Source organism: Prunus dulcis, unplaced genomic scaffold, assembly GCF_902201215.1.
Source record: "Prunus dulcis unplaced genomic scaffold, ALMONDv2, whole genome shotgun sequence".
NCBI classification, from domain to species: domain Eukaryota; kingdom Viridiplantae; phylum Streptophyta; class Magnoliopsida; order Rosales; family Rosaceae; genus Prunus; species Prunus dulcis.
In genome coordinates this window covers 36,272-102,652 of record NW_023010018.1, presented here as the reverse complement: position 1 = coordinate 102,652, position 66,381 = coordinate 36,272, and the positions used below count along the sequence as shown (strand labels likewise).

General features: G+C 39.0%; 6 protein-coding genes across 31 annotated transcripts; 5 read left to right on the top strand and 1 right to left on the bottom strand.

The window, feature by feature from the left end:
* Nucleotides 1–19,105: 19,105 nt before the first annotated feature.
* On the top strand, nucleotides 19,106–21,257 carry LOC117612542 (putative pectinesterase/pectinesterase inhibitor 28). The gene is made up of 2 exons (XM_034341228.1): nucleotides 19,106–20,331; nucleotides 20,426–21,257. Exons 1-2 carry the CDS (start codon nucleotides 19,302–19,304, stop codon nucleotides 21,118–21,120), a joined length of 1,725 nt encoding a protein of 574 aa, XP_034197119.1. The 5' UTR covers nucleotides 19,106–19,301; the 3' UTR covers nucleotides 21,121–21,257.
* Nucleotides 21,258–29,535: 8,278 nt separating this feature from the next.
* LOC117612541 (putative pectinesterase/pectinesterase inhibitor 28) lies at nucleotides 29,536–31,756 on the top strand. Its single transcript, XM_034341227.1, has 2 exons — nucleotides 29,536–30,607; nucleotides 30,855–31,756. The coding sequence occupies exons 1-2, from the start codon at nucleotides 29,578–29,580 to the stop codon at nucleotides 31,550–31,552; spliced, it is 1,728 nt and encodes a 575-aa protein (XP_034197118.1). The 5' UTR covers nucleotides 29,536–29,577; the 3' UTR covers nucleotides 31,553–31,756.
* Nucleotides 31,757–32,950: 1,194 nt separating this feature from the next.
* On the top strand, nucleotides 32,951–37,632 carry LOC117612540 (condensin-2 complex subunit H2). 3 transcript variants are annotated; one of them, XM_034341225.1, is made up of 11 exons: nucleotides 32,951–33,433; nucleotides 33,534–33,633; nucleotides 34,531–34,640; nucleotides 34,714–34,856; nucleotides 34,950–35,385; nucleotides 35,487–35,662; nucleotides 35,735–35,908; nucleotides 35,995–36,093; nucleotides 36,335–36,436; nucleotides 36,583–36,741; nucleotides 37,020–37,632. In XM_034341225.1, the coding sequence occupies exons 1-11, from the start codon at nucleotides 33,232–33,234 to the stop codon at nucleotides 37,401–37,403; spliced, it is 2,085 nt and encodes a 694-aa protein (XP_034197116.1). In that variant the 5' UTR covers nucleotides 32,951–33,231; the 3' UTR covers nucleotides 37,404–37,632. The 3 variants fall into 3 exon arrangements, with proteins under 3 accessions (XP_034197116.1, XP_034197115.1, XP_034197117.1); XM_034341224.1 differs by having other exon boundaries at nucleotides 35,484–35,662; XM_034341226.1 differs by lacking the exon at nucleotides 36,583–36,741 and having other exon boundaries at nucleotides 35,484–35,662.
* Nucleotides 37,633–39,413: 1,781 nt separating this feature from the next.
* Nucleotides 39,414–40,697, bottom strand: LOC117612539 (RING-H2 finger protein ATL2). Its single transcript, XM_034341222.1, has one exon. It carries the CDS (start codon nucleotides 40,512–40,514, stop codon nucleotides 39,609–39,611), a length of 906 nt encoding a protein of 301 aa, XP_034197113.1. The 5' UTR covers nucleotides 40,515–40,697; the 3' UTR covers nucleotides 39,414–39,608.
* A 6,775-nt stretch (nucleotides 40,698–47,472) lies between these two features.
* Nucleotides 47,473–48,657, top strand: LOC117612537. Its single transcript, XM_034341220.1, has 2 exons — nucleotides 47,473–47,806; nucleotides 47,945–48,657. The coding sequence occupies exons 1-2, from the start codon at nucleotides 47,720–47,722 to the stop codon at nucleotides 48,398–48,400; spliced, it is 543 nt and encodes a 180-aa protein (XP_034197111.1). The 5' UTR covers nucleotides 47,473–47,719; the 3' UTR covers nucleotides 48,401–48,657.
* A 1,652-nt stretch (nucleotides 48,658–50,309) lies between these two features.
* On the top strand, nucleotides 50,310–55,486 carry LOC117612534. 24 transcript variants are annotated; one of them, XR_004583430.1, is made up of 11 exons: nucleotides 50,311–51,237; nucleotides 51,797–51,852; nucleotides 51,967–52,051; nucleotides 52,205–52,284; nucleotides 52,823–52,915; nucleotides 53,037–53,100; nucleotides 53,211–53,259; nucleotides 53,375–53,423; nucleotides 54,051–54,110; nucleotides 54,271–54,436; nucleotides 55,150–55,486. XR_004583430.1 is itself a non-coding variant. In XM_034341218.1 (10 exons), the coding sequence occupies exons 5-10, from the start codon at nucleotides 52,911–52,913 to the stop codon at nucleotides 55,311–55,313; spliced, it is 411 nt and encodes a 136-aa protein (XP_034197109.1). In that variant the 5' UTR covers nucleotides 50,310–51,237; nucleotides 51,797–51,852; nucleotides 51,967–52,051; nucleotides 52,205–52,284; nucleotides 52,823–52,910; the 3' UTR covers nucleotides 55,314–55,486. The 24 variants fall into 24 exon arrangements, 2 of the variants coding, with proteins under 2 accessions (XP_034197109.1, XP_034197108.1); XR_004583427.1 differs by having other exon boundaries at nucleotides 50,313–51,237; nucleotides 52,823–52,938; nucleotides 54,051–54,069; XR_004583422.1 differs by having other exon boundaries at nucleotides 50,313–51,237; nucleotides 52,823–52,938; nucleotides 54,243–54,436.
* Nucleotides 55,487–66,381: the final 10,895 nt, after the last annotated feature.

Below are 66,381 nucleotides of genomic sequence, written 5' to 3'. Positions count from 1 at the left end.
CCATCGTCACCGACAATGGCCGGCAATTTGACAATGCCAAATTCAAACAATTTTGTTCCAACCTCAAGATTCGTCTATGCTTCGTCTCCCCAGCCCATCCTCAGTCCAATGGCCAGGTCGAAGCCGTGAACAAAATTATCAAGAAGACCCTCAAGACAAAACTTGACAAAGCCAAGGGCTGCTGGCCAGAACTACTCCCGGAAGTACTCTGGTCCTACCGCACCACCTTCCGCACATCCACGGGTGAGACGCCATTCTCCTATCATTTGGAACCGAGGCCGTGGCTCCGGTAGAGATTGGCCAGCCCACATACCGAACGTCCACTTACGACGCCACAGCCAATGACGAGCAGTTGGCACTCAACCTCGACTTCATTGACGAACTCCGGGACCAATCGAGCATGCGCAATGTCGCGTACAAGCAACGCATCGCCAAATACTACGACTCCCGAGTCAAGCCCCGTGCCTTCAAACTGGGGGACTGGGTCATGCGCAAGGTTTCCTTGGCCACCAAAAATCCCAACGAAGGTACCCTCGGCCCTACATGGGAAGGTCCTTACGAGATTATCAAAATCTGCCGCCCCGGCACTTATCAGCTTCGCGACTCAACAGGCAAGACGCTGCCTCACCCGTGGAACGCTGACCACCTCAAGTACTATTACAAGTAAACATATCTAGCCCCTAAGGCAATACTTTGGTCTTGATTATTTACTATAAGGTAGAAGTACGGTATCTAGACCCTAGATCACTTGGGTATCTAGACCCTAGATCACTTGTACCTTCTGCCTTTCGGCATCTATTTCAATAAAACTCCTGACTACGGCTCATTCTCATGCACTCATTGTTATTATCTTTACTAACACAATTGATAACAAGCTAAGTCTTATATCATAAATGAAAACACCCTTGCTCCAGGCAAGGACGAGTGTTCATACATAACCAAAATAAAAACAACCTTGCTCCATGCAAGGCAAAATGTTCCAACAAAATAAGCTAGAGTACAAAATAACTATAATACATCACGAAGGCAACGCCTTCAGGACTCGGTCGACGGGGCATCCTCAGTGGCTGGCTCAGCCTCTGGTGTCGGGGCACTAGCATCAGTTGGAGGGGTCTGGGCAGGATCCTCGCCACTGGTGTCAAAGTTAATATCCAGCGAAGGGTTGAACCTCACCAACCTATCTTCCTAGCGAAGCTGCTCATCAACCAGCCGGTCCATGATATAGCTCTTCAGCTCCTCTGAGGATCGGAAGGACTCAATCGCCTCGACTCGGGCAGCCGCCACCTCCTCAGCCTTCGCTTTCTTCAGCTCCTCCCCCTCCCTGGCCAGGGCAGCCTTCTGAACCAGCAAGGTGTTCTTCTCTCGGATGGCCTCCTGTGCCTCCGCCACTTTAGCCTTGGCCTGCTCGTCTCGCCTCTTCAGCCTCTGGATCTCCTTGTCAGCCTTGGCCATGCTGACGTACATCTCGCCAAAGGCCTGCAAAAACAAAATCATGTTAGTCAATCCATACAAAAATACTCCAACACAAATACAAACAAAAAAGGGCCTAAACACTTACATAGGCAGAGGTGAGGATCGTCTTTTGGGCCCAGTCAATAAAAGAAGAAGCTGGAGTCTTTGCCAGCGCCTCAGGGTCGCTCTTCACGCCTTCCAGGAAGACGTTCACTAAGGGCACCTCCTGCCGGTGCATAGCTAGGTTGACCTCCTTCTTCTACTGGCGAAGCCTGCCGAAGTCAACCTTCTCCACCCCTTCAGCAAACACTTCCTCCATGCCGAAGGGTAGCTTCGGCGGTGCCTGCAGATCAAAGGGCAGAAGTCTCGGCCCCGACCCCATCACATGCTGGTGCGCCTCCTCTAAAGCTTTCCTCTTGCCCAGCACGTCCGCGACCCGACCCTCATCATCATCTCTGGGTCGTTTTTCGGCGCTCTTCTCAGCTTTCTTAGCCTGAGACTCCGTCAGCCGTTTTTGCATCTCGGCCTCATCAATGTCAACGGCCACCTTCGTGCTCCCCCTTATGATGCCAGCCACTGTCAAAACAAACAAAACAATTATATTAGTCAAACTCACAAAGGTTCAGCACACAACCAAAAAGACAACCCAGGTACTTACTTCCTTGCAGCAGTCCGGACTCAAACAAATTCTTCTGAGTGACTAGGTTCCCGCACTCACGCTCAGTCTCTGATAGCTGCGCCCTCACCCACTCAACCTCGTCTTCTTGCTCTTTGGAGATAGGGCCCCACTTCACTGAACCTGCATCAAGAGTTAGAAACTACTTAGCCATTTACACCAGCACAAACAAAATACAGAACCAACAATAGGAGCCAAGACAATACAATCAAGCAATAGACAATTTTAAGGGATGGGGCCAAGGACCTATAGACTGGAAGTGGGTAGGAATGTGCTGGACAACGCTCTTCCCTGGAGGACACTCCCAATCCCCATAGGCCAAGCACCACCTGTTTCTCCAGGACTTTTGCGTTGTGGGTTTGTGTCCAATAAAGTAGCCCCTCTCCTTAGCCTTTCGGCAATTGGCCTGTACCCAGCCAAAATTTCCCTGTTGCTTCGAGATGGAGTACAGGTACATGAACTGCTCAAACGTTGGCTCCCCTAACCCAGCCAACCACCAAGCAATATACACCCCGTGAAGAAGAAGCCAAAAGTTGGGATTATACTGCCCCGGTGCATACCCCAACTTGGCCAACATCATCTGAACCCACGGATGAAACGGTAGTCTGAAGCCGTGCCGATACATATATGTGAAAATCATCACGGAGTTATCCGCGGGATATCTGACTACATCGGCCTCAGTCGGTAACCTCAAGCCCACATAGGCTGGCACACCAAAATCTTTCCGCAGCTGGGCCAATTTCGCCTCTGTCAGCGTATTCCGCCTCGGCAACGGAACACCGACCCGAATGTCTAAACCCTCTGAAACCGAAGCCGCGGCTATACCCACAGACCCTGATGGTGATGCCTGGTTGCTCGAACCCTCTTGCATTTGCGGCAAGGCTAGAACCCGGTTTGCTATAGCCTCTAGCTCTATATAATTTCTCTGCATCTCCCTATATGCAGCTGACCCAGAGTCTTCGGATGGCTGACCCCTCTCACCCCCAGGCCCTATCATCCTACTTTCTATAGTGCCTTCTACCAGACCCTCTGTCTCTGAATCCTCCTCTTCAGAACATATATACTGGCTGGGCTCATCACTCTCAGTGTCATCCCCACCAAAGGCAGGGGGTCAAGACTTTCTCTATCAGAACTTTCAGACATCTACAAGTATGCAAAAACAAAAAAAGAAACTAATGCACATGCGGAGGGGATCAAACCACAACAACAGAAATTTGACAAATCTTCATGCCAGGCAAGAATTCTACATGTTCATACATATTCAAAGTGTTCATCATGTTCTTCATCATGTTCTTCCTAGCCTTCAACATGTTCATGCAAAACAAGACATTTCAATTCACAAGTTCTAGCGAAATAAGGTCTAACCTTGTTCGTAGCACCACGAATGGATCGCCGGAAATCACCTCCGCCACAAGCACCACCACAATCTTCTCGCCGGAAATCGTCTCTCCTTTTTCCAATTCTCACAATTTTTCTCAACTGAAGCCAAGTGTGATGCCTTCACCACCCAAGTTCCTATTAAATAGCCAACTAAGGATACCACGCCTCGATTCACGAGCAAAACCCTAGCACCCTTTCATCTTTTCCCTCTCAAAATCCTTGTACCTACACAATTTGAAATTCAATTTTCAAAATACACAATCAACCAAAAACAAAAAATTGAGGGAAATAGGGGCCTTGCCGAACGGCAAGGCCCGTGCAAAAACAAAATGGAGTCCCCAAAATTTCAAGTTTGCTAGCCTACTTCATGAGCCCAAATTTGTTCAAAGCCAAGGCCCAAATTTTATCAAGACACCCAAGCCAATTCAACACATATTATAGATGGGCTTGCCGAACGGCAAGCCCGGGAAACAACAAATATGGGACTCACCTTTTCTGCCCACAACACTCCACACCCAGCTCCAAAAAAGTGCCCAGCTGCAAAAAAGGCCCAACCCCTTCGCCCGAAGCCAAGCTCACAACGGCCAACGGCACCAAGGCCCCTACCGAACGGCAAGAGCTGTTACAACTTCAACTTGATCTCGGCAGCACCGCCAAGGTCTTCTTGCCGAAGGAGTACCTAAAGACCACCAGACGTGCCCCTGCCGAAGCAAAGCTGCACAGCCCAGCTCCTCCAACTGCCTTGCCGAAGCTGTTGAACCCGCCCAGAACAGCCAAAGCACACCTGCCAGCCGAGGCCAAGTCCCTTGCCGAACGGCAAGATCCGTCGACTGCAATTCCACCCACTCGGACAGCAGCAGCCTGCCGAAGCCGTGCTCACCGAAACGGTCCAACCCCGCCGCATGCAGCAAAGCACACAACTACCTGCCCTTGCCCGAAGCTTTACTCTGCTCGAAACCGCGACTACCCAGCCGCCGAGACACTACCTTGCCGAAGCACCAGCCACCTTACTCGACCTCTCACCAACACCTTCGTGGCCAAGAGCTGCCGAACGGCAAGGGCCAGCCACCCGAATTTGCGAAGCACGAATCGGTGCTGCAGACCTTGCCTATCACCCTTGCCGAACGGCAAGGGTCTTCAAAATCAAAAACGGGCTGCTGCCTTGCCTTGCCAAAGACAAATCCAACTCGGTGCTACCGCCTGCTTGCCGAAGACAAGGTGCCGCTGCCGAAGGGTTTGCACAGCTTGCCGAAGGATAAAAACCGTAGCCCAACCCGTGACCTTGCCGAAGTAACTTGCCGAGGTAGCTTTCGGGACTTAGGGTGCCGAATGGAACTTTGTTCTATTCCCAAAGTTACCAAATGAGCCTTGCCGAACGGCATTTTGTCGTCCTACCCAAATTCTTATACTCCCGAAACCCTAGCCCTTCTAACATGCCCAAGTCCAACCACTTGCCGAAGGCCCAAATCCAAAGTAGCCTTCACGATCCCAAAAAAAAAAAAAAAAGTGTGGCTAGACCCATTGGAATTTTTTGCGGAGAGGGCCAAAATGTCCAAATGGCCCAGCCATTCAAAAAAAAAAAAAAGAGTATGGAGCTAGACCCTTGCCGAACGGCAAGGGCCATGGAAACCTATGGTGTGTTCAAAATTTTCAAAGGACCCGGCTCCTTCGAAGGCCTGGCTCCCCTACGGACCCAGCTCCCATCTTATCTGCAACATGCCCAAGTACCCAGGTACCCAGCTACCATGTATTGACGCAACTCCTAGCTTGCCAACTTGGGGGACTAGGGAGTACCCTGCGGCTCCCAATGAAGCTGGAATGCTCGGTTACAATTACAAAAACTCACAAGTTCCTAACCCAGAAGTTACTTCTCGACCGCGAACTTGGGGGACTACTGTTTACACCATAATGAACCGAGCAGTCCCAGCATCAAAGCGACTAGCACCAAGGCAGCCACGCCTTCTCCCATGCCGAAGGAAGACACACTTCCGAGGTGCCAGACACCTGCCGAAGCTCTCAAATGCCAAACCTAATCCCAGGACACGTGTCGCCACCACAACGGCTTGCACAAAGTCCCACATTGGAACTTTGTGCAAAGCTCCCACTTTCACTTCCCTATAAATAGGGAACAGTACCCAGGTAAAACCAAGGACCATTCTCCTACTTTTACTGTTACTCTGCCAGAATTACTACCCGTGACTGACTTAGGCATCGGAGAGCCTTCGGCCGGCACCACACCGGTGTCCGAAGCTTAACGGTTGCTTCTTCCCTTTTTACCTTCTACAGGTCTCTCACCAACCCATTTCACCAAGGGCCTCAGCCCTCTTCCCTGCTGAAGACCTAGCACATCTAATCACTAAGTTGGACTCAATATTGGCCGGGCCATTTTGAGCATCAACAGTATGTATCTACTACCATCGTCGTTTGGGAATTAATATGGATTATTGCTTTCCTAAAAAATTAGGCAAGTAAGGTGGAAAATTAGTGGGACCCATTTGGATGTAAAGATAAATTGGGTTCAATTGGGGTTGTTCATGCTTTCTTTCACTTTCACTTTTCACTTAGAGTTCCAACTGGAAATCAAGTCGCATACTTCTGGCCCTTGGTTGCCGTCGTCACTTCAGGCCTTGGCTCTCTCTCACCTTTCTAAAGGTCCGGATTTGGGTGGGAGGCAATAATTTGAATGTTAGTATGTATGTGTCTCTCTCACCTCTCTGAAGGTCCGGATTGATGACACATGCATCACCAATATTGAAAATATTGTCTTTCTCAAATTGGTGGTTTGATTGTGATGAGGAACGCTCATTTAGTACATAGCTCCCATTGGTACGATTTCATATCTTTTGGGATCTCATTTGCCTTTCTCTGATGATTTCATTTAGTACATTTAGTAAATAAGCCTAAAAATTATATTGCATACGACATTTTTATATAAAATGTTGTGTTTTTACGTATTACATGTAATTTTGTTCGTCTACCATCGTTTGTTTGACCATAAAAATTCTGTCCATAAAATAAATCTTTAAAAAGCAATACATAGACGACAGTAGTTACAAAACGGTCGTCGTATAACGGAAATACTGATGACGCTATTTCCAACAACTGTCATCGTAGGCTAAAAACCCCAGAAATTAAATCTTAAAAGGCAATACAAATTTCAGACGACAGTAGTTACAGAACGACCATCGTATAACCGAAATACAAACGACGGTATTTCCAATTACCATCGTCGTGGGCTATAAAAACACAGAAATTAAATCTTAAATTTAGACTTTTACTTTCTTCTCATACGTCATGAATTTATTTTTACGGCGGTGGTATATTAAATAAATACGGCACTTATTATGAAATTAGCAATGTGGATTCCTATAATATTATACGACGCTCATTACACCATGGTTAGGTACAATAAACTCAAACACTATATTCTACAATAACGACGTGCTAAATTACAGTTACCACGACCGTTTATTTACAAAGACACATTGTAAAATAGTCAAAGAGCGACATGGATATATTTAAATTTAGGCGTCGTTATGCTGTTGGTTGACTATAACTTTACAAGAAAGTAATTTTATAACTACCATCGTAGTATAAGAGAACTTCATACGACGTCATGACGACAATTATCTTCGTGGTTAAGTACAAGTTAACACGGCCACAGTCTAGGTAAAACGTCGTCTTTAATGTCTATGTCGGTAGCTTTATACCTACTATCGTTGTTTAGGGTTAAGTGTCATAATTGGAAATAACATATTTCATAAGACAATGCTTTTTAAGTTTGAGGCATCGTGTTTTAAAGATACCACATCGGATCTCAATTTTTGAAGTGTTTACGTTATTGGTCCACGGCGGTTTTCTATTATCATCGTCTTTCTAAATGCAACGACGGTATTTATTTCTTCCGTCGTTGTTTCACTGTTGTCTTTTTTCATTTTTGTAGTAGTGATGTTAATATATAAGAGTAGAAACTAGAAAGAAATTCAAAACCTGTTAAATAACAGAGCTCAAGAAAAGAAGTAAACAGAATGCAAAACATAAGACAAGCCTTGCAAGCATGGTCCTCACGTTTCAATTTTCAACCAAATGCAAATGAGAAAAAAAGAAAAAAAGTCTGAATTTTAATTTTTGGTATGTAGGCCAACTATTGCTCTGTAAGAAACAAAGAGTACACAGAGGTGAGTGACTGGACGTCAAAATTTAAGTCCATCTCACACACTGTAAATAACTTGTCATGGACGTCGTAGCTAGTAGGAGTGGGTACAATCCAATTCGGTCTGATTTTAGTGAAAAAAATTATAAAACTAACTGATTTGGTTTGAACTGATTCCGATTCGGTCCAGTTTTGGACTAGATTAGTATTATTATTTTTAATTATTTTTCTATATAAATTCCAATTAAAATTTTATTTTTTGGGCTTGAAAAACAAATAAAGGGCTTGGAGTTGGGCTTGATGGCTTGGAAGAGCTTTTTGCGCTTGAAGAAATACTAGGCTTGGAGAAAAAATTGGGTTTGGGCTAATATTATATAAATAAATAATATGTATTTAAGCTGATTTAGTTCCCTTTTTTTACTACAAGAATTGGAATTGGAATCGGACCAAATCGGTCCAGTTCGGTTTTTGGTCAACTAGGTTTTTTCTGTCCAATTCAGCTCAGTTTTTTGATTTTCAGATTTGAATGCCCACCTTTAGCAAGGGAAAAAATAGAGGGGGGAGAGAAAAAAAAAAAAACTTGTCAATGGGCAGTGGCAACCTATTGCCATGATGGGGAATCTTTTACTCCTTGATGAGGAAGGCTAGAAACAGAAATATACAAATAGAATAGACTCTTTCAATAGAGCATTTGGAGCACTTTCTGAAAGATTGTTCGGAAAGTATTTAGACGGAGCCATCCATGTGTTCCACCACACACCATCGTTGTTGGGACGGTTTTATAATTGCTTTGGCGTACATAGGGAAAGATTTGGGATTTTAAAAAGGGGTGGGTTAAATTTATCTTATGTATGCACCGTAGAATGGAACATAAAAGTGCAACTACTGCACCGTGCCAATTTGTTCTTTTATTTATTTATTTATTTCACTTAAGGGGATTATGTGTGAAGAGGGTTATCAATGAAGGGAAAATTAGCAGTAGGCTGTTCATAAAAAATATATATATATACACATAATTAAAAAGAAGTTGGCAGTAGGCTAAAAATGTAAGAACAAGACGGAAATACTTTTCATTTTAAAGAGAACTTTACATAGATGTCCTACACAAGAATGTCCTCGAATAGTCCAAGAGAATTGAATTCATTCGTTCGTCTTATCTTCTTTTCCTTTAGTGTATTGTTGGATGAGCTATGAGCCTTGGTTTGATGTGAGCCTTTGGATGCGAGTGTGGCATGATTGTCATTAGTAGGCATGGGTGTGATAAATTAAATTTTAGGCTGGTAGAATAAGGTCATCTCCAGTCATGGGTCAGAGGCCAAATGTAGCTCTAAAATAATGCAAAACTCATCTTCAACCACGGGCTAAAAAATATTTGGCCAAATTTGGAGGGCCACATTTAGCCATTTAGCCCTCCAACCAGGCCACTTGTAACCCAGCTATACCCCAAGCCAAATTTTTTTGTGGGCCCAGAGTACGTGTTGCCCAAGAAGAGAAAATATCACGCATGGGCGAGAGCATGAAACATCTCGTACAACTCTAAATCCAAAGGCTTATATTAAATGTGTGCTAGCATCAGCTAGCTGTTACCTTTTTCTCCTTCTTTTTTTTTTTTTTTTCTCTTTTTGCGTTTTAAATGTATATAAATATATTTATAAAAAAAATTATAAACAATTGGTTCCGACCGGTGGGAGGTCAGCACCGTTCGAAATGCATCAAATTTTTTTTTCTTTTCAAATTTGTCGTTGTCGGCTTTCTTTTCGTCTTCTTTTTTTAAAAATTTTAAATAACCTAAAATATGTCTATAAATTTCTCAAAATTTCTTCAAAAATATTGCTGCACATTTCTTACAAATTCTATCACATTCTCTATCTATTCACAACTTTCCACACTCAACACGTATAGAATCTCAAATTGCCAATAAGAACTCGACACGTACACTTCCCATGCTAGGGAAACTTTACTTTGCCCCGTGCTGAGCATGGTTTTGGACCAGGGAGGAGAGAGAGCACAACTTGACTGAGTAAGAAGGAATCTAAATGGGTGCTTGTCTAAAAGCAGTAATAAATTTGACCATTTTATGTGTTTTTTTTTTTTTTTTGGTGTGAGGAACTTGCTCCCAAAGGAGTTAGAGATGGAGCCACCCACTGCTCACTATTGTAGTTAGGAATGTTTTTTCATGCAGCATTTGGGATGAAAATTTGAACAATTAATCTGCATCCACATTTACAACTAGGGCTCGTCAATGGGCCAAGCCGAGCTAGTCCGGCCCAAATTTAATGGGCTTGGGCTGGGCTGGGCTGGGTCGGGCTTTAAAGAGAAAAGAGAAAATATCGGGCCAGGCCGGGCCAAGTTTTTTTAGAAAATTCAAAGCCCAAGTCCGGCCCATTAGCCAGGTTTGAGAAAGCCCATCGGGCCAAGGCCGAGGCCGGGCCTAAACGTGCCCTACTTCATTAAAAAAAAATCATAAACTTAATCATAAGGGCATTTCAGTCCAAATTTGAGATTAAACTCACTTAATTCCAATATTTTTACATCAAACCAAATTCATAAGATACCCAATAAAGTCACACAACTTATAAGATTTTCCACAAAAATAATAAAACCAAGTATTATTTTTGAGGTTATTACATAATTAGATCGTAATACATTTTAAGAAATAATTTTTAAAAATAATAAGTATCAAAAAAATAGTTTTTTAAAGGATGGTATGAATAAATACACAAATATTTGGTGATGTGTTCAAGAAAAACATGATTATATTTTGGTGGTACGATTATGTTTCGTGATATGATTATATTTGGCGATGTGATATGTTGTTCATCTTATATATATATAATTGTTGAATTAATAATTGACACAAATTAATTTGCTAATCATCCAATTATAAACTAGGAATGAGTAAAGATAAGTAAATGAAATGAAACAAATTATACATGTGATTTAAGTGATATAATCCTAAACCTAAACTCATATTTATTCATAATTATATATGTATGCGGGCCTAACGGGCCGGACTTTTGTGGGCTGGCTGGGCCGGGCTTTCTTGGGCTTAATCGGGCTGGGCCGGGCTTCAAATACTCAAGCCCAAGCCTAGCCCAGCCTAAGGCGGGCCGGACCATCTCAAAGCCCATAACGGGCCGGGCCGGGCTTTTTTTCGATGGGCCGAGCGGCCCTCCATTGGCCCATGAGCCCGCGGGCCAAATGATGAGGCCTATTTACAGCCTATCAGAACCCATTTGAGTTCCAAAAACCTAAAAAACTCCCCTTTCTCTATTTTGTTTACTTCATCAGCTTTTTTCATGTGTATTTGTGTCAGTGGGACTTACAAATGGAGATGTAAAAATTAATGTATATCTATGTTTTTTTTTTTACATTTTCTGACGAGACTTAAATTTACAACTTCAATATTCCGGCCCATTGAAGCTCTAAATAGTACAACACAAAGACCATGAAAGAAAATGTGGAGTTCATCGAATAGTACAACACAGAGAAAAAGTGGGATAGATGCATAGAGGAGGACGAGAAGATGGAGTGAAGAGACTAAGAATGATGAAAGAAAAAAATTGAGAGAGATGGAGTGGATGCTACTCAAGAGAAGAGATGTGATGATGTTTTTAACAGTAACACTTTTATGTTCTTCATTTAAAAATAAATAAATAAATAGCTGGATGAAACCTATTAAATACATTCATTATGCATTATTAAAACAAGAAGCATTCTTGCTTTGGTGGTTTACTGTAATAACCCAAAACAAAATATCTAAAAAGAAATAAAATATCTAAAAAGTAGGATTAATATCTTCTAGCAAAAAGACAATTTTGCCCTCGCATATTTTAATGTGGGAAAATTTGACTTTTTAATCGAGAAAGAATTTGGGAATTCCGCTTGTGCCATTGCGTAGAGCACGCGAAACGAGTCCATAGACACGGAGTAGACCCGAATCGGAATTGTAACGAAGAAAATACGATCAAAATACCGTGAAGGGCAAAATGGTAATTTGGTCAAAAGTCAGATTTTGATCTCTTCCTCCCTTCTCTCTCCTCATTTCTCTCTCCTCTCTCTCTCTCCTCCCGATCAGCCCGCGCCAGCCGACCTTCCTTCCTTCTCATCGTCGCCACGGCCGCCACAGGTGGAGCCGATCTCCGCCGTTGGTACCAAACGAACCACCACTCGACCGCCGACATTTCCTGACCCGTTGCCGCCGCTGCCATGGCCGGAGCTCGCCGGAAAACGCCATTGTTGCCGGTTTTACAATTTGAACTTTGAGCTCTTCGTTCTCCCTCAATTCTCCACCAAATCGATCGAGTAAGGTATGGTTTCTCAGCTATTTTTCGTGTTCTAGCTGATGGATGTATAGGTTTCAATCGATTTTAGCTCTAAAGTGTTCGATTTTCGACTTGAAATTTGGCCACAACTTCGGCTGCCGTTATCTACTGTTTCCGGTCACTTTTTGGGGTATGTCCAAGAACAAAAGTGACTCCAAATGGGTGTTTTACTTAGGATAGGAGTTTGGAGTCTTGGTTCCGAGATTTTCCGACAACCAAAAATTGCTTTGGACACCCAAATCTGCCCTCGCTTGTGACGGCGCATGGGCGAGGGTGGTGAAGTGACTCTGTGCAGTTTTGAGATCCTCGTGTCGTCACGAGCTCGTAGGATTTTGCGGATCTCGATTCGGAGTCCGTTTGAGCCCCGAACGGATTTTCCATATTGCGCGATCCTTGGGTGCAGTGTCGTGAAATCGTCGGATCGCACTGAATTTTGGATATGTCGGTCTCCATGATTCCAGGATCGTGTAGGATTCGACGGATTGCGAATCGGAGTCCCGGATACTCCGAAATCGCGAACCCTGGGGCTAGGTTTTGGATTTTAAGCGATAACGCGATTTTGGCCAATCCGACCGTCCGTTTCGGACCAAATTTGCGAAACATGGTTCCTTCTCTATAAGGAACCTTCAGAGANCATTTGGATGTAAAGATAAATTGGGTTCAATTGGGGTTGTTCATGCTTTCTTTCACTTTCACTTTTCACTTAGAGTTCCAACTGGAAATCAAGTCGCATACTTCTGGCCCTTGGTTGCCGTCGTCACTTCAGGCCTTGGCTCTCTCTCACCTTTCTAAAGGTCCGGATTTGGGTGGGAGAAAATAATTTGAATGTTAGTATGTATGTGTCTCTCTCACCTCTCTGAAGGTCCGGATTGATGACACATGCATCACCAATATTGAAAATATTGTCTTTCTCAAATTGGTGGTTTGATTGTGATGAGGAACGCTCATTTAGTACATAGCTCCCATTGGTACGATTTCATATCTTTTGGGATCTCATTTGCCTTTCTCTGATGATTTCATTTAGTACATTTAGTAAATAAGCCTAAAAATTATATTGCATACGACATTTTTATATAAAATGTTGTGTTTTTACGTATTACATGTAATTTTGTTCGTCTACCATCGTTTGTTTGACCATAAAAATTCTGTCCATAAAATAAATCTTTAAAAAGCAATACATAGACGACAGTAGTTACAAAACGGTCGTCGTATAACGGAAATACTGATGACGCTATTTCCAACAACTGTCATCGTAGGCTAAAAACCCCAGAAATTAAATCTTAAAAGGCAATACAAATAGACTTTTACTTTCTTCTCATACGTCATGAATTTATTTTTACGGCGGTGGTATATTAAATTAATACGGCACTTATTATGAAATTAGCAATGTGGATTCCTATAATATTATACGACGCTAATTACACCATAACTAGGTACAATAAACTCAAACACTATATTCTACAATAACAACGTGGTAAATTACAGTTACCACGACCGTTTATTTACAAAGACACATTGTAAAATAGTCAAAGAGCGACATGGATATATTTAAATTTAGGCGTCGTTATGCTGTTGGTTGACTATAACTTTACAAGAAAGTAATTTTATAACTACCATCGTAGTATAAGAGAACTTCATACGACGTCATGACGACAATTATCTTCGTGGTTAAGTACAAGTTAACACGGCCACAGTCTAGGTAAAACGTCGTCTTTAATGTCTATGTCAGTAGCTTTATACCTACTATCGTTGTTTAGGGTTAAGTGTCATAATTGGAAATAACATATTTCATAAGACAACGCTTTTTAAGTTTGAGGCATCGTGTTTTAAAGATACCACGTCGGATCTCAATTTTTGAAGTGTTTAAGTTATTGGTCCACGTCTTTTTCACTTTTTGTAGTAGTGATCGTCTTTCTAAACGCAACGACGGTATTTATTTCTTCCGTCGTTATTTCACTGTCGTCTTTTTTCATTTTTGTAGTAGTGATGTTAATATATAAGAGTAGAAACTAGAAAGAAATTCAAAACCTGTTAAATAACAGAGCTCAAGAAAAGAAGTAAACAGAATGCAAAACATAAGACAAGCCTTGCAAGCATGGTCCTCACGTTTCAATTTTCAACCAAATGCAAATGAGAAAAAAAGAAAAAAAACGTCTGAATTTGAATTTTTGGTATGTAGGCCAACTATTGCTCTGTAAGAAACAAAGAGTACACAGAGGTGAGTGACTGGACGTCAAAATTTAAGTCCATCTCACACACTGTAAATAACTTGTCATGGACGTCGTAGCTAGTAGGAGTGGGTACAATCCAATTCGGTCTGATTTTAGTGAAAAAAATTATAAAACTAACTGATTTGGTTTGAACTGATTCCGATTCGGTCCAGTTTTGGACTAGATTAGTATTATTATTTTTAATTATTTTTCTATATAAATTCCAATTAAAATTTTATTTTTTGGGCTTGAAAAACAAATAAAGGGCTTGGAGTTGGGCTTGATGGCTTGGAAGAGCTTTTTGCGCTTGAAGAAATACTAGGCTTGGAGAAAAAATTGGGTTTGGGCTAATATTATATAAATAAATAATATGTATTTAAGCTGATTTAGTTCCCTTTTTTTACTACAAGAATTGGAATTGGAATCGGACCAAATCGGTCCAGTTCGGTTTTTGGTCAACTAGGTTTTTTCTGTCCAATTCAGCTCAGTTTTTTGATTTTCAGATTTGAATGCCCACCTTTAGCAAGGGAAAAAATAGAGGGGGGAGAGAAAAAAAAAAAAACTTGTCAATGGGCAGTGGCAACCTATTGCCATGATGGGGAATCTTTTACTCCTTGATGAGGAAGGCTAGAAACAGAAATATACAAATAGAATAGACTCTTTCAATAGAGCATTTGGAGCACTCTCTGAAAGATTGTTCCGAAAGTATTTAGACGGAGGCATCCATGTGTTCCACCACACACCATCGTTGTTGGGACGGTTTTATAATTGCTTTGGCGTACATAGGGAAAGACTTGGGATTTTAAAAAGGGGTGGGTTAAATTTATCTTATGTATGCACCGTAGAATGGAACATAAAAGTGCAACTACTGCACCGTGCCAATTTGTTCTTTTATTTATTTATTTATTTCACTTAAGGGGATTATGTGTGAAGAGGGTTATCAATGAAGGGAAAATTAGCAGTAGGCTGTTCATAAAAAATATATATATATACACATAATTAAAAAGAAGTTGGCAGTAGGCTAAAAATGTAAGAACAAGACGGAAATACTTTTCATTTTAAAGAGAACTTTACATAGATGTCCTACACAAGAATGTCCTCGAATAGTCCAAGAGAATTGAATTCATTCGTTCGTCTTATCTTCTTTTCCTTTAGTGTATTGTTGGATGAGCTATGAGCCTTGGTTTGATGTGAGCCTTTGGATGCGAGTGTGGCATGATTGTCATTAGTAGGCATGGGTGTGATAAATTAAATTTTAGGCTGGTAGAATAAGGTCATCTCCAGTCATGGGTCAGAGGCCAAATGTAGCTCTAAAATAATGCAAAACTCATCTTCAACCACGGGCTAAAAAATATTTGGCCAAATTTGGAGGGCCACATTTAGCCATTTAGCCCTCCAACCAGGCCACTTGTAACCCAGCTATACCCCAAGCCAAATTTTTTTGTGGGCCCAGAGTACGTGTTGCCCAAGAAGAGAAAATATCACGCATGGGCGAGAGCATGAAACATCTCGTACAACTCTAAATCCAAAGGCTTATATTAAATGTGTGCTAGCATCAGCTAGCTGTTACCTTTTTCTCCTTCTTTTTTTTTTTTTTTTCTCTTTTTGCGTTTTAAATGTATATAAATATATTTATAAAAAAAATTATAAACAATTGGTTCCGACCGGTGGGAGGTCAGCACCGTTCGAAATGCATCAAATTTTTTTTTCTTTTCAAATTTGTCGTTGTCGGCTTTCTTTTCGTCTTCTTTTTTTAAAAATTTTAAATAACCTAAAATATGTCTATAAATTTCTCAAAATTTCTTCAAAAATATTGCTGCACATTTCTTACAAATTCTATCACATTCTCTATCTATTCACAACTTTCCACACTCAACACGTATAGAATCTCAAATTGCCAATAAGAACTCGACACGTACACTTCCCATGCTAGGGAAACTTTACTTTGCCCCGTGCTGAGCATGGTTTTGGACCAGGGAGGAGAGAGAGCACAACTTGACTGAGTAAGAAGGAATCTAAATGGGTGCTTGTCTAAAAGCAGTAATAAATTTGACCATTTTATGTGTTTTTTTTTTTTTTTTGGTGTGAGGAACTTGCTCCCAAAGGAGTTAGAGATGGAGCCACCCACTGCTCACTATTGTAGTTAGGAATGTTTTTTCATGCAGCATTTGGGATGAAAATTTGAACAATTAATCTGCATCCACATTTACAACTAGGGCTCGTCAATGGGCCAAGCCGAGCTAGTCCGGCCCAAATTTAATGGGCTTGGGCTGGGCTGGGCTGGGTCGGGCTTTAAAGAGAAAAGAGAAAATATCGGGCCAGGCCGGGCCAAGTTTTTTTAGAAAATTCAAAGCCCAAGTCCGGCCCATTAGCCAGGTTTGAGAAAGCCCATCGGGCCAAGGCCGAGGCCGGGCCTAAACGTGCCCTACTTCATTAAAAAAAAATCATAAACTTAATCATAAGGGCATTTCAGTCCAAATTTGAGATTAAACTCACTTAATTCCAATATTTTTACATCAAACCAAATTCATAAGATACCCAATAAAGTCACACAACTTATAAGATTTTCCACAAAAATAATAAAACCAAGTATTATTTTTGAGGTTATTACATAATTAGATCGTAATACATTTTAAGAAATAATTTTTAAAAATAATAAGTATCAAAAAAATAGTTTTTTAAAGGATGGTATGAATAAATACACAAATATTTGGTGATGTGTTCAAGAAAAACATGATTATATTTTGGTGGTACGATTATGTTTCGTGATATGATTATATTTGGCGATGTGATATGTTGTTCATCTTATATATATATAATTGTTGAATTAATAATTGACACAAATTAATTTGCTAATCATCCAATTATAAACTAGGAATGAGTAAAGATAAGTAAATGAAATGAAACAAATTATACATGTGATTTAAGTGATATAATCCTAAACCTAAACTCATATTTATGCATAATTATATATGTATGCGGGCCTAACGGGCCGGGCTTTTGTGGGCTGGCTGGGCTGGGCTTTCTTGGGCTTAATCGGGCTGGGCCGGGCTTCAAATACTCAAGCCCAAGCCTAGCCCAGCCTAAGGCGAGCCGGACCATCTCAAAGCCCATAACGGGCCGGGCCGGGCTTTTTTTCGATGGGCCGAGCGGCCCTCCATTGGCCCATGAGCCCGCGGGCCAAATGATGAGGCCTATTTACAGCCTATCAGAACCCATTTGAGTTCCAAAAACCTAAAAAACTTCCCTTTCTCTATTTTGTTTACTTCATCAGCTTTTTTCATGCGTATTTGTGTCAGTAGGACTTACAAATGGAGATGTAAAAATTAATGTATATCTATGTTTTTTTTTTTTTTACATTTTCTGACGAGACTTAAATTTACAACTTCAATATTCCGGCCCATTGAAGCTCTAAATAGTACAACACAAAGACCATGAAAGAAAATGTGGAGTTCATTGAATAGTACAACACAGAGAAAAAATGAGATAGATGCATAGAAGAGGACGAGAAGATGGAGTGAAGAGACTAAGAATGATGAAAGAAAAAAATTAAGAGAGATGGAGTGGATGCTACTCAAGAGAAGAGATGTGATGAGGTTTTTAACAGTAACACTTTTATGTTCTTCATTTAAAAATAAATAAATAAATAGCTGGATGAGACCTATTAAATACATTCATTATGCATTATTAAAACAAGAAGAATTCTTGCTTTGGTGGTTTACGGTGTGTTTGGATGAGGGAAATAAACTTTGAATTTTGACAGAAGTTATAATTTCTAAGAGCATCTCAAGCATCCTTTTCAAAGGCTTTGGGACACTAAAATAGGTGAGTCACATCAGCAAACCTTCTCCAACAACCTTGTCAAACCCATCACCAAACTGGGACTCCTCATTGACTCTACTTAACATATTTATTAATAAAGCTTTGGAACAACAAAACTAGTGAAAATGATGTATTATTATTTAAATATTGATATGATATTGTTAAATCAAATTAAATATTAGTTTTTGATTAAAAAGAAGAAGAAAAAAGTCAAACATTGAATTAATTATATTGAAGAGGCTGTTGGAGGTACAAAATAGTAAAGTAGCAAACTTTACTCTTCAAATTGTCACATAGGTCAACAAACCACAATTTGAAGAGACTATTTGAGATTCTCTAATTGACATAAACCGTGTTTGGATAACAAAACAATGAAATTTATAAATTCCGCATGAGAAAAAATATGGAATTTGGAAGTCATAAATCCCAACTTTAAATTCTATCTAAATAGTACTCATTTCTAAAATTCCAAAAGTAGAGATTGAGTTTTTAAAAAATAGAACTTTACAAATAAACGTTAAATTATGTGTTTAAATTCGTTAGCCAAACAAGAAACTTTACAAATTCTACCACATTAATTTTCATCATTTTATATTTTATCATTTATAAATTCCTTTCTATTTATAAATTTCGTTTTTTCGTTAGTTTGGCCAATTTTCGGGTTGATTTTCCCAGCCCTATAGGCAGTACGTTGGGCTCAAACAAAGGTATATATATATATATATATGGGAAAAAGATAAATGTAATATACATTGACACAACGGTTGTGGTGGCCTATACTTCCAAGTAACCCAAGTGAACAAATAAAAATCGAATGGATCAGAAAGTTGATGACCTTGACTAGCTAAGCTGGGTAAACATAAACATTCTAGCCATGCACTGGTCATCCACGATTGAAGGGAGCCAGTAATAAGAATTACCAACCATTTGTAATGCTTCCCAAATTTGGACAAAAAACACAACGACGCCTAATTTTGTTGTGACTCGTGAACAATGATCTCCCCATCTCACAATCCCTAACAGAAATAACTGTCATTCTGAGCTCCCCTCCCATATAAATACCTCCATAACCCAACACTTTGAAAGCAGCAAGGGCACCAATAAGTATTATCCAGTGCCCCAAATAAAGTGACCCCAACAGCTCTGCAGCAACTCACCTGAAAAAGAAATAAGAAGTTCCCGTAACAAAAATCCTTTTGTTTAACCCTTCTTATTTTCTTTTTCGCCACCAGAATCCTTCTTAAAAAATATCTATAAATTAGTTATTAAATATATTATTCAAAATGAGCGGAGGAGAAGTACAGAATAAGAAAAAGATGGCCATCATCGGCGTCTCCGCTCTGATTCTGGTGGCTATGGTAGTTGCTGTAACTGTTGGGGTCACCGTGTCACGGCACAAAGGCAAATCCGGCGGTGAGCAAACATCCACGTCGACAAAGGCGATCCAGTCGATCTGCCAGCCCACGGACTACAAAAAGACCTGCGAGGACAACCTGTCCAAGGTGGCCAGCAACGTCACCGACCCAAAAGAGCTGATCAAGGCAGGGTTCCAGGTCGCCATCGACCAGCTCCGCGAGGTCATCAAGAACTCGACGACCTTGAAGGAGCTTGCCAAGGACCCCAGAGCAAACCAGGCCTTGCAGAACTGCAAGGAGCTCTTAGAATATGCCATCGACGATTTGGGTGACTCGTTCGATAAGCTGGGTCCCTTTGACTTCACCAAGCTCGATGCCTACGTGGAGGATCTCAAGGTCTGGCTCAGCGCCGCCATGACGTACGAGCAAACTTGCCTGGATGGGTTTGAGAACACCACCGGTGACGCTGGAGAGAAGATGAGGCAGTTCTTGAAGACATCTCAGGAGCTCACCAGCAACGGCCTTGCCATGGTAAGCGAAGTGTCCACGTTGTTCAAGGCTCTGAACATCAAGACCGGGCGCCGCCTCCTCCAAGCCGCTGCCACGGCCACTGATGAGAAGAGGTTCCAGAGGGCTAAGATCATCCCTGCTTGGATCGACCACCGAAGGCTCGACCTCGCCACCGCCACTCCTCTGACGCTAAAACCCGATGTGGTGGTGTCCAAGAAGGGAGATGGCAAATACAAGACTATTAACGAAGCCTTGAAGGACATCCCAAAGAACAACGAGGTGAAGGTCTTCGTGATTTATGTCAAGGAGGGTGTGTACGACGAGCATGTCTTTTTCAATAAGCACATGACCAATGTCATGCTTATCGGAGATGGCCCTACCAAGACCGTTGTCACCGGTAGGAAGAACTACGCCGATGGTACCCAAACGTACCAGACTGCCACAGTTGGTAAGTACAACGTTTTGACATATGCATGTTATATTGTTAGGATTTTAGAACTATGCCTAGTCTCACTCATTATGTACATTATTATGTTTTGCAGCTGTTGTTGGAGACTACTTCATTGCCAAGGACGTCGGATTCGAGAACACAGCCGGAGCCATCGGACACCAAGCCGTGGCTCTGCGTGTGCAGTCAGACTTGTCCATTTTCTACAACTGCAACATGGACGGGTACCAAGACACCCTCTACACCCAAACCCACAGGCAATTCTACCGCGACTGCACCATCAGTGGAACAATCGACTTCATCTTTGGGGACGCAGCCGCCGTCTTCCAAAACTGCAAGATGATCGTCAGGAAGCCATTGGAGAACCAGGCCTGCATGGTGACAGCCCACGGTAGACTCGACATGCGCTCACCCTCAGCTCTCATCCTCCAAAACTGCACCATCTCCGGCGAGCGTGGCTACGACAAGGAACTCAACAAGGCCTACTTGGGCAGGCCATGGAAGAGCTACGCTAGGGCCATCGTCATGCAATCCCAGATCGATGACGTCATCGCTCCCGAAGGGTGGATGGATTGGACCGGTACCGCAAATCACAATACATGCTGGTTCGGTGAGTTCGGAAACAGGGGAGTGGGTGCAGAGCTGAGCAAGAGGGTTACATGGCGCGGGATGAAGAAGCTTACACCTGAGCACGCCGCCGATTTCACCGCTGGCAAGTTCATCTTCGGTGACAGATGGATTCTACCCAGCGGTGTGCCTTACGTTGCTGGCATGATGAGCGGAGTGTAGATAACGACCCAAGAAAAAAAAAACAAATATTATACTATTCTTATCTGTATGTACTAAATCATTGTAATCGAAAAACCCAAAATTAAATTAAATATTGTGTATACCTTTTATTATTATTAGTGGTTTTTCGGTGAGTTCTTCTAGTCCCACTTTAATTTACATCGTCATCGAAAGTCATGAAGTGGTACACAATTCTGTATAAAAATATGGTAAGTATAGTATTTTCCCTCTATACAAAGTTTTCTCCTTCAAACACCTAGCTCATTATAAAAGCCCTCCACAAAAACCCATCACTGATGATGATGTTGGATTTGTTAGGGTCTTTGCCTAGGTCACTCCAGAATTAATAGGAGTGGGAGGCCATGCTCTCACCTCATGATTTCTGATTTCTGATGGTGAGGCAAAATAAAATGGACCGGTTGAGATTGTTTTGACTATTTAATTGATCAAAAATTTGGTTGAGTCTTTTCTTTTTTTCCTTTATCATATTATGTATGGATATGAATGGTAATTTTAATCGGTTTAAAATCTAATAACGAAGTTAATGGTTTGAAATTAACCATTACTTAACACAATTGAGAATATGAAGTACGGATAATAAATACCGAGCTTCACTAATATATCCAAAATAGGGGCTGAAATTATTTAAAAAAACCTCCCACATGGAATGCGCTTTAAAAACACACCCAACACTCATTTATTACATAAGAAATTGGTGTTGAAGTTCCTATAAATTACATGACTGTCATTGATCAACTTAAAAGAAGCCTAGCACAAAAAACTTAAATAGCACCCAAAACAAGCCCAACCTAATTTTCTAAATTTAAAAAAAAAAAAAAATTTAATAGCTGTAATGTTCCAGTCTAGGGTAATAACACTGCTAGTTTCCTTGGACATCCTATTTCTAATGCATGTCTACTCCTGTAATGTTTCTGTCTAGAGTAATAACACTGCTAGTTTCCTATGACATCTTATTTCTAATACATATCTACTCTGTAATGGTCCAGTCTAGGGTAATAACATTGCTAGTTTACTATTATGTTGATTGATGGTTGTTGTAACATCCCGCACGACCAACGGAAAGGGAGTGATGTGCTTTATATGTACATATCCGCCTTCATCTAGCACGAGGCCTTTTGGGAGCTCATTGGCTTCGAAGTCATGGGAACTCCGACGTTAAGCGAGTTAGGGCTAAAGCAATCCCAGGATGGGTGACCTACTGGGAAGTTGCTCGTGAGTTCACATAAACAAAATCGTGAGGGCAGAGAGGGAGGGCCCAAAGCAGACAATATCGTGCTACTGTAGAGCCGATCTCGGGGTGTGACAATTTGGTATCAGAGCCACTCTGCCGTGTGGTGCGAGTGTGCCAACGAGGACGTTGGGCCCCTCAAGGGGGTGGATTGTAACATCTCACACCGACCAACGGAGAGGGGGTGATGTGCCCTATATGTACATGTCCGCCTCTATCTAGCGCGACATGTTTTAAAACGAATAAACAGTTTACAAAAAAGGCCTTCAACCTCATAAATCAAACCCTAGCACGGGCGATAGCAGAGCATATCTAAGGAATTCGATTACAACATAAACAAAGTTCAAAGGAAATTAAATGAAGAAGGAGTCCTACGAAGGCTCAAACTCGTAAGCACACGATTTAGCTCGGCTACGGAGCTCAGTCAACTACTAGCCGGGGGGCGCAAAATAAAAAAATGTGAGTGGACAAAAATAAAGTTCAGTTCAGTATAAACCAACATAATATAACCCCACCGTTTAATAAACCATGCAAGAAATCCAAATGCATCCCAAAACCATCATAATCAAATATATATATATATACCAAAATCAAATCAATACCGGATGCCAAGTCCGAAATTCATAAAGAACACTTTATAAACCCACCATTCAAATATTATAAGTCCCAAACTAAACTCTCGAAAGCTTATCCATTGGCATGACCGACAAGGAAGTATCCTCACCGAGAAAAGAATGAAAGAATAGTTATATATATGTAAATATATAATATAAGATATATATATATATATATATTTATATATTAAATATGACCATCACCAGTTGTACTGGGGAAACAATCCAACCGGGGGAGTCCTCATGAAGAGTCCTCAATTCACCATGTGACTAGGGAACGAGCCGTCCAACTGGGGGACTAACTCTCAGCCAACACGTACAGCCGATACCCTCAAAACTCTTACGCATGTGACCAGACCTACGCGCGCAGACTACCCAATCAAGGGTCTATAGCAACATCCCGTCAATGATGCCCAGGGTTCCGACATCTCCAATTATCTCAAGTTTCCGTATCCAAGTTCCAAATCCGGGGAGGTACATAGAGTAGTGCTTATAGCACTCCAAACTAACATTCTAGACTCATCATTTTCCACAATCTTATCTCAACAACCCAAGTACCTCACACATAGCCAAACATATAGAATTTTCTCAAAATCTATATATACATACTCAAGATACTCAAATATGCCAAAATCCAAAATATATTACCAGTACTTTCCGAAAATAAAGAATTCAACAATTAAATATAACATGAATTTCAATAAACCATTTAATTCATATGCATAAAATTCCCATTATAAAACCATGCTTATAAGTTGAAAACAAAATCCACTCACAAGTAGTCCCACATTGCTTGACCCTGAGAGGGTCCCGCCTACTGCGTACTCGTGGTCGGAGTACCTATTTTAGAATACGAATACGAGATTTATACAAAGCGTTTCGAATGAGAACTTTGAATTAAATATCATAATTTCCAAGGTTTCTAGTGAGTGTACAGGGAACGGAACAATCTGGAAGTTCCTAAGGGTTCCACAAGGTTTAGGATACATATTCCGTAAGTTTGGTCCGAAACGGATAGTTAGATCGCTCACGATCAGACGGTTATCGCAAAATTCCAAACTTGAAGTTATTGAATCGGAACATCCGGGGCTCCGATTCATAATCCGTTAAATCCTACACGTTCCTAGGAAAGTCTAGAGAAGCATATATTGGAATGGAGTTGATCCAAAGGTCCGAACATGTCGAACCCGGATCACGCACAATAGGCGTAACTCTGTTTGATAGTTAAATGACATCCGAATTAAAATCTAAGCACACCTACGCGCTCGTGAGGGCCAGAACACGTTGGGATAAAAATGCATCTTTGCTACAGTGCCCACGTGCCGGCAGCGCGTGAGTGTCCAAAGCGATAATGCTTCGCCGGAACATCTCAATATTTCGGCTCAAGACTCCTATCCTAAGTATAACACCCTGTTTGGAATCACTTTTATTCTTGGGTCTACCCCAAAAAGTGACCGGAAGTGGCCGAAATCGGAAATCCAAAACTGGCCGAACCCTAAATCCGAATTTAACTAACCTAGGCTCAAAATTAACGAAATCCTACCTAATCATCAGCTAGAGCATGGAAAATAGTTGAAAATCCATACCTTACTCGACTGAAGAAATGAGAGAGAACGAGAGGTGGGAAAAACTCCCCAAAACCGATGTCGTTTTCTGCAAATTCTGGCCAATACCGGCAATGCCAGTGGCTGGGACCAGTTGGGGAAGGGAGGCGGGAGTGGCCCGATTCGTTTGGGATTGGTGCCGTCGATCGGGGTAGCCTAAAATGGTGGTGGTGTAGGTTGTTCTCCTCGGATGAACAGTAGCCAGGGAGGGGAGCTTGAGGGGGAGAGAGAGAGAGAGAGAGAGGAAAAATCTGGTTTTATTAAAAACAAACTTTGAAATATTTAGGGTTTTGCCATTGTGATTTTTTGACCGTAATTTCTTCGTTTCAACTCCGAATCGAGCCCACTACGTGTCTACGGACTCATCTCAGTACGATCTACCCAAACTCTTTTCAAGTAATAAAATGACTAAAATACCCCTACTCCAAGGGTAAGTTTGTAAATTCATATTTAATTAACTTAAATAATTTAAATAGGGAATTTAATTTAGAGTCGGGGTGTTACAGTTGTAATGTTCCAGTTTAGGGCAATAACATTGCTAGTTTATTTTCATGTTGATTAATGGCTATAATGTTCCAGTCTAGGGTAATAACACTACAAGTTTCCTATTACATCCTATTTCTAATGCATGTCTACCTCTTGTAATGTTCCAGTCTTGGGTGATAACACTACTAGTTTCCTATGACATCCTATTTCTAATACATGTCTACCCCTGTAATGTTTCAGCCTAGGGTAATAACATTGCTAGTTTCCTATGACATCCTATTTCTAATGCATATCTCCCCCTGTAATGTTCCAATATTGGGTAATAACACTGCTAGTTTCTTGTGACATCTATTTCTAATGCATGTCTACCCCTGTAATGTTTTAGTCTAGGATAATAAAACTGCTAGTTTACTATCATGTTGATTAATGCTTGTCATGTTACTATTTCTAATACATGTCCACCAAAGAAAAGATTAAGAAAGAACAAACCAGACCAACTCAAAACAAGCAGAGTACAGATTGTTAACACTATTATGTCATAGAAGTACATTGTTAATACTCTATCATAGAAGTACATTGTTAATACTCTATCATAGAAGTACATTGTTAAACAAAAATAAGATCCATAACTGAAATAGTAACAAAGGGTAAATCGATCATCAAAGCTTAAAATACATTTCGAAAATCAACTAAAATCTGAAGAGAAACACATAATTGAAGCAAAAGATCAAAAATCTCAAGTCCAAACTAAACGACGACGACGACAACGATGACGATGATGACGACAATGACGATAACGACATGGTGAATGAAGAGTAGAGCTCGAAGATAAGGAGTAGAGCTAAGAGCATCTACTCGATGTTCCAAACAATCCGGAAAATTGTAGATCATAAATGAAGAATATAGTTGGACATGAGATTGAGCTTCAATGGAAGCTCATCTTACTCCAACACTGAGAAAGCACAAGCGAGAAAGGAGAAAATAAATTTGATTTGGTTTTTTGGCAGATCTGTTTTTTTGGTAAATTTGGGTATATCTGATTTTTCTCTCTCAAATCAATAATACAAGGGCAATATAGGTATTTTACACACACAAATAAACTAAAAAAATAGCTATTAAATAGAAAAAATTGACAGCTGTCGATTTTTGGATTTTTTTTTGGGTGTGTTTATAGTTTTTAAATGGTATAGGGTTGCAAAGGACCCACTAGTGTAGTGGTTTGGAGTATTTACTCCCTCAGGCAAGGTCCTGGGTTCGAGTCCTAGCATCCGTGTTGTGTGTGTGAATTTAATATGCTATCGCCTCTTTCAATAGGAAAGGACCTCAAAAAAAAAAAAAAAAAAAAAGGTATAGGGTTTCTTTATAAGACTATATCTAAGATTAGGTATATAACTAAATTTGTATAATAAATATGTGATACAATTCAAGAGAGTAATTCAATGATGAAGTTATAGCTGGTATAATTAAGTTTTCCTTCTACGTACGATATGTATACCACCTCTTTCTTTCTATACTTCAATTGAAGTCAAACTCTAATTCTTTAAGACATTCTAAATAAAACATCACATTACAAAATTTGAACCGATGGGCAACTTTCTTACACCTATTAAATTGTTGTTATTTTCAACCCCTGTCCTATTTCTCCACTCACCTTATCTTCAAAATTTTAAGGACAAATTTTACCCTTTGTAAATTGACTTTCTATGGACTTAGGAAAAAAACCCTTTGTAAAATCCCTCTCCTTCATTCCTGTTTTTCGGTTCTTAAAAATTATTATGCTTTGTTACTCTCTCTTTCAATCATTCCTTCGTAACCTATCGATTTCTCCCTTTTTTTGCTAACATATTTAAGCTGAAGAAGATGAAAGGATTACACTTATGGCATGTTTACTTTTTAGGAATGGATATTGGAATGATTTCAATTCCTGCTTCTAACACATGAGTATTGGGATGATTCCAATTCCTGCTTATAACACATGGGTATTGGAATGATTCCAATTCCTGACTTCCCCATGTGCATGAACATGCAAAGAGTGGTTAGGCTCATTTTTGTTGGAATAGGGTGGATTGGGCTAATTTTTGGATTAGTGACCTAAAACTTAGCACTAAATCTCTTGTTTTCAAAGTCTTGCACTAGGGCAAGCCCAGCCTAGACATTCCCTTTTTTCTATACTTTTTTTATTTAAACAAAATACAATAACAAAAAAGATCATCTAAGAATCTTATAATTATATAAGTCAAATTTCAACTTAAGCATTATATCCAACGGTAAGTTACTATACCAAATACATTCGACCAAAACAGTAATGTGATTCCTTTTTTTGATTTTCCATTCCCATCTTGCATGGAAATACCTTTAAATCCACTTTTAAAACCTTAAACAGAATTCTACCCAAATAATAATAATAATAATAATAATAATAATAGTACTTAATATACAGTAGGAAAATTACGTTCGAGTATCCCATTTTTGACAACATATGTGAGAGTCCGTTTTTCTTAAATGATGATTAAACAAAAATAATTGTTATATATATATATATATATAGTTTTACATAATAAAAATTTATCTGATTCTATTACATATATCCTATTCTATTATATATATATATGTGTATAACTTATATATATATATCTTATTCTATTTGTATATTCATTTGTAAAAATATTCTTGAATGGTAGTTAGGTGTCAACAAGGCATGCTAGTAGCCTTGCCAACTCACCATGAAGAAATTAGAAGAAATTAGAATAGGATTGTAGTCACCAACGTGTCTTCCTAGCAATTATTTTCTTATCTATTTTTGACTTGGAGTGCAAGGCCATACTGATATATTACTTGGAGATTAAGTTCTTACATAAAGGTTGATATTATCATGTACTGTAACTACCGTCTTTACTACACTATAAATAGACCATTCCATTCCTTTGTTTTTCATTCTCATTTCAGCCAAGTTGTGAAGCATTTGTAAGTTTGCACGAAGAAAAAAAATAAAATAAAGAGAAGAAGAGATATTAGAAAGAAATAGAGTGGGAGACTGAGTTTATGAATGCGGTGGAAAAATTAGGAATCGTCTTACATTTCTTGCAAAAGCGTTAGTGTTGAGGTAGGGATTTCTTGGGGCCTTTACAGAATATTGATTTAATTAAATTTCGTGAGCTCTATATTATGTGTGATATTATAATGGATGTTCTTGATATTATATAATGTTCTTGATATAGGATATTTACGTATTGTGAACTATTTGAATAATGTTGGCATAATTATATATACATTGGTGATGTTTTAAATGGTTACATTGTTGTGAGATACATAGGATATGTGAAAGGAATAATTATATCATGTCATGGAAATTGGTTGGAGTTGTTGGAAAAGAGGGTAATGGAAATAGTCTTTTCTGTAGTTGAGTCTAACTGTTGGCAGGTACTAGGTCTCAGGGATCCCATAGTGCACATGGTTTTTATTGGGTGATTCCGGACTGGCGAAAGGGAGTTGGACAAGATGACTAACAAAAGGGGAATTATAGGATGATTGAAATAGGTGTTAGTTCATATAAATGGGCATTCGGGACCAAGTAGTATAAGCATGGTATGGGACGTGCAGGTCTGCTTGTCCTGTATACGAATTAACGGGATTAGATGAAGAGCATTCATGCATTATTATTAATAATGTGATTTTTGGCTGTGTGATTGCATGTCACTAAATTTAGTTATATCAATCTACTGTGGTAAGGTCTTATGTCCCTACTGAGCTGTGGTTGCTCATCCCTCACCCTATTTAATTTTTCAGATGAATTAGTGGGCAAGAAAAGGACTAAACCAATTGAGGCTGAATTAGATAAGAGTGATAGAGCTTTGTTTATTAATTGTAAAGTTGTAAGATTTTTGGAGCTATTTTTATAAGAGAAGTTTATTTTAAACCATATTTCGGCTTCTTTTTATTTTATTTTACTTTCTCAAGCATCGGGTTTCAGGGTTTTTGCCGACCCTTAGGTCTGGGGCGTGACAATATAACATATCAAATTACATATAATCAATTAGATATACATTATATTAAACCATAAAAGCTAGATTATCAACATACAAAGAATTCTAAGCATAAAATAAGATTATAGAATTAATAATACAATTAAGCCATTAAACAACAAAGCTTCAGTTTAATTAGTAATTTCACAATTCCGTATGATATATGTAACATTTCCAATAGTCATTGGTAGTCCACGATTGAAGGAGCTAGCCACTCTAAAGCATATATCTCTATATCCATTATCCATTCGTAAGTTTCTACATTTAGCTTAATTAATTTGGAGGGCTCCAAATTTGGAGAACATTATGGACCCCTGATTTTGTCGTGACTAGGGACTCTCCCACCCCAGGTTTCCTAACCGAATTACCTGCCGCTATCAAAAAAAACAAAAATAAACTCCCATCCACTATAAAACACAAGATATACCTTACGTGAAAATCAATTCCATTATCAAAGAGCTACAAAATTTGATTTCGTCAACATGACCGGCGATAACAATAAGAAGAAGAAGATCGCCATTATCGCCGTCTCCTCCTTGTTTCTAGTAGCCATGGTGATCGCCGTCACGGTAGGGGTCACCACGTCACGGAGCAAAGGAGGTTCGAAATCCAACGATGGCCAGACCACCACGTCGACAAAGGCGATTCAGGCCATTTGCCAGCCGACGGATTACAAGGAAACCTGCCAGAAGAGCCTGGAATCTGCTGGGGTTAACAGCACCGAACCAAAAGAGCTTATCAAGGCCGGGTTCAAGGTGGCCATGGACAAACTCCACGAGGTCATAAAAAACTCAACTACATTGCAAGAGCTTGCCAAGGACCCCGGCGCAAACCAAGCCCTTGAGAATTGCAAGGAGCTCTTGGACTACGCCATTGGCGACCTCGCTGCTTCTTTCGACAAGCTGGGTCCTTTTGATATCTCCAAGATCGACGCTTACGCTGAAGATCTCAAAATCTGGCTCAGCGCCGCCATGACTTACGAGCAGACTTGCTTGGACGGGTTTCAGAACACAACAGGCGACGCCGGTGAGAAGATGAAGCGTTTGTTGAACACCACGCAGGAACTCACCAGCAATGGGCTTGCCATGGTGTCCGAAATCACTAGTGTGTTGGGCAGCTTCAATGTGAAACAAAGCCAACGTCGTTTGCTGGCGGCCGGGGCCGGGGGCGACACAAAGAAGAACACTCCGAAGATTATTCCTGTGTGGATCGACAAGCGCGCTATGGACGTGTCAAGGGCGACCCCGCAGTCGCTTAAGCCGGACGTGACGGTGGCGAAGGACGGGAGCGGGCAGGTCAAGAGTATTGGGGAAGCTGTGAAGCAAATACCCAAGAACAACGCCGATAAGACGTTTGTGATTTATGTGAAGGAGGGAGTGTACAATGAGCATGTCATGATTGACAAGTTTATGACAAATGTCATGATGATTGGGGATGGCCCAACTAAGACCAAGATCACCGGTAACAAAAACTACGCTGACGGAACGAAAACTTTTCAGACTGCAACAGTTGGTAAGTCCTAATTATTAAGTTTTTTTAAATTTTATATATATATGACATGACATGTTATATGAATGAGGAAAGAATTATGACATTTACGTAAAATTTCACATTGGAAAGGACATAGAAATTACATGAACATTATATTAACAAGGTATATATGATTTATGATATTATTATGACTGACATATTAATATTTAACATTTTGAAGTGTGACAATGCTAAATTGCTAACGAGTTAACGAGTTAACATTATGCAGCTGTAGTTGGGGACTATTTCGTTGCAAAGGACATTGGGTTTGAGAACTCAGCAGGAGCCAAAGGGCACCAAGCCGTGGCTCTGCGGGTGCAATCCGACTTGTCCATCTTCTACAACTGCCAAATGGACGGCTACCAAGACACCCTCTACACCCAAACCCACCGGCAATTCTACCGCGACTGCACCATCAGCGGCACCATCGACTTCATCTTCGGCGATGCTGCTGTGGTGTTCCAAAACTGCAAGATGATAGTGAGGAAGCCGATGGACAACCAAGCTTGCATGGTGACAGCCCAAGGAAGGATGGACAGGCGCCAGCCCACGGCCATGGTCCTCCAAAACTGCACCATCTCCGGGGATCCGGAGTACATTCCTGTCAAAGACAAGAGCAAGGCGTACCTGGGCAGGCCGTGGAAGGCCCTCGCCAGGACCATCGTCATGCAATCGCAGATTGATGACATCATCACTCCGGAAGGGTGGATGGAGTGGACAGGCTCGACGAATCACAAAAGTTGCTGGTTTGGTGAGTACGGCAACAGAGGGCCCGGCTCGGACATGACACGGAGGGTCACATGGTCCGGCATCAAGAAGCTTACTCCTGAACACGCCGTGGATTTCACCGCCGGTAGGCTCATGGAGGGTGATAGGTGGATAAAGCCCAGCGGAGTGCCTTACGTTGCTGGCATGGTTTCCGTTTAGGCATTTTGACAAACAGTTAGTGGCCTCTTCTATATTTTTAATACTTCAACGTTGGGGCCCTTATACGTTTAATTGTGTGTATGAAAGAGTTTTCTTGTATGTAAACTAGGAGGCCATAGATGTTAAATCAATGGTCATCCGACAGCCTATAAATAGGCTTTGTGAGAAGAAATAATACACTCAATTCTTCTAATTTTTCCTTTCTGATCTTTGTCTCTTAATGTACTATTATATGTATTTGTTTATTATGGTTTGAGTTCACCAATAAGTGAGGAACATATTTAGATTTAAAAATTGCATTATTATCTATGAGCGTTGCTATTTGTACCACATTTATTAATCATATTGTAAACTATCTCTTTATTATGGACAGTGATGGAGCCAGAAATTCATGTCAGATGACATGTTAAGTCATATGAAAGAAATTCAGTTAAAAAAAACATATGAAAGAAGACTTAGTATAAAATCGGAACACTAAGAGTAATGTTGAAGGTTTTGTTATGTTAATTTGCATAAAAATGTTCTCTTAAATTTCTATTTTACAAGCTTGAACATATAGAAAAGGGCAAATAACTAAACAAAATGCATAGAAAGAGTTCTAGGACATTTGTGGTCGTCATCCAACAATTTCACTAGCTTGAGAGGCACTCAAAAAACACAACATTTATATACACAAATAAATAATATGAGAGGAGCATGGGTCCACTTTTGGTCCTTAGGTGGCTCCGTCACTGAATCTAAATGGGTTTCATATACATTATTAGGGCCCACCTTTATTAGATATGGTCAACAATGTACTCAATAAATGTGGTACAAATAATATTATTGATTTCCTTATAAGCCAATTCACTTCACGACTTCATCCTGTTGCTCTTTAATTTTCATGTATATAACTTGAGTAATTATGACATTGGAATAAAAAAGTAGTGTCGTACTTTTTTTTATTTTAATACAAGCGATAGTCTAAATTAGAGGATGACGTTTCTCACACACACATACAATCAAAATACAATAGGGATTCGAACCCGAGACTTTTGATATGCAAGATGCCATACTTTAACTTTTTAGTGGCACCTTATGATGTTTTTGTCAAATTTATTCTATAAAAATGTAAACAAAGATGTAAATGTGATTTTAGTTGCTCACATTTATATCTAAATGTATAAGAGTTTTATAAGTTGTAACTTAAGTGATTTCGAGTAATTACCCTTAACCTGAACTCATGTGTTAGAATTTCCATTTTCAATATTGCTAATACTACCAACCAACTTTAAAATAGCAACCAACAAAAAGTGGCAAAGTCAGATCCCAAATACACCAACCAAAAAAAAAAAAAAACGACTACAATAACAAGGAAGCGGGAAAACGGCCATCGAAATTTTTTGAAAGACACACACTCTCTCTCTCTCCTCTCTCTCTCTCTCTCTCTCTCTCTCTCTCTCTCTCTCTCTCGCCCTGTTCTTGCTTTATCTCTGTCTGTCGCTGCCCAAACCAAGCTCACGAATTGCAGACTGAGTTAAAGTCTTTGACTTTCAGTCTTTCACGCTGCCAGTTCCAAGTTTCCGGTAACATTGAAAAATTATCACTTTCTGGAAACTCTAAATTGAAAACCCTAGACTTCACCAAATGTGATTCCAGCACCTACACAATGCTCCAATTCCCAATTCAACTTACAGAAGATGATTAACGCCAGAGGCGAACCGAGCGGAAGTGGAAATGGTGGTGGCGGGGGCGGATTTCATAGATTGCAGGCAGAGCGTGACCTAGAATCCAATTGGGAACTCGACCTCGGACAAAAACTCGAAGAGTATTTGCTGAAGATTTGCTCCGGTGAAATACCCACCGAAGCCGAAGGCCATGTCGCTATTAATTTCGCCGAAGGTATTCCTTTTATTTGAAACTACTGGTTTTTTTTATTTTTTTTATTTTTTAAATTTAGTTTTTTTTCGGAATTGTTTGTTATAATTGTGGTTGGATGTAGCTGCGCTGTTGCTTCAGGGTTCGATCCAAGTGTATAGTCGGAAGGTGGAATATCTGTACTCGTTAGTTTTGCGTGCTTTGGAGTTCCTTTCACAGAAGGGGTTGGTTTATCTTTCTCTCCTTAATAATTTATTTTGGGAATTTATTGTAAATTTCTTTAAAATTATTATTTTTTATACTTTGTGGGTGTTGTTATTTTTCCAAAAGTTAATAAAGATTTGTACTTTATGTCTATATGCAACCAACTATGTGTTTGTGGGCGTATTCATTTTTCATAACGAAATCATTTCTGTTGAAGTTCCCTTTACTATAACTTAGACCGATATATATTAGTTGCCAACTAGTTGCTGCCTCGCTTGACTTCTGTCCTAAGTTGCTAGCTTGCTTTTGAAGTGTTTGAGTTAATAATGGTTCAAGGTTCTGAAATCTATACTTTAAACTTGGCTAAGTTGTTCATTATGGTTGATTATCATATCTCATCAACTTTTCAAAAAGGAATTAGTTAGATAAAGATTGGGAGTCACATCTCTTTGCGATAAGAGGAGAGAAGTTGGTTTGGGTGCTCTGAGAAAATATAACGTAGGTCTCTAGATTCACCTATAGCCAAAGAAGGCAAGTTAAAGTAGAAGGTAAAAATGAACAAGGGGCTGAATAGGACTAACATGGGAAGGAGCAATATGAAAATATATATATTACAGGAGACACTGGATATAAGAGAAAGGAATTGAAGACATTCACCTGGCTGACCTTATGTATTTGGAACAAAGGAAAAGATAGGGGTGGCAATCAAGTTGTGTTGTGTCTTGTAATAATCAAGCCAATTCATTAATTTTGTGTTGTGTCTAAAGTTTCGACTCCTAGGAAAACATATTGATTGTGATGATGATGACGACGACCCATCAATTTGGGCATAAGTGAACTACGTTACACAATAAAATATGCTTATAAATATATATGTCTCTTGTTATTTTTATTGTTTTACTGCCACTTTTAAATAGGCAGCATGAACAATCTGAAGGCACATCGGTTCGGCCTGAAGAAGGTGAAAGTTCCCGTACTGTTTCTGATGAAGAAAATGATATGTTCTGGGGCTTAGATGACATCTCAGGTAGCCATTACTGTTTATTTCATTATGGGGGTATTGTGCTGCAATCACCCACTGATATCAATTTTTCTTGCAGTGGAAGGAAAGAATTGTTTAGATAGTCCAGTGGGCAGAGATGCTCCTTTAAATTCCTTTGTGAAGCCCCCAGCAAATCTAGTTGTACTTGAAGGTGATTGCTTAGATACTACTGGTGATTTCGGAGAATTAGAGTCATATCTGGTACCATAGTTTCTTCCATTCAATAATTTTTTTTGGGGTCATTTTCTAAATATATGTATCTAATTGGTTTGGTCATAAAAATTGTATTTGCAGCTGGCCACCAATGATCTCTACCAAGATTTCATTTTATTAGATCCATGCGATGCAGTAGCAGTGCATGATTATTTGAGTGCGGATGGAGCTGGTAAAGGACAAAATAGTGCTTATAAGGCCACCTCAACACAAAAAAGTTATCAGTCACCTACAAAACGTTCAGGTGGAACTGCGCGTAGGTCATCTCTCCATAAATGCCAGGATCCTAATGTCAATCAAACCCCTGGAGTTGGTTGCAGCTTTGAGGCCAAAAATTGTAATATTGGGCCCGACCCTCGTGCCAGCAATGATTTTGATGATGGTGCTCATGGATTTGATATGGATGATAGATATTCAGAGCCCAGGGACTTGGATGAATCAGATGATGAAGATGATCCATGGAAGCCTTTGAATCCCCATGAACCTGGGAACTTGAAAGTGAAACCTTTTAGAAAAGGTTGTTTTCAAGTGTTTGTTTCTTTAGCTTGCTAAGTTACACTTATAATATTTTAAGTACCTAACGCCATGCTTCTGTTTCGTTGTGTTTTCCTCTAGCAGTCAAAGCTTCTAACAGGAAAGGGGTTAGTTCTACTAAGCAGGTCTCTATGATTACACTATTTCCACCTGCAAAGTTGCATGGTACTATTAGTCCAGAGCTTACCGAAATGTGGGAGATGCAACGTTGTGCTGATGAAAGACAAAAGGGGTCCCAGTCTCCTCCATTATTTGAAAAGGTTTGTGTTGCATAGGTTTATTTATAAATTTGTCTTTTTTGTTTCTTAGTGAACCTGCTTTCTTAATTGCAGCTGCGGGAATCACTTATTAATGGAAGGCATGAAACCTTTGATGCCTTCTGCAATCCTATGGGTGCAAATGAGGATACTGAATATGATAATGAGATCCCTGACTTTGGGCATACGGATGCTGACATGCCGGAACCTTTGTTCATGGATGAAAATGTACCTCCATACAATGACAAGGTAAGACTGAGCAGCTAATTGATTATTGCATGGCTCAAAATCAACTGGAAACATTTTTAAATTGCTTGTGTATTGATATTCTACAGTTTGGGGATGGTTGTCCACAGTTTGGTACTGATGAAGCATTTGGATACGACAATTCAAAGCCTCATGCATGCCTGGAAGATTTATGTCGCTCTCACTTAGTAAGTATATACTGTGAAAAAAAAATGCCCCTTAGAAGACACATCAATGATTTTTAAGGCATTTCAGATGATTAGGTCATGGAAGAAAGAGCCTGGTCCATATTTCTTTACTGGCAATTTGGTGTTTCTTCTCATGTCATATTTTTCATTTTTCGTTCTCCTTTTTGGCTAATTTTTTTAGTTTCTAACTTGTTAATTACCTGCAATTTTTATGGTTGGCTGCCAATGTTTCTTTATGTAGGACGCTCTCCTTGCTAGCATAGCTGAAACCGAGAAACAAACTGAACTGGCTACGCGTGTTTCAACGTGGAAACAGAAAATTGAGCACAACTTGGAAGAGCAAGTAGGTTCCATCTGTTTTGCTTCCTTGCTTTGTCAAAACTTTCACCAAAAAAATAAAAAATCAGAACAGTCACTAGTTGTATTAGCTGCTTTCTTCTTGTTTTTTGTCTACTGGTTCATGTTAAATCAATGATATGTTTTTCATAGGAATTACACCCTGCTTTTGATATTCATGACTACGGCAAAAGAATTCTCGACAGACTATCCTTTGAACCAGACAGTGTAGATGTCTTGTCTTTTGCTGATGTTGTAAAAGGTCAGGAAAAGTATGATGTGGCTCGGAGTTTTTCTGCACTCCTGCAACTGGTATTTCTCTTGTATATTATAATCACCTGTTTGCTTTGATTTAGTTGGGTTGCTAGACCCCTGTCCCTATCTGTATTAGCTCAGTCTTTTTCTAGTCCTTGAGCTTCAATGTACCAACAAAATAGAAAAGACTAAGCACCAGTTTGCTTTTGTTCTGTCTTAAAGGAATATGTGGAACATCATACAGGGTTTAGATAATTTATTTATAAAACGCACTTACTGCTTGCTTTCTGGGTGTTATAGTGAACTGAATTCCTATTTAATATTATAATTTTCAGGTAAACAATGGAAACGTTGAGTTGGACAGGAGTGGGGTTGATGGTGAGTCTGTTTGTTACACAGCTGTGAATCCCTTCCATGTTCGGCTCCTTAAGCATGACAAGAGAAGAGAGGATGCTGGATTTCGGTTGTCAAGAAAGAGATTTAAGTCTCCATTGAGCAAAGCATGTGGAAAAGTTGATAAAGACAACACCGGGACTGCAAAATCTCCCATAGTGAAGTCATCTTCTAAAGTACATAAATCAACAGAGGCATCTTCTCAAATAAACGGAAAGTCACCAGTGAAACTTGGAAAGGTTAGTGGCATACGGTGCACTCCTGAACCCAAGAGGAGGAGAAAGTCCCGATTTGTCGAACCAGTTGACCTACATTCTGCAGGGTGACACGAATGTCGTTAGCAAGTTAACTCTTTATCATTCAGGCCATTCAACACATTGCTGGACGGCTCAAATCAACTTCAGAGTGACCCATGTTGCTGCCATTGTAGTTTACTAACAGTGAGTGGTAGCAACCTGTAGTATCCTTTTAACGTTATTATTGAATGTACACATTAGTAAGGAGACCTTTGTAACCCAATGTATCATTATCAATAGGGAAACTATATTGTCTTGATTGCCGAATTGCAAAATCAATAATTGCTGTAGTTTCCCAAAAGAAGCCCCGATCATCCATAATTGAAGTCCACCTCGACCATTTTTCCTTCTTTTGGCGTCTTGCTAACAAAGTCAAAAGAACATAGCTTTTTGGTGTCCCCGAAGGACTCGTATGGCTGGTAGTGTTCAGATTCATTTGTCATGGCATTGCTTGACTGGCTCAGATTTCCAACTTTAGGTTTACGTCTGATATTCACAAGATCTATCGATCTCAAATGTAATTGCCTCAAGCAACCCCTTAAAATTAGTCAAAGAAAGTCCCTGTTATTGAGGTTGGCTAGCAAGAAATAGGATTCCTATATAACGTGGTAAGGTGACTAAATGGAATGCGATGTAGTAAGTAATCTGGTTTGGTTTTTTCCACAACTACGTGTGGTATTAGTAATCTGTACACCAAGACCAACTTCTCATCTTCAAATAAAAGCTTAGTGCCCACTCATCTTATTTAAACCATTCAATTGGACTTAATGGTCTTGATTTGACTCCTCATCAGATTATTTGATCCAAGTCAATATCACACCGTCACTGCAAATGCATGATTAAGTAGGTTAGTCTAAACAACGTCACATCATTTTGCACTCGAGTTTGAATTCTTTTTAATTTTTAAGGCATCTGGAGTCAAACATAGACAACGGAACCTATTACTCCTGCTTTTTTTTTCTTCTTCTTGGGAACTCCTTGGATTGGGGATGGGTTTTTGTTGTTTTTTTTTCAAGAAGCAAAATTTTTATTTCAATTTTGTGCTGATGTTGGTTGATTGGGACTGAGAGGCAATTTGGTGGCAAGTGTCCAACGGAAGGAAAACTTGTCAATTAATATTGGACCACCAATCAATGCTGCGTAAGATTGAATGGTATTTTCCTTATGAATGATCCTTGAATTGTTTCATTTTGAAATTATTATATAAAAAGATGTCACTGTAAATAACATGGAAAATGAAGGATGTTTTGATTCGTCACGAAATTCAATTACAATGCTCACATCAAATATGGTCAAAGAAGAAAACAACAGAAAAGGTTATTCAAACAAAAACCTAAAATATGGTCGTGCAGGCTGCAGGCTAGCAGCCGCTTGGTGATGGCGGCCTGGCAAACCTATCTTTGTTTTTTTTTTCTATTATTATTTGTTTTTCATTGGCTACCAAGACTTATGATTTTCGCTTTGATTTCTTTTTGTAAAAAGATATTTCACTTCGTCTACAACCAATTTATTAATTTGAATTTAATGGAAGGAGTTCGTTCATTTTACGAGCTCCTTAAATTAAAAACTTGACTCCTTAAAATTAAGGACTAGCGGAAATGACTCACCAAAAGCTTTTATGCAAACTGACCATTGTACCCTCCCAAGGCAACACAACAAGTGAGCCAACTCTTATTTCTAATTCAATCCCAAAAAGAAAAGCTGTAATGTTCCATAAACTTATACATGAATTTTATTTTAGTATTTTAAATTGGAAGACTACGAACTTATACACGAGTTTCATTTTAGTATTTCAAATCGTTTCTCCAACTAAGATTGGAATTGTTCCTCCAACTAAGATTTTGAAGAAGATTAATTAGCCTTGGATTCTAAAATATCCTAATGAAGACAGCCAAATTTTCTGTCCGATTTGTAAATACTCTGTGTCTTCATGCAGATGCATTTTTTGGCAACCAGTGAACACAGCCATTTGGAATTCAATCAAACGCCCAAAAATTCTCCTTTCATTTTAAGATTTCGTACCAATATAAATCATATATATAAAACACGACAAAACCAGAAAATATTATAAAGAAAAAACATATCAATGAAATGAAGCCGACCAAGTATATACAGCTACAAAAAACAGCGATAAATCCAGTGCTGCTACAATCCTGCCACGTATACATTGACTGATAAGTCGCCGGATGTCGCTGCCCAAAAAGACAACATATAATTACCGCCACGTCAACACCTCTACTCTCTCCGAGTCTCTTGTCGTCCACCGACCTCGATATCCTCCGACTCGGCCACCGAACTACAACCGCCCGCGTTCCCTCCCGATGGAGAAACGGCGCCGTTGCGTTTGTCTCTGCTGAGCATTCTCGTAAACGACAGCATCCGACTCATCGGTGACCTGAAAGCCTGGCTCGCCGGCGAGTCACCGCGGCCCGAGTCCTCCCCCCTCCCAAAACTCTGGTTCCTTCTCGGAACCACGATGTCCAGCGGTTTTCTCCGCGAACCCGACGACGTAGTTTCGGAATTACAACACTCGGAGCACAGCTCCGAACTCGGACCCGGTTCACCCCCTTCCAGTTCGCAAACATTCAAAACCACGTCGGCGCGGGTTTCCGACTCCGGACCCGGTTCCACCGGGGCCCGACAAAGGGGGCACGTCGAGTGAGAGTGGAACCACATGTCAATACACTCGATGTGGAAGCTGTGCTTACATTTCGGAAGCAATCGGCCCTTCTCGCCGTCCTCGAACTCGGACAAGCAGACGGCGCACTCCAAAATCGGCTGCTCACGAAACTGCGTTGTTTCAGTCGATTTAGAGGAGTAGACGAAGACGGGGAGGGAGTTGAGGATGGAGGCGTCGAGGCCGCGTGTGGGCGTAGAAAGGGTAGCGGCGTATGGGTCCTCGTAAAACATGATGTGGGTTCGGCGATTGCGGCGGTTGCGACGGAGATGGCGGCGGCGGGCGCGGAGGAGGTACCAGCGGGCGTAGAGGTGGAGGCAGACCATGAGGATGACGACGAAGAAGAGGATGATGATGGCACTGAGCATGATCTTACCGCTGACGGCGTAGCCCTTATAGGGTTTGGGTGCGAAGGCGTCTTGATGATCGGGGTCTGGGCGTTGGTCCATTGAAGGAAAAACCATGGTGTTTGATTTTTGGTCTCTCTGAGAGAGAGAGAGAGAGAGAGAGAGAGGGGGAATATATGGAAAGGTTATGATATACGAGAATATTAATAAAGAGGGGGAGGGGGAGGGCAAGTGGGAGGAAGCGAGGAAGGTTCTTGATAATGTCAGGGTTGAATTTACTGCTGCTGCTGCTGCTTTTTCTTACTTACATTACAACTCTAGTCTCTCTCTCTACTCACTAAAAAAGAGAAAGAGGAAAGAGGAAGTCCGCGGTTTCTAACAGTCGCCTACCGGGGTTGACGCGGAATCCAATGAAATGACTTGCTTGCCCTTGTTTCACTTGCCAAATTTCCATGTCTTACTGGTTGGCTGCTTCTCGGTATTTCCCTCCCTTTGACAAAATGATCAATCATGCTCCAATATTCATGTGTTTCAAATTTTGGTTTATTGGTTTTATAGTAGTTTTATGTGATCATATCAATCATGCTCCGATATGATTATTATTATTTTATCGTCTCCTCTCTCTTATAGGAAGATGATTGGACCTTAATTAATTTATTAATGTTGTGGATGGATACAGAAAAAATGTTGTTTCCCCACCACAAGAGAAGTATATGATGATTATTATTTTTTGTAAGTATAAACGATAATCTAAATTAGGGCTGGACATCTAAAGTCGAAATATTTAAACCGTACACTAATTATACTGTACCAAATCGATGTCATACTGTTTCCTTTGAGATGAGGCAGTATTCGGTACAATACCGTACAATATCAAGAGAATATGATACGGTAACGATATCATATTTTTAGTACAGGTCAGTATCGTACCGTATCGAATACCTAAACTTTTATAACTTTTATAATTGTTACACATTTATGTACCATATGCCATCTGGCTTGCAGGAGATTTAGGCCTTTAGCCTATTTTACTTGAGCGTTAAACTGGCAGTGGCAGTAATATAATAATGCAGATGGTTTTTGAAAAGTCAATCTAAATAACCAGAAAGAGTTTCTGAAACTCCCTAACCCCACCTACATGTCATGTAGCAAAGATGCCATTCGCGTCCTACTTTTTTTTTTCCTTTTTCTTTCTTGTTTCTTAAATGTGAGCGAAGGCAGAGAGAGAGAGAGAAGCGAACGACGGTAAGTGCATTTAATCATTTCAAAAATCCTTAATTTTTATACCTGTTGCTGCTGCAGATCAGCTGTGTGAACATATTGGTGCCAAGGTTTGGTCCTGTGAATCTGTTGAATGATATTGAATATGTTGAATCTATTATAAGGCATCACTTATTTGGCGAATGAATTTGTTGAATATTGAATTGGTTGATTTTTGAGTTGTGTAATTTTGGTACCGAAATGGTACTGTTTCACATTGATACCGATTTGGTACGGTATAGTACGGTATTAACTTTGACAAACGATAATCTCATACCGTATCATAACGATTCTAATTTCCGGTATCAATAGCGGTACGAGCTCAATACCGTACCATACCCAGCCCTAGTTTAAATTATAAGGGAGGGGACTTCTCATACACAAATTACTACAGTATTATGGGGGTTTGAACTGAGAAGCATACGATTTTAAAACTTACAAAAAGTAATATTAATAAGAAGGATATTCACTATTATACCCAATATAGGAGCCTAAATTATTAAAAAATAATATAAGAAGAAATGAACTTTTTAAACACACTCAAAGTCCATTTACAATATAACAAAATGTTTTTAACTTCTTTTAAATTACAAAACTGCCATTAATTTCTTAAAACAAACCCAATCCCAAAACTTCATATAAAAAACCTAAAACACTCAATAGGGCATCACAATAATTTAATAATCAAAATTAAATTCAATAGGGCCAGCTGTCATTTTTTTGGTTTGTTTATAGAAATTAAATGGTGTAAGATTTATTTATAGTTATAGTGCTAATAATAGGTATGTGACTAAATATCTTTATTAATAAATAGGGTAATTGGAAGAAATTGATTATGAGACAACCCAACTGGTATTATATTAGGGTTTAGGGATTTTATTGTCAACCAACCCTAAAAATCACATTGGGATTTATCGTCTCCTGGAGGTCTCTGTATCTCCAATTTTTTTTTTGCTGACGATTGCCTTATTTTTGCAAAAACTTCTACTTCTGCGGCTAGGAAGATTCGAAATGTTCTGGACTGCTTTGCTGATGCTTCTGGCCTTCAAATTAATTTCCACAAGTCCACCCTTTACTTCTCTCCTCGAGTTACAAACTCTATAAAAACTAATATCAGTAATGTTCTTCAAGTTCAACATAGATCTACTATAGCTAGGTACTTGGGGGTTCAGAACATAGTTTTTTGGAAGAACCCCCAAAATGCCAAAGACCTCATTAACAGAATTCAAAAGGAATTTGCTGGCTGGAAAGCAAGTGCCTTTCTAGAGTTGGTAGACTCACCTTTATTAAGGCCAGTGTTTATGGCATCCCTCGCGTGCCCTGGAAACAGGTATGCCTCCCTAAGGAAATTGGAGGACTTGGAATCAGATCTGCTTCTCATTTTAACCTTGCTGCTATTGCTAAGATAGGCTGGAAGTGCCTACATGATACTGAAAACTGGTGGGCTCAACTTGTCACCATAAAGTATTTAAGGCTTAAATCTTTCTTTGAACAAAAGAACTGCTCCAATCAGTCTCTGTCCTGGAAAGCTAGACCTCTATTATTGAAGGGATTAAGTTGGTTGGTTTGTCCAAAAAGAAAAAAAAAAAAATGTTGGTTGGTTGGTTGGTGATGGGAGATATTCAACTGAAAGTTTTTACTTTTGTTTCTAATAACTTTTGGCCCAAGGATGCATTACCGACTATTCTTTCTCAAGATACTGTGAATCATACTGTTGCTAGTTCATATTCCTGTTTTCTAGAATTACTGAAAAATGATTTGGGGACCTAGTCCCAATGGTTTGTTCTCAGTGAAAGGTGCTTATAAAACTCAAATGCAAGAGGTTAATCCTCACCCGAATACTCAATTGCTTAATGTTTTATGGAATTATAGACTCTTCCCCCTAAGATCAAACTGTTTGGTTGGCTTCTTTTGCGTGGCAAATTGCCAGTCAGACAAAGACTTAGCAGGTTCATTCCCAATATTACTCCTCAATGTGCACTCTGTGGGAGTCAACCTGAATCTATTAATCTTGTTCATGCATTGCAATTTTGCTCAGTCAGTTTGGAATTGTATCCATGGTTCTATAGCTCATGTTCTTACCGTAGGGGATCACATTGCTTGGTTATCTTCTTTAAACACTACTGATAACCAACATGGTCCTAATGATTTTTGCAAAGGTTTCTTTATCTGCTGGCAGATCTGGGATGCTCGCAACAACCTCATTCACCTAGACTACTGGAAGGCGAATCACAAGCTCAAGAAACAAAAACAGGTTGTTCCCCCTATCAAATGGAAGCCTCCTCCCTCTGGTTGGATCAAGCTCAACTTCGATGGATCAATCAAAAATGGAGTTGCTAACACAAGCTTTTTTATTCAAAATGACAATGCCCACACCCTTCTCCCTGGAGCTAAAAATATTGGAGTCAATTCCATTACTATGGCTGAATGCCTTGCTCTGAGAGATGGTCTAGCTCATGCAGTTCACCATGGATGGCGTAATATCAATAACATTAGTTTTAAGAAATCAATGAGAAATCCAATATTTTTATCCATTATTAGCAACAATGGAATTAAAAATAAAAAATAAAAAATTGGTGTTTAGAATCTATTACATGAGCAGTCAAAGATTCATGAGCTACTTGACAATCTTGAATGGGAGGCCTCCCATTCTTAACTCCCCACATGACATGTGAGTTTTTCTTGTTCATTCTTTGAGGTGTTTGCCATTTTTGCATAAACAATTTTAATACTGCAGATGAACCCCGTGGGCTTGCTTTTCACCTTCAAAAAAATTGTAATTTATTTTCACTTGTTAGATATGACGTTGTACACGTGAGGATGATTTGGTTGGTTTCCATTTATGCATTAAAATAGCAAACATGGTATGGAGGTCGCGTGATTTGGTTTCCTTACATTAAACCAGTCATGGATCTCCAAGAAATAAAGATGATAAGGTTTACTTGGGATTGAGAGCAAAAGTAAAACTACTATTATTATTCTTGGGTCAAGATTGAGGAACACATATTTTTGACACATTATAACACACATTTTCAACCATTACATTAAAAGATTATGAATGATCAGGATTGCATTTAAAATAAATAATTTACTTTCTTAAAAGTATAATTAATACACATTGGAAATGTTTTTATAGTTTTAATTTTTTTAATTTTAATCTTCTCACTTTAGCATTTAGGTGGCCAAATCCATCTTGTCCGTCACTCTCCCAAGGCCATAATTAATACACATGTGGAGCTTTCTCAACTGTTGGGCTCAACAATTCCATAGCACAATCACTCTAATTCAATCAACTTCTAATTAATTTATTAATGTTGTGGATGGATACAGAAAAAATGTTGTTTTCCCACCGCAAGAGAAGTATATGACTTTATTTTATTTTTTATTTTTTATTTTTTATACAAGCATGGGCAGAGCCACATGCAAGCCTGTCATGGCCGTGGCCCCCCAAAACTCCATGAAAATCCCATCATTTCTTAAGCATCAACTACAATATTAGTTAAAATATAACTCTATATATACAATCTTGAATTTATAGTAGTGGCCCCCCACAGAATAACTTCTAGCTCCATCACTGTATATAAGCGATAGTTTAAATTATAAGAAAAAGAGATTTCTCAAGCTCACACTATTATGATGTTATGGGAGTTCGAGCTAATAAGCATATGATTTTAAAACTTTTTTTCTTAAAAAAAGTAATAATAATAATAAATAGGGTAATTGTAAGAAATTGATTATGAGACAACCTAATTGGTTGAAATTGTGTTTTGGATAGTGAGAGAGACAAGGATGATGCTGAGTTGTGCTATGAGCTAAACCGGTGCATAGACTACGATGTGAGATCTCACTAGATGATGGGAGGGAGGGAGAGGGCAAGCAAGAAAGCAAATTTGCCCAAGAAATGTTACTAATCTGGGTTGGCCCATATCGCATCAAAGAATGTTGGGATCCGTTTCAGCAATCAAGGAATGGTAGCGTGAGCTTGGCCTATTCAAACCCATTTAGAAAACCTGAACATGAAACATATGCATTTTTGTCTGTTGGGCTGTATGTCACAGAGTTTTAATGTATAGCGACGGTTTTAACTTCGAAGCACTTATTCTCACATTCATCATAAGAGCATTCATAGTGAGGGGGTGTATTTTCGGAGGTGTAAATTTATTTTTACTTCTCTTTTACACCTACGAGAGTTGTAAATGTGGTTTTTGCTTCAATGAGGAAGATGTATAATTGAATTTGCTCACTTTTGTCAACATTTTCTCACTTTTTCTCTTGTAACTCCCACATGCAAGGGATGTAAAAAAAAATACACATGTGCATCTAAATTTGTATCTCACGGTTGTGATGCAAATTTACAATCATTTACACCTCCCCATTGCAGGTGATTCCGATCATAAATTGTGTACATTTATCATATACCTCATTATACAACCCTTCACTGTAAGAATTTAACTCTTATTTTCTCGTATGATAATGAAAGTAGTTTTTTAAGCGGAAAAAAACCCTCAGACAATAAGATTAGTATTAAGAAATTAATGAGAAATCAAATGTTGTTATCCATTATTAGCAACAATGGAAAAAAAGAAATTGGTGTATACAATCTATTTATCTCCCACCAGTCAAGTGCGGCAAACTGATCACCCACCATAAGCACGTACATGTGTACAAAAAAGCACATGAACAGTCAAAGATTCATGAGCTACTTGACAATCTTGACTCCACCACATGACATGACATGAAATGACATGTGAGTTTTTGTTGTTCATTCTTTGAGGTGTTGGCCATTTTTGCATAAACAATTTTAATGCCGAAGATAAACCCCGTGGGCTTGTTTTTACATTAAATTAGCAAACACGGTTTGGAGGTCACGTGATTTGGTTTTCGTATATTGAGCCAGTCATGGATCTCCAAGAGCAAAAGTAATTATTCTTAATACATTTCTTTCTTTTCTTGCTGAATGCATTTTGACTGACTGTTTCTGATCCTCTTAGATTCCACACTGGTGCGCTTTCAGACTTTCAGACTTTCAGCCTTTCAGCCTTTCAGCTTTGTTCTTAATAAGCTAGCTTTCCGTTTAGAGGATTCTTTACAGGCTTTTCGGCATGTAATTGATATTTTTTACATTGGCCAATGCCCAGGCCAGAACTTCAATCTAATATGAAATTAGTGGGTTAAGTTTCAAATCAAATTCAATTTGTACCATTCAATTAGTAGGCAAAGGATACATTAGTGTAATGGTTTGGACTAATTACTTATGTAGAAAAGATTCTAGGTTTAAGTCATAGCATCCGTGTAGTGTGTATAAGTTTAATAAACTATCACCCCTCTCAATAGAAAAAGTCCTAAGAAAATATTATTGTACCATTCAGTTTACCTGCAAAAAGTCGTTAACCCAACCCTTTTTTTATAAATAAAAATACAAGTTAATCCTTTTTTTATAAATAAAAATACAAGTTATAGTATAAATTATAAAGAGAATGAGAGCATCTCACACACATTACCAACCAAAGTGTCATTAAAGTTCGAACTTGAAATCATCAATTTACAAGTTATGACTCTTCTTTCACAGAATTAAACCCGTTGCCTCAATGAAAAAGGCCCTTTAATTTTGAATTCAAAAGGCCATTAACTCTTATGTTAGTAAATTCTGCTTTCTCTGAAGAGTCACAACATGTCTCATAAGAAACAAATTTGTGAAATGACAAATGAAATTACCAATTCATTTCGTGAGAAGGCTTTATATAATCCAAAATCTTTATATTTAATTAATAAAGTATAGTTTTGGAACTTGAAAGTGTAAAAGGTTTATTGAGCATTTACTAGGGCTTACCAATACCCAACGGCCATTACTCTTTCCACACGCCTCTAGAGCCCCAAAAGCTCACTTTTTCACTCCGCCCCACTTTCCTTCCTTCCCTCCTCCTCTCTTCTTCTCCATTTGCCCTCTTTCATTTTCTGCTGCTAAGAAAAACCAAATCTTTACTACCCTTTGCTCTGCTTTCCCACAAACAGAACCCGAAAAACTCATCTTCACTTAGAAACACAACAAACATACAGAGAAAATGTCTAACAAGTCACCAATATTTCCGATGCCACAACCTCAACACTTCAGCGACTATGGCTTTGACCCTCAAATCGACTATTTTCAGGTCCATTAATCTTCGCCATTTCTCTCTTTTTTTCTTTTTTTTTTTCTCTCTCTCTCTCTCTCTCTCTCAATGCTTTTACTCTGCATCGAAGTTTTTATCTGATTCTGACCCTTTTCTTTTCTTGTCAAAAACATCAAGGTCCTGGAAGAAGCAAGAAGACACAAGCGTGAGACAACAAGATCCATAGACTCCATACACTTCAAGCTCCAGAAACCCATCTCCAAAGAAGACCCCAAAAAGACCAACAAGGCCAAGAAGAAGCGCTGGTGGAAAAGCGCTCTGCTTTTCTTCAAATGCATCACCCACCACCACCATGGCCACAACAATCGCAGCGAAGAAGACGTGCACCAGGCCAGGGCTAATGCCTTCAGGGCCTCAATTTCAGGTCCCGTCTATATCACAGAGAGCAGAAGTGGCTCGAGCACGCCTTACCGTACGACAAGCAGGCCGTCGTCGGGACCCCTCTCCGGAACTCTGTCTCCTGCAAGTAGGGGTGAGCTGGACATTCCTTATATCAGCCTCAGGGAGCTTAACATGGAGCAGCAGCAACAGAGGAACTCTACCTCTGCCATGCCCATATATTTGGTTACTTGATTACTATTTTATTTGAGTGATTAGATTAATCATCTTGTTAGTCTTTGGAGAGCCATATATATTTTACTAAGCGCTCTTCTTGTGATTGATTAAATGGGGGGTGTTAATTGGGGTTTGTTTGTCCATTTTTGTTTTTGCATACTGCAAAGGCAATTTGATCCTTTGGAGGAAATCTAGATCCTCCTTTTGGTGTTTGTTGCTCACTTTTTCAAGCTACGAAACTAATGAACCCTGCTTTGACTTAAGTCAACCTTCTACTGATCTCTTGTTAATCATTTACGGATAGTTTGGGAGTGATCTAGATAGACCAAAAAACACTTTTATGGAGAATTGCTTTTCTATATAATCCACTTTTCAATGTTAAAAAATTTTCTGATAATAAATTAAAGAATTTATAATAGGGCCCCTTTCAATCAATCCATTCTTCATCTTTGTCACCAAACCCTTTGTTTTTCCATCATAACTCCAATTATGTTGCATATCGTGTGATTTGGGTTAACCCTTATGAGCAATTTGCTTCAGTAAAAATATTTGAGTACTTTATCTTCCATAATCCCCTTAGTTGTTGGGTAACATCATGTGCGATCATTAGGATCTTTGATAGATCTTATGTGAACCCATTTGATATTTGGGTTTGTTTATCTGATTGTTGAATTTAGCTCCCACAAGATCTATGTATGTGAAATCGGTAGCTTAAATTGCCAGCCACTGTGGACCAAAACGTTATCTACAAGTCACTGTTTTGATTTCTGGAATGAAGTGGAATAGGATTTAGAAGAATGAGAATGAAATTAAGTAAAGAAAATAATTTATTACCTAGTTTGATTGAAAGTAAGAGTCAAAGTTTGGTACTGAGGATCCATTCTCTTCCGCTATTTGGTTAACCATTTTGGTCTAGATCTCTCTTTTGAGATTCAAATTTGGAGTTTTTGTCCTCCTAAACTTAAAATCCTAGCTCCGCCCTATAATTTAAAGCTTGAAGCTTTTTGACTCAAGTGAATTATAGGAATGAAATGTACATTCTTTACCTCTAATTTTAGAATCTCTATTTTGTCCTTTTGGGAATCGAAAATAGCATTGTCTAAGTTATACATGTGAATGGTGGAATGGTAATTCTAAAGGGAATGCCCTTCATTGTAATTTGTATCGAACCAAACACCTCAAGCAAACAATATTGAAAGCATTGAAGCAGTTGCTTGGGATGGGATGTGGAGGGAGGGAAATAGGCAAAAAAACAGGCGATGCCTACTCATCGACAAAATGCAAGAAGATGGACGGCAAGTTCAACGGCCTAATGTGAGCAGAGCATTATATGCCCAACTGCCCAACCGCCGAGTAGAAGGTAAGGAGCAGACAAAAAAACAAAGCACAAGGCTCCAAATTAAGGAGCGGCAGCAACAAAACAACCGAGCACATCTCATGTGCCATTTGGTCCTCCGCTCCTCTCGTCTCTATAGGCAACTTAACCTGCGCACCATGTCATTTCGCTATCCATATTAACGTTTCTCTGTCACTGTCCGACAGTTGGATTTGAGAGCGGAAGAAAAAGGGAGCCTCTAAGCACATCAGTTTTGCAGGGCGGCCTCAGGTTTGCGGGCTTATACCTTTGAACTTTTCACCTTTTAGTAGGCCTCACAGGCCCAATATTTTTGTTCCTAACATCCCAAAAGAGGGTTCACGTAGGAACCTGTCATCTGAGTATATCTTATCAATATTCTATATATACTAAAGCCCAATGCAACTAAACACTGTAGCTAAGCACAATGTAATGACGGAAATGCCCTCCCTTTCACTGTTGTTTGCTGTTTGTTTTCTTTTCATCACAGTGAATTACCGAAAATGCCCTCCCCTAAACCTTTTCTGCTCTCCCCTTTTTGCCCCTCTGTCTTTGGATGCCAACTCTCCGCACTGTTTCGTTTCCACAGAAATATCGTCCGCTTCTAACCAGCTTGGTTGGGCTGGTTGGGGGCAGCCATGGGATACACGGATTCGGTCTTCGGCATTTACAATGAAAATTTCCTTTCGTTGTTTTTTGGTTGTTGAAGGGTTTGAGCATGAGGAAAAATGGTGCAATCCGATCTCCCGCTCATCGACCTCCGCCTCCTCTCCCAATCCGATCTCTACTCCCTCTCCCTTACTTCCTCCTCCTCCCTATCCAATCCCACCCGCCGGTTCGACGACGACGTTTTGATTCCCAAGATTGATCGTTCCGTCTTCAACGAATCCGCCGGCAGTCGCAAGCAGACCTACTCGCGCCTCCGCCTCGCTCCATGCAACTCCCAATTCCCAATCCCCAACCCCAAATCTCAACCCACCCCCTTTTCCCATTCCCAATCCCGAGACCCAGAAACCTGCCAGATTATCTCTCTCTTGAAACAACTCTTCCCCTCCTCCGAGAAAGCCGAGAACGACGACGTACTCGGCAAGCGGAAGCGAGGCCGGCCGCGCAAAGACGAGAACCGAGTGGTTTCGGTGTCTGAGCGTGAGAGAAATTCGAACGTCAAGGAATCGAGTGTCACGGAAGAGAGAGTGAAGGTGGAGGAGGCGGAGATGGTGATGGTGAACGAAAACGGCGTCGTATTGGATTTGGCTGCGTTGGGGAATGCGGACGATTCATTTGGCGAGGCGTTGAGGAGGAGGACTGATGGGTTGGAGACAGAAGCGCAGTTGCTAGGGTTTCTGGGAGGGTTGGAGGGAGGATGGTCGAGTGCGAGGAAGAAGAGGAAGATTGTGCAGGCGAGTGAGCTCCTTGATGCGTTCTCGAGGCAGTGGAAGGTTATGCTCTCTCTCAAGAGAAACGGAGGCCATGTTTGTCTCTTCTGTAGACGATACATAAGGTACTTCTCATTGTCAATGTTCGTGTCTGTGTGTGTTGTTTGTATACAACTGTTGTATTGAGTTGACATTATGAGAGTTAATTGCTCATTTGTATACAACTGTGATAATCTCACAGTTTGACAATATTTTTTCGGGTCATATAAGTTGAAATTCATTTGCCTGAATAATGGAAAGAAAGAAAATTTCTCAAACAGGAGGACGGGTTACTCTTTTGTAATAAACTCACCTTTGCTTCTGTTTGTTAATTTTAGGGTCTGCATAACTCTAGAGTAAACTGATCTTTAGATGTTGTTAGGTTTGATTCCTTTTATTTGTTGTCTTTTTTGGGTGATAGGTGGGAGAGTTTGTTCAATTTTGTCTGTACATGTCATTCTCGGAGTTATTTTGTTCTTTATAATTGCATTAAGAATCTCATAGCAAAAAAATATCAAGAACTATTTTGGGATTGCTTACTTCGTGATTTTTTTAGCATATAGTGGCCAGAGGGATGTGAACCTACTGTTAATATTATTTGATACCATTCCTGCAAATTTAAGTTGATGACTGTGTGCGTTGCAGGACTATAACAAAATGGTGCAACTACATCTATTTGTGGACTTTGAAATAGAAACAAGGTTTGCATCTTTTAATCGCCTCCACTGTATTTCAATTTCTTTCCCTTTTATTAATTTTGATTGTATTTCTCCCCTGTGGTGGGATTGATCATGCTTTTGAATTGGTAATGGCAGGGGACTGTTCGTGCGTGAATAAAGGCTTGCCATTGCCCTTGCTGATGTTGTGGGACAGAGCCAGTGTATGTGTACAGAAGTTACGGTATACAATGTTATCTCTCCCTCTCTTTAATTTCAGTTTTTTTTTTCTTTTAATAGAATTTCGTCAAATATTTTGGTTCTGGATTTTTTGTGTTGAAGAAATTTACAATAAAGGTTTTTGATGACGTTCTGTGTTTGTAAATATCTTTTGTAGAACAACACAGAATGTTGACTGACTTTGAAGGTGCTACAAGAAAAAATGAAGTAGGGTTCTGCATTTGGACTAGCAAAGAGGTTTGTCAATCCTTCTCTCATCCTCATTTTTTTTTTTTTCAATAAGTCGATTACATCTCAGCCTTAAATTCACTGTTTATTATCTGTTTAATTTAATGAGACAATTTCTGTTGTTGAATTCTAAATTATGCACTTTTTTTTCCATGTTAGGGTACTGGGATGCTAGGGGGTTCTTTTTATTCTCTTTTCCACTGCATATTATAACTTAGATGGGTATGCTTCAAGAAGGTTGGTTTTGTTCTTGAAGAATACCCATTTGGTTTTAGACATAGTTTATTTAGTTAAATATATGGCTACTGGTGAAGTGGATTAGCCAAACATTGCATATGTAATATGCATACAAATTCTTATTATTGTTGTAAAACAGTCAGTTTAAGTGGAAGATTGTTGTATGAAATTTGGTAAACAAATATCTAGAAATTATCTTCACAGTTTCTTAGGTTCCATTTAATTCGGTATTTGTTTTTGTGTGATATATTTCCCTTAGGGCGTGTCAAATGGTAAAGCTGCAATTAACAGTGTCTTTTTTGTGTTGCAGTTCCACCAGTACCAGGTTGTTGGGAGGAAGCTCCCTACAGCATCTGATGAGCACCCCGGAATTTTCTGAATGAAGCTCTGGGCCACCAATGAGGTTTGCGCCAGGTCCAAGTTCTGGTATAATGCTTAGCCTTAGCTTGGCTTTTGTGATCCCAAATGTTCATTGGTGAATTTTTGGTTAAACTTAATATTATTGATTGATTTGTTTGGATTAGGTATTTCCTGAGGAAGCTGAAGAAGGTCAAGAAGAGCAATGGCCAAGTGCTTGCCATTAATGAGGTTTGTTCTCTCTGCCGTTTATACTCTATTTTTTCTAATTAATAAATTTGTACCCATTTTGATTATTTGTCAGTGTCTAATGTATTCAATGTTGTTTTGAGGTGGGGAAGTGGTTCCTCCTCAACTCTCCTCCTGGCTTAATCCAATTTGTTGCCAAAGGTCTCCGCCTTTGACCCACTCTTTTATCACATTTATTTTGCTTTTTTCTAATTTTGTTTTGATCATTTGAATCGTATTTTGTATTTGATGTTTGGCTTTGGTGGCAAATGTGAAGGAGGCTGCGTCAGAGGCATCCCCTCGAAATGACCGGCTGATTTGGAGATGTGTGTTTTTTTTTCTTTCTTTCTGTTTTCTTTTTCTTCAAAATTGAAGCCTCCACTTTGCTGAATAAAGGCTTCTCTTGGCTTTAGTGTTTCATTAGATGAATTTTGGGCTCTCACATGTGTTTGCGAAATTGCAAACCTTTTTTTTTTGTAGAGATGTTCAAAGTTTGAACACTGCCTCCATTATCTGAATTCTAATTCCGAATTTTAATTCTTCTCTCTTTTTAAGAAGACTACCTCTATTATCTAGAAATTGATTAAGATTCTTTTTTGCGTCTGTATTTTGGCTAATTTTTTCTTTGGGAGTATTATGAAAACCTATCAGCATATCCACACCTTCTTCTACACCCTATTTCTCTGCACATTCCTCTCAAAAACTTAAATGCTTTATGCTCCACCTTAGCCTTTGGTAGTTTTCTCTGCTTTCACTTGGTTCCATTTTAAGTTTTAACTTTGTTTTTAAAATCTTTATTGTAAATTTGTTACTTTAAATCCTTAATTTTAGGATTAGTTATGGTTTATTTTTATACCTTATAATGAATTGAGATGTGGACAGTGAATGTGTTTCTTCCTTCATAGTTGTGCTTAAAATGATATTTCTCTTGATATCTTTTCTTTGGTATATAGGTGACATGAAGCAGAAACAGTTAAGGAAATCTCATATGAAATGGGTATTTTATGTTGGAGGTTAGGTTTATTTTATGATTTTTTATGTTAGATTTCATATTGAATCAATTTGAAAGGTTCCCCCTGAAGACTCTGAATATCTTTTAAGTTTTTTATGGTTATAACACATCAAAATTTATTTTTTCTTATCAGTTCTTTCAACTTTATTTTGCTAATTCAGTGAGAGTAGTTGTCAAAGATGGCATCAAAGCTTAGCAAATCTATGCTTGATGGGGTTGAAATTACGATTTAATCAGTGATAGGACTTTTGGTTGAATCCCAAGCAGGGAATGCATTCTTTGCCATGGTTCCCAGACAGGTCCTCTTGGCTTCCCTTGATGCTATCAGTAAGTTGAATAGGGTTCTATAACCTTTAGGTGTTTATAGGTTATTTCTGCTTTTATAGCTTCTCCTTTAGATTAGCATAGCCTATAAATGACAATACATGTATCAGTTTTGACCATAGGTGTCTATAGATAATCTATTCTTTTGTCTAACCAACTTGCACATGGGTTGATTCTGTTATGGGTATTTGGTTTGATTCTATTAAAGTCTGGTTCTTTTGGTTTCATTAGGTTATAGATATTTAATAATTTGTGGCAATGACAGATTATACTTTTGTCCACCACGTTCGTAAAATGCTTGGCGTATTTAAATTGTGGTTTGTGCAGTTGATTTCTTGGCCTTAATTCTGTAACAATAGCCACTCTCTTCACTAAATTTTCCCATTTGTCTCCACTAACACTTACCAGTTTCCAAATTTGTAGCAACATAATAAACACCCACTGATTTGATGCTATTAAATCTAGAGTGTTTTCGCTTAATTCTCTCATACCTATTTAATAAATTGTCACAATTGTTCTAAGTTTGTTATCAATTGATTAAATAGATTGGAGTTATACTTTTGCCCATCAGATTAATAGAATGGTTGATGTACCTAAACTGTTGTTTGTCCTGTTGGATTTTTTAACTTAATTTTGTGATGATAGTTGGTATTCGCTCACATTTATCCATTTATCTACACTAACACTTGCCATTTTTCAAATTTGTACCAACATAGTTAAAACCCTGCAAAGGACAAGAAAGAACAGAAGCCACCTCTATAGGAAAGGCATCAAGAGAAAGATCCCATTCCAACAGACATCAAGGCAGAAAATCCCCCTCCACCACCCAATAGCATATATATATATATATATATATAAAGACCGGTCCAAACTCTTTTAAACAATGAACATTCTAAAACTGCTAATATTTTGATGCTATTTTGATCTTTTGATTGCTGCTTAGTTTATTAAAATATGATCAATATTTTAACATGACAAGTAGCATATAAAACATGTTATTAGTCTATTTTTAGTAATATAAACTTGCCAAATAAAGCATTATGCCACTATTAAGATCTCCATGTCTATATAAATGGTATCATCTTTCATATATTTTTTCACGATTTTGTATACAATTCATATGGTTTTAAAACCCGCCGCATCGCGCGGGCACCTTTGCTAGTATGTAACTATAGCTCAACTCAATTACCGAGTCGGTGAATGAATTACATAATCTAATTATATCATTCTATTGCATGGATAATGGAAGTCAAACAAGAGCACTTTAACTAAAACATATTGTTAGAAAGTCGACGGGTCAGTCTAACCCAATGAAAAATGAGGCTGATTTGTAGATCGATTATTTCATGTTTAAAATTAATATTTAAAAAAAAAAAGAAAAAAAAAAAGGGAACTGCTATGTCACCTTCATAATGTGTATATGAGAAACCCTGTCCTCTTAATATAGACTATCAATTGTATTTTAAAATAAATCATAGGGCCATGCTAAGCATTAACTAACTGCAACAGAATAATTGTTGTAATTTTATCAAGATGAAAGACAAGGCCCCAAGGAAGGCACTAGTGGACTGATGATTCTAGAAAACAATTTAGCTTTTAGCCCGAAAAAGAAAGAAGCCTTGATGCTTGGTGCATGGTGACAGGATCCACCCCGAATTTCCCGAAATTCGAGATGAATTCTGTGGAAATCCTAACATCACCTCGATGTCAGGCCTACTTACTAAACACCAAGACTTTCTACCAAAATTTTGGCAGTCTCTCCTGTAATTTGAACAATCTCAAAAATTTCAACATGCATAAAACACATATAATATCCACAACTGGCACATGCTCAAGGTATCAACATGTAATTCACATAAACGGCCTCCAGCCTTCAATGAATTCGAAGCAAATCACCAATAAAGCCCATAAGTCAAACAATTTCCCTAAGCGAGACAAATAATAAATTCAAACATAAATAACGTTTAGTCCACGGCTGCACCTAGGCAATACCCGAGGCTGCCTACGTATCCCTACTAAGGGATCAAGCCACACGTAGTTCTTTCAACAAAAATCCTGGTTCCATCCACATACAACCCATTACAGCAATATGAAATGATAGACTCTAGCATTTATCCATTTACCTTTTCTTTAAATCACAACCTATTAAACATAATCTTTTTCAAACATCTTTCTTTCTCAACTTAGTATAATAATCCTTAATTCATCTCCCTAATAATTCACATAATCTTCCCATACGCCAGAACATCCAACACCACGTATGGGGCTTGTCTCACACATCGGAAGAATCTCACGCCACGTTGAGACCTAATAATCACATAACCTGCCATACGCTGGAAAATCCAACGCCATATATGGGGTCTGTCAACACGCCGGAAAATTCAATGCCACGTGCAACCTAACCATCACATAATCCCCCCATACGCCGGAAAATCCTACGCCACGTGTGACATAACCATCACATAATCTCCCCATACGTCGGAAAATCCAAAGCCACGTATGGGGTCTGTCAACACACAGGAAAATCCTATGCCACGTGTGACCTAATCATCACATAATCTCCCTATACGTCGAAAAATCCAAAGCCACGTATGGGGTCTGTCTTACGCAGAAAAATCCAACGCCATGTATGGGAAGTATGTACTTTTACATAATGTAATCCTATGACTCTCCACCATAAACCATAATATTAAATTCCCGACTTTCCCCAAAAGTCTCTTAATACTTGATCACAATTAACTTGGCCTTTTATATAGCTCATCGTCAAATCAAACCTAATTCCCGATTAAGTGTTACTATTATGACTATATACGAATTTCTCAATCCTTGTTTGCAAAACCTCTTTATACCTTTATAAATATATATATTAATTTCCAATAATGCATAAACCTCAACCATAATCTAGCATCCGATAATTCTCCAAGTTTAAAATAATAAATTAATATCTCAATTCCACATAATCAACTAACGATCAAGACTTGTCACTATGGTCATTTTAATCATCCTGGGAAGGTAAAACTACCTCGAAAGACTCACGGTCAACCAAGAGTCAAACTATCCAAACTTGGTCAAACGGGCCCACGGGGCCCACTACCTCCAAATTCTAATCCGAAAGTTCTTACGGGTTCTACAAGGTTTAGGATACACGTCCCTCAAGTTTGGTCATGATCGAAAGGTCGAATCGCTTGCGATCGCACAATCGGACGGGTATTGTAAACCATAAACTTTAAGTTATTAAATCGGAACATTTAGGGCTTCGATTCACGATCCATGAATTCCTACATATTCTTAGAAATGCCTAGATTATCATATTTTAACTTCAACACTATCCAACGGTTCAAACCTATCGAACACGGATAACGCACAATAGGCGACATCCGTTCGATACTCAAACGGTATCCAAATTGAAATACGAGCACATCTACGCACTCGTAAGGACCAGGAGATCACCTCGGGACACAATGCCCTTTTTCTATAGTGCCCACGCACCGCCATGTGCACCGACAATGCGTGGGTGTCCAAAGCGATAACCTTTTGCCGGTAAAACTCCAAATCACGACTCAAGACTCCTACCCTAGGTGTAACACCGTATTTGGAACCACTTTTATTCTTGGATCTACCCCAAAAAGTGACTTGAAGTGGCCGGAATCTCGATCCCAAAACTGGCCAAAATCCAATTTGAAAATCAGACAATCTAGGCTTAAAATTGGTGCAATCCTACAAACCATCAACTAGATCATGAGGAATAGATGAATTTCCATACCTAGATTTCCGAAAATGGCTTCTAGATAACGGAGAACAAAGTCGGCGAAAAATGAGCTAAAAACCAGCCTTTTCTCAGCTTTTTTCGGCGGCTACGGCGGCGGACCGAGGCGGCGAAAGGCTGGGGCTGGAAGAGAAGGGTGGCCTGATCATTTTGGTAATGGCCCCTTCAACTTTGGTGGCTGGATGAGAGAATTGCCAGCCAAAACGTGGCTGGCTGTGCTGCCATCGTGAGAGAGGAGAAAGAGAGAGAGAGAGAGAGAGAATCAGATTTTTATCAAACACTTTTTGTCAAAATTACGATTATGCCACTGAGGGTATTTTGATCATATCTTGTTCGTTACAACTCTGATTCGAGCCAATTACGTGTCTACGAACTCATCTCGCTGTACTCTACGCAACAGTATATTGAAAATCCCAAATTCCTTCCCTGTCAAAAAGTCAATTTTAAACCTAATAAAATATTCTATGGGCAAAATGGTATTTTATCTGAATAAATTAATAATTACTAATTTATTTAGGACCAGGTCGTTACACCTGGTGGGTCTACCCAAGTTGAATATGATCCCCTCCCCATTACTCTAAAATGTCGAGGCCTTTTCGGGTAACATGTTGCATATTTTATTTTCCATAAAACTTATGGATCATATTATTAACATAGTGTAAGGGCTTTTTTCTTCTGGCAGTTACAAATTGGCTGGGCCGCCGTAAGAAGTAAACTGAAGAAAATATCCCATGTGTCTGAGTTCAAAGATCAGACCCTAAAATGCTTTGAAAGGATGGCAAAACCTTAGGAAACACCTTGGTTACCTTCACCAATCGAAAATAATGGCTGCTTACAGATGATTTCTTAATGCTTGCAGATAAATTTTTTAGCTTGGCATGAGAGGCTTGTGGCATGGGAGCGAAGTTGTCATCAGTTTAGCACTGAAGAGAAAATTAAGTGTTCCTAGGGGAAAGATGGGGTATTAAGGTAGGAGAGAAAGGGTTTTGCAGAGAGGTTTGGTTGAGAATGAGGGAAAGAGAGAAAAGGGTGGCTTGAATGCCTTTTCCGGCAGTTTGACAGAGACTCTGTCAAGTGTTAGAACAACTTGCCAAGGGGGACAATTAAGGGAAAAGGATGGGCTAAGCACGAAATTGCTGGGTTTTGAGAGTAAGAGAGGAAGCTTGCTCTCTGGTTGTGGATAATGTTTGTTGGGTAGAAGAGGCCTTATTTATAGCCGATGGAAGCCATTTTTTCCAAGAAACTCTAATGGCTTCCATCCTATTTTGCCAAGTCTTTCCCTTCCTTTCTCCTTTCCTCCCTTGTTTTTCCCATCTTGGTGAAATTTCCTCAATCTATTTGCACAAAATCAGGGATTTTTAGGAGCTCGAGGCCCTTTCCCGCAGCTAGTAGAAGACTCCCATTCTAAGCTATTTCCCTTTTTCTTTCCTTCATCCTTCCATGGCTAGATCTGATCAAGCGAAGCAAATAGATATACATGCTATTTCGAAGGGTGCCTCTCCTCCTGACAGCTTGCGTGCTAAGAGCAAGCCCAGCGCATCGCCCAAACCGAGTGAAAGGGCCCCCTGGCCAGCCCGAAGTCGCTCCAGCGCGAGGAAGGAAGCCCGGGCAGCAGCTGGGTCCCACGAGCCCGGACAGCAACCAACGGTAAAAAGCCACGTGTCGCGCCAGGGACACTCCGATGGATTTTTTTCCAGAAATCCGACGGTCCTCGTTTTTTTTGCTAAAAAAATTGCAAAAAAATTCTGAAAAATTCTGAAATTTTTTTAAAAAAATACCAAAAAATTCAGTATTTTTTCCCTATAAATACCTAACTATTTTATTTACTTTCCACACAAAATCTTCATACAATTCTTCTCCATCCCCAATATTTTTTACTCTCCACTCACATCATTCACTTTTCTCACCAATTCTCCACACAAACTATTCTCCTTCCAATATTTCTTACTCTTCACTCACATTTTTCACTTCCCACGCCAATTCTCCATACAAACTCTTCTCCTTCCAATATTTTTTATCCTCCACTCACATTTTTCTACTACTTTCCATTTGTAGAAAAAAAAAAAAAAAAACAAATGGCCTCTTCTGTCGAAACCGGGGGTTCGTGGTCAACTCAGGAAGATATTGCGTTGTGTCACTCTTGGGTGAACATTAGTCATGACCCTATCACGGGCAATGAGATGAAGTTCCATCATATGTGGAGCAAAATTCATGAAGAATTTTGTCAAAGATCGGGTTCCATTCGGACCGAAATGGCGTTGTCTAGTAGATGGAAACTTCTGAATAAAGATTTAGGCAAATGGAGAAATGCCTTGACAAAAGCAAGGGAGAACATTCGAAGCGGTCAAAATCTATCCGATGAGGTAAAATATTTATAATACCATTTTCATCAATTTAATGTAAATTTTTATTTTTGGCATATTCTATTTCTTTTTCTTGCATAATTTTTTTTTTCTTTTTGCATGTCCAATTTGTCTATATTTTCTTGCATAATTAATTTTATTGTTGCAATTCAAATTAGTTTAATTTTCTTGCATAATAAATTTTTTTTTCTTGCACTTTCAATTATTTATTTTTAATAGATCATACAAGCAGTAGGACAATGATACTTTCAATGATACTTTTTTGGCCCTTCCGATTCCCATACTCTCCTTGCCACGCAGTAGGACAATTCTTCCACTGCCAATGCATGCAATCGATGCTTCCGATTATTCCTAGGAAACCTCGAGCCTCGCCTTTTTGTAGAAGCCTTTGCAGGTCCCTCGGAGTGGGTTTGCGAAGGTACTCCCTCGTGTACAAATTTTCCACTGCATCACAGAATCTCACCAAGCACTCTAGGATAGTAGATTTTCCCATCCTTGTAATCTCATCCACCTGCTCTGCAGATGCCCCATAAGCAAGCATCTGCAAAGCAGCTGTAAGTTTTTGCTCCGAGATAAGACCCAAAACTCCAACAGCATCATGCTTTTGAATGAAGTATGTGTCGTAATTACAAATATCATGCATGATTTTTTGGAACAAATGTGGCTGGATTCTATATCTCTCTCGAAACTTATGAGCAGGATATAACGAATTTGGGATAAAGTAATCCTCCAAGAGATTCTTACCCCGAGACTCTCTGCGTCTGTCCACATTCGGGGCACAACGACGATGGTGTTGGCTTGATTGATTCATCATACACACCGCCGCTACTTCAAGCATTTCTTCTTCTTCTTCATCGGCGTCCCGATCTTCTTCCTCACGTCTACGCCGGATTTCTTCCCATTCTTTCTGTTGCCTCTCCAACACCCTCATGAAGTTTGACATTGAGAGTATAATGTGTTTTGTAAAATCTGAGAAATGAAGGAATATATCAGAGATGGTGTAAGAGGAGTGGTGTTGATGGTGTAGTTATATAGAGGGATTCAGAAGATAGAGATGACACGTGGCACAATTTTAGAGGGTGAAAATCTTATCTGAAATCTGAGATCACTATTTGTAAAAAAATATCTGAAAATCTTATCAGACATGGGACACGTGGCACAATTTTAGAGGGTGAAAATCTTATCTGAAATATGAGATTATAATTTTTTTTAAATATCTGAAAATCTTATCTGACATGGGACACGTGGCACAATTTTAGAGGGTGAAAATTTTATCGGAAATCTGAGATTATAATTTTTATTAATGAATATCCCGAAAATTTTATCTGGAATAAGACACGTAGCAACCGAGATTCTCATCCGAAAATCTTATCCGAAAATTTAATTACAAAAGATGATCAAAATTAATGATTTAAAGTATAAAAAAATAGGAAATAAAGTACAATGAATAGTAATTGCCCTAGACTTGCCCTAGACTTTGCCCTTGTGGGTGGAACCACAAATGGCAAGGCTGACACTATTCACGTGAATAGTGACAGCCCTTGCTTGCCCTTGCCTTAGACTTTGTCCTAAGTTGTGGAGTTGCTCTAATGTCCCTTGATTCTTCGGATGTTTTTTGCTTGGAACTTGTTCCTTCCCATGTGCTGGAGCAGCTCTGCATATGTGGACATCTTGCTCCCCTCGTGGCTTCTGTTTTTTCAGCAAAGGGCTAAGACTTTTGCAGGTCTTTATCTTAGTTACATAAGCCTTCTATGACAATGGGTTGGTTTATCAAATAAATGGGTCAACCTCACCAAGTATTGGCCTATTTTGCTGAGGTGTTGGGCTAATTTTGGTTAAGCTAATGGGCTATTTTGGCTAAGGTAATGGACTATTTTCTCTTTTGTGCTCACTCACATGTTTGGGCCTAAGAATTGGGCTTGAGTTCCGAGGCTCCCAAGCAACCCGAAACCTCCATTTCTTGGCCCATTAATGGGCCTCATGACAACTTATTACCATCCATACCACAACCCACTCAAGCAAACCCTGGGCATTTGCATGGCTTGGGCCCACTTAAACTTGTGGTGTGGTTGGGTGTGAAATAATAATTTTCCGCTTGGCATGGCATGTCGCTTGACATGTTTTTTAGTTATGATGCTTGATGGGATAATTAGCATGGGTTTATAAAGCCAGTGCTTATTTAGACTCTTAGCACGACAGATTGCATATTTATTTGGCATGACATGTGGATCATGACTCGTGTAAGCGTGAATGACGAACTTTTGCGTGTTCCAAATCGGGTCTTTTCTCAATAAGGCATTGAGTTGGGCCGAGAATTTATTTGGGCATAACCCTGGATTTTTGGGCCTCAACACATAGAAAAAGGAATTCAAATTTAATATTTGGTATTTGGCATTTCTCTGGGACATGCTCTAATGATTTAGGGAAAAAACCTCAATTCATGTAATCTTCGATTCAAATATTGCCACATGTCAATTTTTTCTTACAACTAGACTCATCAATTCATTTGTATAAAATAAAACTAGAAAAACCAAAATTTTAAAAGAAAATAATTAGAATAATATGTCTAGCAAACCACCATTTCTCTCCTTGTCTAACCACCCCAACAATAACCCATTTACAGAGCAACTGCGAAGGGCCGATCAAAGCAACCACCAATCCTTTGATATGTTCATAATTTATATCGATCTAGCCCTGATAATAGATTGCCTGCCTTCCACCAAAGAATCTCAATTCAATAAAACTCATTTTAGCAGGAGATATTATACAAAATTCATATGGAGCCTATTTGGAGAAAAAAAAACCCAAAACTAGCCACTTGTCATTTTTCAATTGGTTCTTAATGTGTTAGAATTTTATAAGAACCAATTAGAAAATAACAAGTTGCTAGTTTTGGGGTTTTCACTCCAAATAGGCTATATAAGGGCTTTTATATATTATGTCATGCTAAAATGAATTTATTAGTGAAATCCTTAAATTAAAAAAATTAAAAAAACTAAAATCCGTAATCATTTCCAATTTGATATCATCACCCTCTCTCAAAATATTTCCATCTTTGGTGGTAAAAAGTTGTTATTTTTATTTTAAAACTATTGTTCGATTTGTAGTATGAGTTAAATTTGATAAATGCAAGAGACTATAAAATACTTGTGTTTGGGCCTGGTTGAAATTTGACTGGGTTAAGCCCAAGATCCGACAATTAAATTAACTCAACCAGTGGGCCTAATCAATAAGGTCGGATAGAAGCCCAGAATCATAAATATAGCAGAATATCTACATGTGCGGAATACACCAATCTGGTTGAACACATCAATATGACTTAGGGGAAAAAACCTCAATTCATGTAATCTTCGATTCAAATATTGCCACATGTCAATTTTTTTTTAACAGTTGGACTCATCAATTCATTTGTGTAAAATAAAATTACAAAACAAAATTTTAAAAAGAAAATAATGAGAATAATATGTCTAGCAAACCACCCATTCTCTCCCTATCTAACTCCTACCTCAACAATAACCCATTTATAGAGCAACCGCGAAAGGCCGATCAAAGCAACCACCAATCCAATGATATGTTCATAATTTATATCAATCTAGCCGTGATAATGTATTGCATGCCTTCCACCAAAGAATCTCAATTCAATAGAACTCATTTTAGTAGGGCATATGTCACGAACGGATTCGAAAATTAAAAATATTCCCGAATCATGGTGTGAGTTATACCATAATCATAAGAATAAAATCTTACAACCATGATATGATGAGGAAATAGAGCCACAATTAATACAAATTTACTTAACAACACAATATCAAGGTCGCAGTAGCTCGTAGTTAAATACACACTAAGATTTTTATCAAACGATTGACTATTTACAATTATTAATTACACAAATGAACAACAAAAGCCTAGTAGCTTGGTTGAAACCCACTCCCTCAAACTTCACCCTCAATCCTGCACTATCTATTAGAATATGAGCATTCTAATGCCCAGTAGAGTACAGTCAAACCCCTCAAGATCAACTATCACAGTTAATCAAAGTGTCATGCATCAAACAACACAAGATACATAAATTATGCAACCATACCAGATAAATAAATTTGCATACGCGGTAATGCCATGAACTCACTCCCTTCTAATCCCACTAATTCATACCTTAGGCCAACAAGCCTGCATGTCCCACACCATGCGTTTTACCACTATGGCTCCGAATATCCTAAAATATGAACTAGGGCCCATCCGTCCCTTAACCCAGTTTTCTTTTGTTTACGGATTTCTTAACTTTTACTTTTCATTAGAGGCCCTGCTCCCATCACTTCAATATATTCTAGACCTGCTCTCGTCACTTGAATGTATTTGGCATTTTTACTCACATATATCTAAGGCCTTCTTCCACCCCTTAGATATACCTCAAACGACACACACACATGCCAAATACCACTATATTTATGATGCATATGTAATGCAGCGCAAACATCATTTATTTGTGCAGAATAATAATACAAATTATAACAATAATATTTCAAGCTTAATCATATGAATAATAATATTCATCCAACGTCAAAAATAATATCCATGGAGAAACATCAATAATAATATTCACATAACATCAAATAATATTTATCGGGCAAAGCAACAATAATATTCATATTTATAATATTATATATATATATAAACACCAAGATTAAAAGTGACATAGCCCTATCATCAGGTAATTAGGAAACCAGGCCTCATGTCCAACTAGCTTAACCTTATGCGGGTTCGTCCTCAAAAGTACGCAGAGTAGAACATCTAATTAAGATAATTTACTGATTAAAATTCACTGGAAAAAAAGAAACACGTTTGAGTGTCCTACTGGCGCACGTAAACCTAAAGCACCAAAATACACTTGATAAGTTGTTCGACCCGATCGTTACTCCCTTAACCTCACGTTCAAGCAAGCATAGAACCAAGCTTGAGGAAAAACCAATCTATTCCCCTCCTGTTATTGTTCTACTCTTTGGGATGTTTAAAATCAGGTGGTTCGGCTCTAGGCTCATAAAGAAAATTTGAAACAAAAATTTCAGTTTTGCTAAATATTTAGGTTGGAACACATTAACTTTGAAAATTCACTAAATATTGAGTTGAAATCAAAATAATATAAAACTTTTTAGATCACAACTAGACATAGAAACATTAAAAATGTCAAAATTTGATAAAAAGTAGGGTTAAGGAAGCATGTCAAAATAGAAACCAAAACAGACTAGGCTACATAATGTTTTTTTTTCTTTTTTCCTTCAAGTTTGTACATTTTATTTTAAAAACTCACCAAAATTTCAATTTACAATCAAACTGGATAAAACTTTCCAGATTTGAAGAAAATATGTGAAAGTAAAACATACTAAAATTTCATGAAAATCCAAGATCAGAAAGTTTTCAAACACATATTCAAAAGACGGCATGCGGTAGAATCTAAACAATTCCAACAACATAGTCTCTACTTTGAAATTTCACAAAAAACTCAATTTAAATTCAAATGGCACAAAACCAATTTTGAAATAACCCTTAAGATATCAATTTTGATGTAACCTAATCCTAGAGTGAAATTGGTACAAAATCACATCGAAATAATCTAGAACTTTACAGAAACACACTTTGAAAGAGATATATCTCATTGAGGCAATCTAACCAATACTTGATTTACAACTAGTACTCAAAGAGACAATAAGAAGATGAGCTTCATATCTTCAAAGAATCATTTACTTGAGCTGATAGTGGCTAATTTGATCAATTGAATGACAAGTAACAAGCCATTTGAGAGAAAGTACACATCTATAACAAGA

Excerpts from the sequence above, each read along its gene's own strand:
- LOC117612534 (XM_034341217.1), top strand. The coding sequence starts at position 52,892 with ATGAAGCTCTGGGCCACCAATGAGGTTTGCGCCAGGTCCAAGTTCTG. Across the intron at positions 52,939-53,036 it reads TGCGCCAGGTCCAAGTTCTG|GTATTTCCTGAGGAAGCTGA; the intron begins GTATAATGCTTA and ends TGTTTGGATTAG. Across the intron at positions 53,260-54,050 it reads AATCCAATTTGTTGCCAAAG|GTGACATGAAGCAGAAACAG; the intron begins GTCTCCGCCTTT and ends TTTGGTATATAG.
- LOC117612539 (XM_034341222.1), bottom strand. The coding sequence starts at position 40,514 with ATGGTTTTTCCTTCAATGGACCAACGCCCAGACCCCGATCATCAAGAC.
- LOC117612540 (XM_034341224.1), top strand. The coding sequence starts at position 33,232 with ATGATTAACGCCAGAGGCGAACCGAGCGGAAGTGGAAATGGTGGTGGC. Across the intron at positions 35,663-35,734 it reads CTCCTCCATTATTTGAAAAG|CTGCGGGAATCACTTATTAA; the intron begins GTTTGTGTTGCA and ends TCTTAATTGCAG. Across the intron at positions 36,742-37,019 it reads TTTCTGCACTCCTGCAACTG|GTAAACAATGGAAACGTTGA; the intron begins GTATTTCTCTTG and ends TATAATTTTCAG.
- LOC117612537 (XM_034341220.1), top strand. The coding sequence starts at position 47,720 with ATGTCTAACAAGTCACCAATATTTCCGATGCCACAACCTCAACACTTC. Across the intron at positions 47,807-47,944 it reads CTCAAATCGACTATTTTCAG|GTCCTGGAAGAAGCAAGAAG; the intron begins GTCCATTAATCT and ends AAAAACATCAAG.
- LOC117612541 (XM_034341227.1), top strand. The coding sequence starts at position 29,578 with ATGACCGGCGATAACAATAAGAAGAAGAAGATCGCCATTATCGCCGTC. Across the intron at positions 30,608-30,854 it reads TTTTCAGACTGCAACAGTTG|CTGTAGTTGGGGACTATTTC; the intron begins GTAAGTCCTAAT and ends AACATTATGCAG.
- LOC117612542 (XM_034341228.1), top strand. The coding sequence starts at position 19,302 with ATGAGCGGAGGAGAAGTACAGAATAAGAAAAAGATGGCCATCATCGGC. Across the intron at positions 20,332-20,425 it reads GTACCAGACTGCCACAGTTG|CTGTTGTTGGAGACTACTTC; the intron begins GTAAGTACAACG and ends TATGTTTTGCAG.